The following is a 58047-nucleotide window of genomic DNA, read 5'->3' on the forward strand; positions in this document are numbered from 1 at the left end:
GGTACTTCACCATTTGGAGGCTTTTCCTGCGGGAACAGCTGGCGTACTGCGCGTAAGGTCTTCATTTCTGAGCATGGTTGGTCCTGCGGAACCAGTTGGTCCTTGCGCAGACGTCCCTCTTCAAGGTGAGTCTTGCGGGTCCAACTGGGCTCTGCTGAAACCTACCTCTTCAGTTCCACTCCCATATATACTATTGTTGTCAACTTCCTTCAGCAAAAGGGGCCACTTCTTGCTTTTTTGCATTATGCGAGCTTGTCCATTTATAATAATATTGAACACCATTTATGTTGCTCAAAATAAACATATCAGGCATTTTATTTTTCTATTATGTATTCGTTGAATGATGTATGTGCATAAATATCAAGAATATTGTGAATTATTTACTTTGTATTTATTTGATTCAAACCATCTAGTTTCTAAAATTTCAAGGTACAACAGTAGTATACTGTTAAAAGTTGACTGCCTTGTTTAAGAATGAGACTGTGTGGAAGGTGTTTTTCAAATACTTTTTTCAAGATGGACCCGTTAAAGTTTTAAAAAGCCAAACTTATACAAGTTTTATAACCAAAGTAATTTTGTGGAATTGAACAAGAAAGTGGCATTGGGACCGAACAAGAGAGGTCTATTTGTAGTCTAAACAAAGTCGATTAATAATGAATCATGTGCTAAATTTTTTTATTTACGATCAATCCATTTAATGTATAATTAGCTAAATGATATATGTTCGTTGAAGTTTTGACATGTTTGCACAAATTAAGAAAGGATCCAAAAACTATGGGTTCGAACAAAACCCGACTTGCACGTATTTGTGTAGGCAGTTGGGTACTTGGGTTTGGGAATAAAATCCACTAAAAGAACTTACCAAACGTCCAACTCATTTTTTTATAAAACCATATGCAAGTAAAAGACAATTCGACCTAATATATAATCTTTTTTTATATATAAAATTAACAAAATATATTCTCTCTCCAACACACAAACTTTTATTTTCACCACTTTAATTTCGTTGAGCTCTGAGAACACATATAAAATAACAAAACTTTTTTTTACCTTTCCTTTTGTTTTATTTCCTTTTCTTAAACCTAAAAACATAGCAATACATAAAAAACAAAGAAATCAATTTCTTTAAGTGTTAAATTTATTAGTCTCAAAATGGTAGTCAGAGATTCGATCTCCATTAATGGTCGTTTGTAAATATATTTGGTTTTCAAAAAAAAAAATTATTTATTGAATTGTGTAATTAGATATTTTAGTTCACTTTACATTATTATACTAAAAAACATAGACATATTAATTGTCTTGAATATAGATTTCCAAATCAAACATAATTAGATTTGAGAATTTTCAAACGAAATTTAAACGGCTTGATTGGATACCAAATTAAATAAACACGAGTTGATTTGATGATTTGACGGATAATCAGCAAAACTCCAATTAAACAAGTCAATTTCATATTCCTAGTGGTACAAATTAATTTGACTTTGTAGCCAGTAAAAGTATTTTCTTCTATTTCTATAATATAATATGTTTAAAATTACAATATTATAATTTACGTGCTTACACATATGGCATGTCGATACAACATACATGCAACCCAATTCACCGATAACTACATTCCTTGCATTTAATATGTTCTCAATAAATTATATACATATACATAATTTTATAAAGTCATTAGATTTAATAAACCATATTATAATCGATAATAATTCTATGATTAAAACACACATTTAACTTTTAGTCTTTCCAACCAAAGTATTCCTATTCATATACGCATTACACACACACATATATATATATATAGGGAATGGTTATACTAAAAAGAAGTAGTTTTCTATGAAAACTAGGAATAAATCATAGCCATTGGATCATGTTAATCAATGGTTGAGATTTAAAATTACTAAAAACCGTCATAATTTCCTATAATTACTCTTTCACCACTATAACCGACATAGTTTTTTAGAATTGTTCATTCACCATAAGTTGTAATGCCACTTGTCAAAAAACTTTTGGTTCTTACAATTTTTAGAAAACTCTTTCTTTTTATTTGAACTCTTTTCTATATATATATATATATATATATATATATATATATAATTTCTACTAATTGATTCTGCTCAATGATTATATGAGAAATGTGAAAACCTACGTTATTTCTTAGCGAAATTAAGTAAAAATCCAATATAAATCCACAATGATTATACGAGTTTTGAAAATGAAAATAAGAGTTAGAAGTCATGCTGATTAAACTCTTAGTATAAAATTTTAAAATACAATATACCTTTTTCACCAATACCGAGTGGTCATGAATAATAATGCCATGACATTACAATCTATGAATATTATTTTTAAAAAACTTAGTTTTGCTATTCAAAAAGTCAAGGCCGGCTCTAAGAAAACAAAACAATTTTTAGGTCGAAGGCGAAATTTTTTTGAACCTTAAGTAAAACGAGTATTTTGTTGGGTTTAAACATTTTATTTTTTATATGTGTTTATTTGGTTATGATTGGGTTGTGTAAAAAACTTTTGTATAAAAATATGACTAAACATGTTTCAAATGAGAGTGGAACCCACAACTACTGGGTTGGGAGTAATACCCCTTTGCCACTAGACCAAACTAATTGTTATGTAATTGAGTTTAAATGTTAAATATACATACTATTTCAATAAAAATACATATAATTTGCCAAAAAATATAAAATTCGGGCCTACGATGTGTCGGGCCTGTGGCAGTCGATCACTCGGACACACCTAATGGCCGGCCCTGCAAAAAGTGCTAGCGACACAACTTGTTGACCAAATGCCTTCAGTCTTACACCATGCATAGTCAAACTTACGCACACCCGGACATTTTGCGCCATGTGACGACACCTAGTCAGCTTTTGGGCATTTTGCAAAAAGTAGGTGTAGTGGGAAAATGCCTCCAAAATGCTCCTCTCTCACAAAACCCTCAAAATTCAAGTTATCCTCACGTTGTGTACAAAATGCTAACATTCAAAATGCCATCCAAAACATCGGTTTAGGGGGGGGGGGGGTGTGTTCCCCGACGATTTCAATTCAAAACGCCCCAAAATGACATCGACTGCGGATGGTCATAATACAAACAACACTTTTTGATGAAATACCGGTATGTTTGTTCTTTTTTCTAAAAAATAATATATTTTTATTAATATAAATATATTATATACTAAATTGAATAATTATGGAAACAATGAAATATAAAAAAGTGGGTAAAGGAGGTTTAATTATTTAAATTAAACCAGTCAGTCTCGTGACATCCAGCAACCCCTTAACTTACCTTCATCTTCTCTCTCTCTCTCTCTCTCTCTCTCTCTCTCATCAGTGCCGGCAACAAACGACTGGTACAGATCTTCCATTCTAAGCCATATTATTAATAATAATACCTATCTTCATCCTCACTCGTACTTACATCATTCATTCCTCACAGCTACATACATTCTTCTTCCTATTTCTATTTCAATACCCATGTTTTCATCCATACCCACATACCAATTTCAATTTTTTTCTCAAGTAAGATTTACATCTTTTTTTTTTACTTGTTTTATGTACCTTTACATGGATCTTTGTCTAGATGTAATTAATTTTGTGGTAAGCTAGTACTAGTGTTTGATTTTAAGTTCAAGATCTATAATCTATTCTTGTAGGTTGTAGAGTATTTATTAGGTTATCAGTTTATTACCTATTTTCTTTTAGCTAGTTAAAAACCTCATAATGTGTGGTTTTTTAAGTTTTTTTAGTGGTATTATTTTATTTATTTTGTGGGTATTTTAGATCTTTGTAATTTGGGGGTTTTGGTGTAGGCTGCAGCTGTTAAATATTAATTTAATGTGGTTTTAAATCTTGAAAGTTGCAGGTTTTGTAGGGAAGTTTGAGGGATTGATGAAAAGTTAGGAGCTTGTTGGAAGTTAGGGTTTTTTTTAAAGTGGAAATGGATTTTTCGTCGATTTCGTCTGCTCAAAGTATGCAATCAGGTGCAATGCCTCAAGGTATGTTACCAGGAGGTGTGTCTGGTCAAAGTGCGAGAACGAGCCGGTCTTCGTTGAGCTCGAGCAATGGATATGAAACTCAATCTCATTATTCTGCTATCACCAATGGGGATGATTACGACAGTGACGGCTCCAACTTTGCTCCACCGTAGGTGTTTCTTACCCTTTTTACGGGTTGTTATGTTTGATTGTTTGAGTTAATAATGTTGACTTGTTTTTTGCAGTACACCGATGACTTTATCTAATTCAATTCCAGCAGAACTGGCTGGTGCAATACCTTTGATTGAGAAATTTCAGGTTGGATTAGTTTATGTTTCATAAAAATGTAAACTTTATCAATAACGAGTCAAGATTCTTACTTGATTTTCATTTATGTGCTTTTAGGTAGAGGGGTTTTTAAGGGCAATGCAAAAACAAATAAATTCAGCAGGGAAACGTGGTTTTTTCTCAAAACGATCCGTAGGACCGCAAGATCGCGAGAAATTCACGTTTGAAGACATGTTATGTTTTCAGAAGGTAATCATTTTATTCTTTTTTTTAAATTATTATTTTTTATTTTATCATTTTGTTTAATATTGTATTTGTCACAGGAACCTATTCCAACATCTCTACTGAAAATAAATGGTGATTTTGTGAGCCGAGCGGTAAAACTATTTCAAATCATTTTGAAATATATGGGAATTGATTCATCTGAAAAAGGGAATCAAATTGGCTTAGAAGAACGAATTGAACTTGTTAGCAAGTTATACAAACAGGCTTTGAAACGATCTGAGCTTCGTGATGAAATTTTTGCACAAATTTCAAAACAAACAAGGAATTGCCCTGATAGGTATGCACGCTTGTAAATGAACCGAACCAACATGAATGGACCATGCTTGTGTTAGTTTGTTAAACTTTAAATGAACAAATGATTGAACACGAACATTTAGACGAATGAGGTTTTCTTGTTCTTGTTTGCTTGTTAAAAAATGAGTGTGTTGGTGTTCATTTAGTTAATAGGATAAACGAACGGTTCATGAATGAGACACACACACTCATGTTTTTCATTTAACTAAACGAACACAAAGTCTTGCTTGTTCACGTTGGACGGTTCATTGAACGTTAGGTTTGTTTACAGGCCTAACCATGTACATTCAATAATCTTATCGTTTTATCACATGTTTCAATAAATATGCGTTATTAATCGATTTATGTTGCTTTTATACAGACAGTATTTAATAAGAGCATGGGAACTTATGTATATGTGTGCATCATGTATGCCACCTAGTAAGGATATTGGTGGATACTTATCAGAGTATATTCATGATGTTGTACACAATCAGAATACAGATTCTGATGTGCAAGTTTTTGCAATGAACACTTTAAATGCTCTGAAATGTTCGGTGAAGGCTGGCCCACGCCACACGATTCCTTGTCGTGAGGAGATTGAAGCTCTTTTGATTGGTAAAAAGCTTACCACTATCGTTTTTTTCTTGGATGAAACGTTTGAAGAAATATCGTATGACATGGCGACAACCGTTTCTAATGCTGTTGAGGTAGTTTTTATAGTTTTTTCAGGGCTGCTAAACGGGCCGCGTTAGTCAGTTGGCGTGTCGGACCTGAAAATCGTGTTTCAAACATGAACCCGAACGCGATATGTATTTTTGCAGGTTGAAATGAACATGAGTTGTTTAATTAGAAAAAAAACAATTTTTTGTTATTATTATTTTTTAATTTTTTGCATTCTAAAACTATAATTTTAAAGATCTAAGTTTACATATTATTTTTATTTTTTGAAGCAATTTAAACAATGTCAATTTATTTTTAAACTATATAATTTTGGCATAAAGCACTGAAAAAGTTATTAAATAAACACATTTTAGAAAAAAGAAGTTAAAATTAAACAAATGTGTTAAACGGGTTAGCCAACGTACCCCAACACATCTAGCTAAATGTGTTGGTGGGTGCAACGCGAAACTGACTTGGACCTGTTTAGACTAAATCCAAACCTGCAAATTTCGTGTTGTGTCAGAATGCCACACTTATTTATTGTATCCTTATTAACATTTATTTGGCCATCTTATGTTAATATATTTATTTTACATTTTGTCATAATTTTTTGTTTGTTTTATATAGGAACTTGCTGGAATAATCAAATTGTCAGCATATTCAAATTTTAGTTTATTCGAGTGTCGTAAAGTTGTTACAACTTCTAAATCACCTGAACCTGGAAACGGTATCCGTTTAAGTTTCTTTTTTTCATTCGCATAAACTATTTTATATTCTGTGAGTAATTTAAAAATGTTACAATTTGATATTCTGTCACTAGAGGAATATATCGGGTTAGATGACAACAAGTACATTGGAGACCTCTTAGCAGAATTTAAGTCAGCAAAAGAAAGAAACAAAGGAGAAATTTCACAATGCAAGTTGACTTTTAAAAAGAAGTTATTCCGTGAGTCGGATGAATCGATTGCGGTCCCGATGTTTGTTCAGTTATCTTATGTTCAAGTATGCACTTGTTTCTTAAGTATTCAAAGTTCTAACAAATGGTTTTTAACTTTTTATTTAGACATGTCACATGTGATGATCATATTGTTATTTTGCAGTTACAACATGATTATATTTTGGGAAACTATCCGGTTGGTAAAGATGATGCCGCACAGTTATCCGCATTACAAATCTTGGTTGAAATAGGATATGTTGTTAAACCTGAAACGTGCACGTGAGTCATCTATCTTTTCTTTAAATTTTAATATGTATTATATATTCTAATGCCTTTCTTTTTTAGTGACTGGACTTTACTTCTTGAGCGATTTCTACCAAGGCAAATTGCTATAACTCGTGCCAAGAAAGATTGGGAATTCGATATACTTAATCGTTATCGCTCTATGGTAAAGTTACTCTTTTCTTTTATCTTATTGACTGACATGATTTAATTATTGATACTTCAATAAACTTATAATGCTGAATTTGTAGGAAAATTTATCAAAAGAAGACGCAAGACAGCAATTTTTGAGGATTTTAAGGATGCTTCCATACGGTTATTCAGTATTCTTTAGTGTCCGTAAAATCGATGACCCGATTGGACTTCTACCTGGAAGAATAATACTGGGTATTAACAAACGCGGGGTGAGTCTCAATTGTTATGTTAATAAAAATATGCTTTTATATGTGCATAATTAAAGTTTATAATATATGTTTATTTTTTTGTTTGTTTATAGGTACACTTTTTTCGTCCTGTCCCGAAAGAATATTTGCACTCGGCTGAATTAAGAGATATAATGCAATTTGGTAGCAGTAACACTGCGGTGTTTTTTAAAATGAGAGTTGCAGGTGTTCTGCATATATTTCAATTTGAAACCAAGAAGGTTTGAACCGTACCTTTTATTCTATTATTATTTTATCTACTTTTTGTGACCAAAGTTGAATCTTTTAATATAGGGTGAGGAAATATGTGTCGCTCTACAAACACATATAAATGATGTCATGCTGCGCCGGTACTCTAAAGCACGTTCGGCTTCTAATTCGGGTCCGATCAATGGTGATGTTTCTGGTAATTCAAAACCGCCCAATGTGGATGTTGGTGAGAAAGAAGCACAGGATTTATCAAAAGCCCTTGAAGAATCGCAAAAGACCGCAAAACAAGTAAGTATTGCTTGTTTATTTGACCCGTTTAACGAGTTGAAGAGATAATATGTAACGTAATCGACTGGTTTTTAATGCAGTTGTCGGAAGAGTTACACGAGAAACAGAGGAAAGAAGTTAGCATGCAAGAAGAAGTGGAGACGTTAAAGGATATGCTAAGATCAGAGAAAGTAAACTTGGAAGAATTATCATTTAAACATAATGAACTTAGAACTTTATGTGAAGAGAAAGAATCTGCTCTTCAGGTAATAAATTTTTTACTCAACACTAGTATTTTTTAGAGATATGTCATCTTTTATTAATTGTTTTTTAGGCTGCATTGATCGATAAACGAGACATGGAAGCCAGACTTTCGCAGCTTAGTAAAGGAGAATTGGAGAACAATACCAAAAAGGAATTAGTTGAAGCAACTAATCAGGTTAGTGAACGGTGTTCATAAAAAGTATGTTTATCTCCTTTTTTGACGTTGTTTAAATTAATTATATGGTTATTTTGTTGTTAGGTTTTACAAAAGATCCAAGATGAGCTACGAACGCGTAGCTTAGAGCTGCACGCAGCCGAAGAAACGAAGAAAAAACTGTTGAATGAAAAAATATTATTGGAAGAGAGAATTTCAAGGCTTGAAAAGAAGAAAGTTGATGAGGTGATAACTTATTTTTAATTTTTTTTTCTGTTTAACTTATCCTATTAAAATTTGTCTTTGCCTTTTTGTATAGAGTATATCAACCCCTTTGTGTATATTAACACGGTTTAAGCAACTGACTTTTTAGATACGGTTGCTTGAGAAAGACTTGGAACAAGAAAGAAACTCAACAAAGCCTCGGATTTCTGAACTTGAAAAAAAGGTAGAAGAATTAACACTAAAATTGGCTGCTGCTGAGTCGAGCTTGGTAATAAAAGATGCTGAGCTATCATCTTTGCATATTAATCTTAAAGAATTAGAGGATCTCAGAGAAATGAAAGAGGTGATTTACATTTTAGTCTCTTTTTTGAATTTTAATATACACACTGACACACACACATAGGTTTTGGATCTTTTTATAACCGCAAAAAAAATATAAGAACTTCAAGAACTCCTAACAACCTATCATTTTATTTAGTTATGATATATATTTTATATTATATGAGTGTAGTTTTGTCATTATTATATGTAATTTTGTGATTATATATATGTTGTCACAAGTTTACATATGCATAATAACCAAATTATAATATGTGTACTAACCAATCTACATATATGTAATCATAAAATTACATATAATAAACAAGAAAACTACCCTCAAATAATATTAAATATACAAATAACTAAATAAAAAGATTGGTTGTTAGGAGTACTCAAATTGTTTGGAAGTTCTGAAATGATACTGTTCTATTTATAATAAGAACAATAGTATTGATGTATTCTTTTTTTTTTTGATTCAGGATATCGATAGGAAAAACAAACAAACCGCAGCGATATTGAAGATGCAAGCCGCACAATTGGCTGAATATCAAGCACTTTATAAGGAAGAGCTTGTGCTAAGAAAACGGTACTTCAACATCATTGAAGGTATACATGAAGTCATGAACACTTCTACTTCATAATAATACTTATATTTTTCATATTAATATTTGTGTTTAATATATATATATTTTTACTATTTACTATAGACATGAAAGGCAAAATCAGAGTGTACTGTAGATTAAGACCTTTGACACCAAAAGAAATATCGAACAATGAAAGAAACGTGCTTACAAGTGTTGATGAGTTCACAGTTCAACACTTAGGCCGAGACGATAAGATCAAACAACATTGTTATGATCATGTGTTTGATGGAAGTGCAACTCAAGAAGATGTTTTTAACGATACAAGGGCAAGTTTGAAAAAAAATTATTTTGATTTATTTTGGATTTAGCTTTACACATCATGTTAATGTTATTTTTTTAACGTATTTTTGCAGTACTTGGTTCAGTCGGCTGTTGACGGATATAATGTGTGTATCTTTGCATACGGTCAAACTGGTTCGGGGAAGACTTTTACTATATACGGGTCTGAAAATAACCCGGGTCTAACTCCTCTCGCTACTTCCGAGTTGTTTAAAATTCTAAAACGGGATGGCAACAAATTCAACTTTTCTTTGAAGGTAGGGGTTATGTTTTTCATATCAACTTTAAGTTTCAAAAAGGGTTGGGTCTACCTTAAACACCCTATAGTGTAAACTCTTTAACTTTTATGAAATTTGGTTGGAATTGATTATCTTTATATTGTATATGTAGGCATATATGTTGGAGTTGTATCAAGATACTTTGGTGGACCTTTTACTTCCGAAGCAAGCAAAGCGTTTGAAATTAGAGGTCAAAAAAGACTCGAAGGTAACTTTTCTGTTTTTTAGATTATAATCATTTAACTTATAATGCGAAAAATGATTGAAAATTTGGTTTATTTAGGGAATGGTGACGGTTGAAAACGCGACGGTTTTACCAATATCCACTTACGATGACTTAAGAAACATCATTCAAAGAGGTACGGATCAACGCCACACAACCGAGACTTTAATGAATGAAGCAAGTTCACGGTCTCATTTGATTCTCTCCATTATTATTGAGAGTACAAATCTTCAAACTCAATCAATTGCTCGTGGAAAGGTATATAATATTCACAACATATTATTTATATTGTTATTATTTTCTAAAATTCTGTTTTTAATAATTTATTATCATTCAGCTAAGTTTTGTGGATCTTGCTGGATCTGAGAGGGTGAAAAAGTCGGGTTCAGTTGGTAACCAACTAAAAGAAGCTCAAAGCATTAATAAATCATTGTCGGCACTTGGTGATGTCATCAGTGCATTATCATCTGGAAACCAACACATTCCTTACAGAAATCATAAACTCACAATGTTGATGAGTGATTCACTCGGTGGGAATGCGAAGACTTTGATGTTTGTTAACATCTCTCCAGCCGAGTCAAACTTGGAAGAAACTTATAACTCCCTTACGTAAGTCTTTAATCTTCATCACTCTTCTCTTATTCAAATAGTTTTTTCTTTTACTATTATATGTTACTATAGATATGCGTCGAGGGTGCGGTCGATTGTGAATGATCCGAGCAAGAACGTATCATCAAAGGAAGTTGCAAGGTTAAAGAAGCTGATTGCATACTGGAAGGAGCAAGCGGGTAAAAAGGGGGATGACGAAGAACTCGTGGAGATTCAAGATGAACGCCCTCCAAAAGATAAAACCGATAATCGACATTCGATGTAGATTGTAATGGATTTGAAGTGAAATATGTTCTTTAAAGGTTGCTACTAATTTTACTAACAAACAAAACACTGAAGGTGTAGGATTCTAGTGTCACCACAAAGGAGTTGTATTTGTTTGAAATTTTGGTTGGTGGTGGAGTGGTTAGAAGTGGTCTAGGTGGCCTATAATACAATGGTTATGTTGTATGGTAAATTGATGTGTATAATATCTTGGTTATGAAATCTATATCTTCTATTCATGAATGCAACAATTCTTATTTTTGATTTATTCAACCTGGCATGTTAATCTTGTGAACATTGCTTATAGTCTTATACTAACTAAAACCATTGTTAACCAATTTGTATTGTCATTTTATTATTGTCTATTTTGGGCAAATGCTAAGATAAAATAATCATGCTTTCATCTTTTCTGCCGAGTACCCACAAATAGAGGTGGACAACAAAACCGGTTCCTGGAACCGGTTCGGCGGAACCGAACCGGAACCGAACCGGAACCGAACCGGTTCCTACCCGTTTTTCGTAGGAACCGGTTCGGTTCCGTTTCAACCCGACGATCCGGGACCGGTTTGACATGTTTGGATGTGGACCGGGTAGGAACCGGAACCGAACCGGAACCGGTTCTGGAACCGGTTCGACCGGAACCGGTTCGGAACCGGTTATAGCCGTTGGAGTGGTTCTAGCCGTTGGGAAACGGTTTTATGGCCGTTTTTTGACCGTTGGGGTCAAAAATGGCCGTTTTTTGGCTCCCCAAACACCCCACTACTAGTATAAATAGGTATTTGGTGTAATGGGTTGATCACAACACTCAAAACGCAAACCCGAACGCAAAAAAATACAAAAAAACGCTATTACAACGTTCTGAGTTCTCTAATCTCTTGTTTTCTCTTCTTCTATATTCATATTTGTTGTTATGGCTGCCTCACAATCATCGGTTGGTCAAGGTTCCACCGCCGGACCAAGTTTCGTTCGTATTGTACCTCATAATCGTAATCAAGAGATTTGGTGCAATTGGGATTTGGTTGAATTGAGTGACCATTCATTGAAGGCTCGGTGCAAGTTTTGTGGGATTTATTTAAACCCACTTTCGAATTCAAATTTGAAGAAACACATCGAAAGACCGTATTGCAGGGCGTTGAAACAGAACGTCGAGTCGCAACAAACGCAAATGGATAGTGAAGGCGGAATATTTACATACCAAACTGATCGAGTTCAAGATCGTATGGCGAAGTTTGTGATTCAAGAAGCTTTGCCGTTTAGCCACTTCGACAACCCTCGCTTAACCGCCATGATTCGAGATACGCTTCAACCACAATACACTCACGTAATTCGTCATACTCTTAAACGTTATTGTTTAAAATTGTGGAAGAAGGCCAAAGAGGTACTAATTGCATATTTTGAAAATATAAATACGGGAATAAACTTAACTACTGATGTTTGGTCGGCTCCACATGGTCTACCCGAATCTTATCTTTGTGTCACCGCTCATTGGGTAGACCCGTCATCGTGGGAAATGATGAAACGCACCATTGCTTTCGAACTCTTTGAGTATCCACATACGGGAGATAATTTGTTTGAAATTTTAGATTATGTTATAAAAACTTATAAACTAGAAAATAAAATATTTTCAATTGCATTTGATAACGCGTCGAATAATACATCGGCGGTTGATAAATTAAAATTAAAATATACGCCGATTTGCAATGGTGTATTTTTTCACTCAAGGTGTGTTGCACATATCATTAATTTAATCGTGCAAGACGGACTTGCTTCGGATGAGGTTACATCGGTTATAAACGATTTTAGAGTAATGCTACATGAAGTTTTTAAGAAAAGTAAAAAAAGACAAATGGATTATAGAAAATTTTGTAAAGATACGGGAAGAAAAGCTTTGGGAGCTAATTGGGATGTACCTCATCGATGGAATTCCACTTGTATAATGTTTCAAAGTGCTTTGAAACAAAGAGACACTTTACAAATGTTTCATTCTAGTCTTGCCGAGAATGATTTGGCAATCCCCTTTTCAAATGAGAAATGGGAAATTATCAATGACTTATCGACTTTTCTTGAAGTTTTTAAAACATCAACTACGAAACTATCGGGAACGTATTATCCGACAAGTCCCTTGGTTCTTTCGGAGTTATTTTTAATCGTTAACAATCTTAAAGAATTTGAAAATAAAAGTCCAATGTTTTCAAACATCATATTACCAATGAAGTTTAAATTAAAAAAATACTTTCTTGAATTGCCACCGATTTTTACTTGCGCCGCCGCTTTAAACCCAATGTTAAATGTTACGGGGGTTGAATGTGTGATAGACGAAATTTTTTCAGCCTTAGATATGCATGAAGTTGACCCAAACTTTTCAACAGAGGCACAAAATGATTTTAACTTGAATTTTAAATTTATGTATGACTTTTATATAAATAAATATGGGTCAAACATACACATGCCTACGCCGGGGGGGTCTTCATCAAGTTCAAGTGCTCCTAGAGTACGAGACCCCATGATTAGCCTTATGAACACCGTTCGCAACGTAACGGCTAAAAAACAAAGGGGTAACACCCCTTCAAGCGAACTAGGAAGGTATAGTGCATATGATTTCTCTACCGGTTTATCCGAAGAGGAATATGGCACTTTTGATGTTTTGGCTTGGTGGAAGGTAAAGGAAACCGAGTTTCCGATTCTTGCCACCATGGCCCGTGATTTACTAACCGCCCAAGCTTCTACGGTAGCTTCGGAATCTGCTTTTTCTCTTAGTGGCAGGGTAATATCGGTGAGAAGAACAAGACTGAATTCGGAGTCGGTGGAGATGTGCATTTGCTTGAAGGATCACTTGGACTCAATCGATCGTGTTCAACACGTAACCACTCTGGAAGACGAAACACCACTTGATGTTCGAGTGCACGACGAACAAGATGGCGTTTCTACAAGTAATTCTGATGAATAAGTCGCCACTCAATAATTACGACGAACAAGAAGGCTTTTATAGAAATAATATGTCACAACTTTATATTTATAAGTTTAATGTTTTGTTAGTTTGTTTTTGAATATTTTAAAACATGTAACCTTTTTTTTTTGAACTTCTTAAAGTAAATAAAATGAATTTTATGTTAATTGTTTTTTTTATTTAACATGTTATACAAATACGAGCAGCGGAAACGAAAAACGAAAAAAAAAATTATTTTTTACACTGTAACCGGTTGGAACCGGTTACAGTGTAAGAACCGGTTTAGGAACCGGTCAGAACCGGTTCCACCGGTTCCGGGTCCGAGTGTTGGGGAACCGGTTCGGTTCCCTAACCGGTTCGAACATGGAACCGGTTTAAACAGTGATGTTGACTAATGGAACCGGTTCTGAACCGGTTCCGGTTCCTTTGACCAACCCGATTTGATCACCTATACCCACAAACATTAAGAAGGTTGAGCACTCCGATGCTCATGTTTAGAGATGTTCAAAACGGTTTGGGACTAGGAACCGGAACCGGTTCCTAACCGGTTCCTATATTCAAAACCCCCCTTTGAAACCGGTTCTAGGCTCGAACCGGTTAGGGAACCGAACCGGTTCTCCCACCCTCGGACCCCTAACCTATGGAACCGGTTCTTACCGGTTCCTAAACCGGTTCCTGCACTAACCGGTTACAGTGTAAATTTTTTTTTTTTTCGTTTTTCGTTTGCGATTTGGATTTTAAACTATGATTCGTATTTGTATAGCATGAAAAATAAACAAAACAATTAACATAAAATTCATTTTATTTACTTTAAGAAGTTCAAAAAAAAAAGGTTACATGTTTTAAAATCTTCAAAAACAAACTAACAAAACATTAAACTTATAAATATAAAGTTGTGACATATTGTTTCTAGAAAAGCCTTCTTGTTCGTCGTAGTTATTGAGCGGCGACTTCTTCCTCGGAATTACTTGTAGAAATGCCTTCTTGTTCGTCGTGCACTCGAACATCAAGTGGTGTTTCATCTTCGAGAGTGGTTAAGTGTTGAATACGATCGATTGAGTCCAAGTGATCCTTTAAGCAAATGCACATCTTCACCGACTCCGAATTTAGTCTTGTTCTTCTCACCGATATTACCCTGCCACTAAGAGAAAAAGCGGATTCCGAAGCTACCGTAGAAGCTTGGACGGTTAGTAAATCACGGGCCATGGTGGCAAGAATCGGAAACTCGGTTTCCTTTACCTTCCACCAAGCCAAAACATCAAAAGTGCCATATTCCTCTTCGGATAAACCTGTAGAGTAATCATTTGCACTATACCTTCCTAGTTCACTTGAAGGGGTGTTACCCCTTTGTTTTTTAGCCGTTACGTTGCGAACGGTGTTCATAAGGCTAATCATGGGATCTCGTACTCTAGTAGCACTTGAACTTGATGAAGACCCCCCCGGCATAGGCATGTGTATGTTTGACCCATATTTATTTAAATAAAAGTCATACATAAATTTAAAATTCAAGTTAAAATAATTTTTTGCCTCTGTTGAAAAGTTTGGGTCAATTTCATGCATATCTAAGGCTGAAAAAATTTCGTCTATCACATATTCAACCCCCGTAACATTTAACATTGGGTTTAAAGCGGCGGCGCAAGTAAAAACCGGTGGCAATTCAAGAAAGTATTTTTTTAATTTAAACTTCATTGGTAATATGATGTTTGAAAACATTGGACTTTTATTTTCAAATTCTTTAAGATTGTTAACCATTAAAAATAACTCCGAAAGAACCAAGGGACTTGTCGGATAATACGTTCCCGATAGTTTCGTAGTTGATGTTTTAAAAACTTCAAGAAAAGTCGATAAGTCATTGATAATTTCCCATTTCTCATTTGAAAATGGGATTGCCAAATCATTCTCGACAAGACTAGAATGAAACATTTGTAAAATTTCTCTTTGTTCCAAAGCACTTTGAAACATTATGCAAGTGGAATTCCATCGATGAGGTACATCCCAATTAGCTCCCAAAGCTTTTCTTCCCGTATCTTTACAAAATTTTCTATAATCCATTTGTCTTTTTTTACTTTTCTTAAAAACTTCATGTATCATTAGTCTAAAATCGTTTATAACCGATGTAACATCATCCGAAGCAAGTCCGTCTTGCACGATTAAATTAATGATATGTGCAACACACCTTGAGTGAAAAAATACACAATTAGAAATCGGCGTATATTTTAATTTTAATTTATCAACCGCCGATGTATTATTCGACGCGTTATCAAATGCCATTGAAAATATTTTATTTTCTAGTTTATAAGTTTTTATAACATAATCTAAAATTTCAAACAAATTATCTCCCGTATGTGGATACTCAAAGAGTTCGAAAGCAATGGTGCGTTTCATCATTTCCCACGATGACGGGTCTACCCAATGAGCGGTGACACAAAGATAAGATTCGGGTAGACCATGTGGAGCCGACCAAACATCACTAGTTAAGTTTATTCCCGTATTTATATTTTCAAAATATGCAATTAGTACCTCTTTGGCATTCTTCCACAATTTTAAACAATAACGTTTAAGAGTATGACGACTTACGTGAGTGTATTGTGGTTGAAGCGTATCTCGAATCATGGCGGTTAAGCGAGGGTTGTCGAAGTGGCTAAACGACAAAGCTTCTTGAATCACAAACTTCGCCATACGATCTTGAACTCGATCAATTTGGTATGTAAATATTCCGCCTTCACTATCCATTTGCGTTTGTTGCGAATCGACGTTCTTTTTCAACGCCTTGCAATACGGTTTTTCGATGTGTTTCTTCAAATTTGAATTTGAAAGTGGGTTTAAATAAACCCCACAAAACTTGCACCGAGCCTTCAATGAATGGTCACTCAATTCAACCAAATCCCAATTGCACCAAATCTCTTGATTACGATTATGAGGTACAATACGAACGAAACTTGGTTCGGCGTTGGAACCTTGACCAACCAATGATTGTGAGGCAGCCATAACAACAAATATGAATATAGAAGAAGAGAAAACAAGAGATTAGAGAACTCAAAACGTTGTAATAGCGTTTTTTTGTATTTTTTTGTGTTCGGGTTTGCGTTTTGAGTGTTGTGATGAACCCATGACACCAAATACCTATTTATACTAGTAGTGGGGTGCTTGGGGGAGCCAAAAAACGGCTATTTTTGACCCCAACGGTCAAAAAACGGCCAAAAAACGGCTATATCGATCCAACGGCTAGAACCGGTTCCTAACCGGTTCCGGATGGAACCGGTTCCTAACCGGTTCCGGTTCGGTTCCGGTTCCTACCCGCCCCCACTCAGAAATGCAAGAACCGGTCACGGATCATCGGGTTGAATCAGATAGGGTCCGGTTCCTACAAAAATCGGGTAGGAACCGGTTCGGGTCCGGTTCGGTTCCACCGGTTCCGGTTCCGGAACCGGTTTTTTTGATCATCTCTACTCATGTTAGCCGGATCCACATTATGAAAATATGTGTATGTAACAGTGAGTATAGAGAGTTGAGTGAAAAAGAATAACTCATTTGTTAAAAATGAGTCTTTTAATTAAAGAAAAGCCGAAACATAGACTTCACTTTAATATCAAGATGATATCTCTACAATAACAATCAATTTAAAAAATTGCTGTGTCCAAATTCTATTTGTGTAACCTAACCATAACCGACCCTAAACCGGTATGAAAGAAATCGATTTCAAACCGAAAATAACCATAAACTAGGGTCTGGTTGGAGTTTTCGAGCACAAACCAATTAGAAACCAGTTAACCGAAACCAATTACTTATTTAAGTATTTCATATTACATATATTATATTATTTATACTTTATATTATGCTATTAATAATCTAAGTTACTTCCCTAATTAAAAGTTTCAAAATCTGACTGCATCATTCCCATAAAATTTTTAAAACTTCTGTTGTATTTGAAAAGCAAAAACTAGTTATTCTCAACATCTTGTTATAAGCATTTTAATGGTCTGTTTACTTTACTTTTTGACAGCTTGATTATTTTTTTACTTTGTGTATTTTATATAAGGGCCCAGTAAAACTCAAACCATTGGTAAGGGGTTTTTGATAATCAAACCGTTACCAGTGGTTCAACCTAAAAGACCGTCAAAAATTTGGACAACACTATCGAATAGTAAGAGTTTGAAAACGTTCGGTTTGATTTTCCAGGTTTGGTTATGGTATGAAAGTCGGTTCAGTTAACGTTTTACGAGGATTAGTACATGCAAAACCTATACCAAACTAGCAATTCAGATTTTGAGAAAACATAAAACAAAACAGTCGTTTTTGGGCAAGGTTTGGTTAGTTCTATTCAGCTATGACGGTTATTAAGTAGGACATGGGTCACATTTTATTTAAAAAATAAAACAAAATAAACGCTAACGATACTCTCGTTAGTAATGAGAAATATTCTAGTACGATACCACTTACTGTGACAATCGTCAATTTCAGGTTAACTCCGTTAACTCAACTCCGTCAATTCAAACTTAAGATCGTTGAATCTATAACGCACACCTCATTACATTTAAACTAGGGTTTAAATGACGCTTAACACTTACTACATGTGTAGTCTTTCGGGAATTGCACCGAAACGCAAACGAGTTGACGCAAACAATTGGTGAATAAACGAAAAACGTCAAAACAATAATTATGTGATAATTATGTGTTAGACTTATGTGTTATGTGATAACATTCTTATAAACATTAACTTAATGTGCTAGAACTAGTTAATTAAGCTAGAAAAGTAACATTTGGAAGTTAAGGGACCAAAGTGTATTATATTATTATTATTAATATTAACCTAAACCCTAACCTCCTTCTCTCCCTCCCCAAAACCGACGGCAGCTACCCCCCCCCCTCTCTTCACGATCGGCTCACACACACACACATATTGCTTGGTTTTTGATATTGGGTTTCACAATTGAAGCATCCTACACCCGATTCTAGTCATCTTCTACCTTCCCCTTGCTTATTTTTGTGCTTTGGAAGGTATAATTATAAACCCTAGAATCTGGAAATTATATACATGATGTTCATATGTCTTGTTTTGATTGAAAGATGTATTGATTGTTGAATTGATAGCTAGTATTGGTGTTATTGCATGTTAATCGTTTGTTTCTTGATTTTGAGTTCAAGTAAAACCCTAATCATGGATGTAATGTTTATTTGATGTGCATGGATAATGATTATGGTGTCTATAAGGTCATATGAACGGATTATGGTCCATAGATAGTTAATAGGTTGAGTTTTGTTGCAAACAGTTTCTGGACAGATTGTGTTGTTGATGTTCAATTGACTGTAACGGGGTGTAAATGTGAAAATTGGTTGAGATTATTGATACTACAGTAAACTAGGTTGAGTCTAGTTTCTAAAGAATATAAATTTGCAATTTTTGGACGTGTAAAAGTTAACCTTTATGATTTTACAAAAACGTTGTGCAAAGCTGAGTTGTTAGACCTGCTGTTAGGTTGTTTTGTAAATGTTATATCTCATGAACTACGAGACCAATTGGGTTGGTTCCACTTCTGGAAATTGACTTGTTGAGTTAGGAATCTAACCCAAGTGGTCTTGCATTTTTTGAATTTTTAGTTTAACGGGAATTTCAAATAACATTCTGTTGCGCATGAATTTGACTGTTATGAGTTTGCTGTAATGTTTTGATCATTGTGAGAAACATATGTGGAATAAAAATAAAATAAAATATGTTCTGGAAACCTAATACATGTATGCTTTTGTGATGATTTTTGATGAATTAATTGAGATGCTATGATCGGTAGTATAGTATAATCTTTCAAGTAGAATTTCTGTCTCGGTGAAACTAGCTGCTGAATTTTGTGAAAATGCATGAAACATGATAATTGCTTGTTAATTGTTATGTTTTGACCAAATTGCCCCTGCGGGGAATACTTGCTAAATAATTGTGGTGTTTTGACCAAATTTCCCCTGTGGGGAATAGTTGCTAGTGATGTACATTATTAATACATGACATGTAAATAATTGTTCACACATGTATCGTATCACAAATGTACTTGTTAAGTCACACACGATTCACAAACGAAACACGAAACGTGATATTTGCATAGGTATTATGTGCCGAGTCTAGAGACTCGATAATAGTTCCGACACTTAGAAAATCTCCTTGTTGTTTTAGAACGCTAGAGAGAGTTTTTCTGTGACGCGCATCTTGGTGAATTATTTTGGGAATACTTCGCAAACAGTGAGTTCACTTACCCCTTTTAAACTGTTTTCAAACGCTTTTCACTTGGGGGAGATAACATACTCCGAAAACGCATTTAAGATTTTGTTAATATAGATTATATATCACTTGTAAAGACTAAGTGGCAAACGCAATAACTAAAGTCCTTCATTCACATCGAACCGTTTAATATTGGATAATAGCGAGTCATTGTTGAGTAGTACTACTGGGTTTGACAAACCCCACCCAACGCTAAACTCGACTGGAGGTCGAGTGGGTGTAATCTTGGCTAAACACATACCATGGTCGGGATAGACCTGGTGGCAAGGCAAATGATAAACAGTCAGCTTCGGTGTCGAACACTTAGTAATACTTGTTTTATAGGCTAGCTACCTATAGATATATAATTGACATAACATTATCTGGTAACGCAAAACGCTGAACGCAAAACGCTGAACGCAAACGCTAAACGCTTTATTTTATATAAACTTGTGAACATACCAACCCCGTGTTGACACTTTTAGTATGTTATTCTCAGGTAGCCGAGGCGGGCGCGCGGTATAGGATCATGCATTGTTTGAAACGCTTTTGTTTATGCAACCTGATTTTAAACTGTTATTATGGGGTTTTGAGTCGTCCTGCGTGACACAACTTTTATCTCTTGGTTTTTACGCTTCCGCACTTAATTTCATTTAAACGTTTTTATGGTTTGATTATAACTAATGATTCCGATCCTGTTAGTTCACACCCTCTGACGGTAAAACTCCGTTAGTGGATTTTGAGGGTGTGACAGATTGGTATCAGTGCCATTGGTTATAGCGAACTAGAAATTGCATGCATACTAGACTATAACCGCGAAGACCCATTAGTTATAATGATACGCACTGCATAATTTTGTGCAGTCTTTGTTATCTTATCTCTTTACCTCTTTCACTCATACGCGCGCATACACGGCTTACCTGTAGGAATGTCGACGCCCCCACCATCATCATCATCCGATCCGATGACTCATGCACATGGGAAGGAACCGCAGTTACCTACCTCATCGCCACCCCGTGTAGTCCCGGAACTCGAAGCGCCTGCACCGAAGAGGTATCGCTTATCTGGAGGCATGTACGAAAACGAAGTTAGCTGGGATTGGTACCCTAATATGATCAGGCGTATGGTCTACCGTGAACAAGTTCCCCCGCTACCTCACCCGAACCATCCTGCTTACCTCAACACCCTACCACCCATAACCGAACCTGTAGAGCGTGTGCTTGCAGCTGTTGTTTCTTGCTTAGAGCGTGATGTTGGTTACATGCACTATACGAGAGCTAACGTTTCCGAACTGTTAAAAGATGGAACCGAGACTAAGGAGGAAATTTCCCGCATGACAGCGGCCATGAAGGAAATGCAAGAGGCTAGTGATCAACAGATGAAGATTATGAAAGATGCAAGCCGAGATGATAGACTTGCAAGAGCAACTCCAAGTAGCAAGGACTCGAACCGAGATAGCTTTAGAGCGTTGCGATGTCTTACAAATGCAAGTTGCTCAGAACGCAGCCGAACCTGAGGCAGAGCCTGAGGCCGAGCCTGAGGCAGAGCCTGAAGAGGAACCTGAAGAAGATCCCGAAGAGGAGCCTGAGGAGGATCCCGAGGAAGATCCCGAGGAGGAACCTGAAGAAGAACCGGAGGAAGAACCGGCTGAGGAGGAGGTACACTCAGAAGTGTCTTCAGATGATGACATCTAGTGATAATGACACCTAGATGGAGGGGTTGTCTCCATCCGAACTATTATTTTCTATGATTTTAAGGATTGATTGGAAATACTTTGTAGCGAATACAATGGTTTTAATCATGAATTTTTATTTGGATTAATATATGGTTGTGATGTGATGTTTGTTTCTTATTTCTTTCCTGCCTATCTTTTTATTACATGTATGGCGTGTTGCATATGAAAGAAAAATTCATGTCTAACATTTTTTGCTGTGATTCTAGGAAATGGCTGGAAGAAACGCTGGACACGGACGTGGTAACATCAACTTGACTGCAGCAGAACTCCAAACTCTGCTGAATGACCACGCGGTGGCCGCTCTAGCCGCACATGTTCAGAACCAAGCTGGGGGTCCAATTGGAACGTGTACCTTCAAGAACTACCTTGACTGCAAGCCCAGTACGTTTAAGGGCACTGAGGGAGCTATAGGTTTCCTGCGTTGGGCTGAGAAGGCCGAATCGGCGTTTGAGATGTGTAATTGTCCCACTGCCAGTAGGGTCAAATTCGCTGCTGGAACACTTGAGGATTCTGCCCTCATTTGGTGGAATTCGAACGTACAGATTCTTGGATTGGAACTAGCTAACGCGATGAACTGGGAGGAGTTCAAAAACATGATGCGAGAGGAGTACTGTCCGAGAGAGGAGATTGCAAAGTTGGAGTCAGAATTTTGGTCATTGAAGATGGTGGGTTCAGAAATCGAAGCCTACACTACCCGTTCTCACGAGTTAGCTGTGATGTGTCCGCGGATGGTAGACCCGCCGAGTAAGAGGATTGAAATGTATATTGATGGGTTAGCACCGCAAATTCAGGGCATGGTCACGTCTTCCAGACCAGCCACGATTCAACAAGCGATTCGGTTAGCTCACAAACTAACGGATCAAGCAGTGACCCAAGGTGCGCTACCACCTAGGGGTTCAACCACTAAAGCCCGTGACAACCCGAGTACTGACAACAGCAGCAACAACAACCAGAGCTATGGAAAGAGAAAGTTTGACAACACCAGATCCTCATCCTCGAACCCCCCACAGCAGCAACACTACCGAAAGCCCGAATTCACCCGGAGCTTCAACAATCAGGGTCACAATAACAATAACAACGGTGGCGGGCAGGGTTCGAGCGGATATGCTGGGAAATATCCGAAGTGCAACATGTGCAACTATCATCATGCTGGCCCGTGTGACCGTGTCAAGTGTCAGAGATGCGGAAAGATGGGTCACCAAGCAAAGGAATGTAGAGGAGACCTTGCGGCAAAGGGTGCTCCTAAACCACCCATGACAACCAAGGGATGTTTTGAGTGTGGACAAGAGGGACATTTTAAGAAGGAGTGCCCTAAGCTGAAACAGAACGACAACAATGGAGGTAATGGAAGTGGCAGTGGTGGTGGAAACAATGGTAAAGGAAGAGCTTTTGTTATTGGGTCGGGTCAAGCCCGCAATGATCCGTACGTGGTGACTGGTAAGTTCCCCGTGAACGATTGTTTTGCTTCTGTATTGTTTGACACTGGAGCTGATAGGAGTTTTGTGTCGAAAGCCTTTAGTCAACTCTTAGACCTAACTCCAACTCCGTTAGATGCTAAGTTTCCTGTTGAATTAGCTGACGGAAAGACTATAGTAACGACTCATGTACTTGCGGGATGTAAGTTAAAACTGTCAGGTCATGTTTTTGATATTGACCTTATTCATTTTACGCTTAGTAGTTTCGATGTCGTTGTCGGCATGGACTGGTTATCCGAGAACCAAGCGGAGATTATATGTTATGACAAGATAGTCCACATTACTACCCCTTCCGGCGAGATCATTTCGATCCGAGGCGAAAGAAGCGGCATGACCACCAGCGTCATTACCCTCATGAAGGCGCAGAAGTATCTACGAAAGGGTCACCCGGCAATTTTGGCGCATATTGTTGAGAAACCCGCGGAGGAGAAGCGAATTGAAGATATACCAGTTGTGCGAGATTTTCCGGAAGTTTTCCCGGAGGATTTGCCCGGACTCCCTCCTATACGACAAGTCGAATTCCAAATCGAATTGACACCCGGTGCAGCACCCATAGCACGAGCCCCGTATCGGCTCGCACCGGCGGAGCTTCAGGAGTTGTCCACCCAGTTGCAAGATTTGTTGGATAAGGGTTTTATCCGACCTAGCTCATCGCCATGGGGAGCCCCTGTCTTATTTGTCAGAAAGAAGGACGGGACTTTCCGCATGTGCATCGACTACCGGGAGTTGAACAAGGTGACGGTCAAGAACCGTTATCCTTTACCCCGAATTGATGATCTGTTTGACCAGCTCCAAGGATCGAGTTATTACTCGAAGATCGATCTGCGATCTGGTTACCATCAACTAAGAGTGCGCGAAGAAGATATTTCAAAGACGGCCTTCAGAACACGGTATGGTCACTATGAGTTTTCGGTTATGCCTTTTGGACTAACCAACGCACCAGCCGTATTTATGGATCTCATGAATCGAGTATGCAAGGCGTACCTCGACAAGTTTGTGATTGTGTTTATTGACGATATCCTGGTTTACTCCAAGGACAAGGCTGACCATGAGGAACACTTAAGGGTAATTCTGGAATTATTGAAGAACGAACAACTGTATGCTAAACTCTCGAAATGCGAATTTTGGCTTCGCGAGGTTCACTTTTTAGGACATGTGATCAACGAAAATGGTATCCATGTCGATCCCGGTAAGGTAGAGGCCATCAAAAACTGGGAAGCACCTAAGACTCCGACTGAGGTGCGGCAATTCCTAGGACTGGCCGGCTACTACCGGAGTTTCATCGAAGGATTTTCAAAGATTGCCCAACCCCTCACCGCTTTGACTCACAAGGGTACTAAGTACAATTGGGGAGACGCGCAAGAATCCGCTTTTCAACTATTGAAAACCAAACTCTGCAGTGCCCCTATTCTGGCCCTCCCCGAGGGAACAGAGAATTTTGAGGTACATTGTGACGCATCGATACAAGGTCTCGGTTGTGTGCTGATGCAACTCGAGAAGGTTATAGCCTATGCCTCTCGACAACTACGGGTTCACGAGAAGAACTACACGACCCATGATTTGGAACTCGGAGCTGTGGTGTTTGCCCTTAAGATATGGAGGCATTACTTGTACGGTACCAAGTTTACCATTTACACCGACCACAAGAGTCTCCAACATATCTACGATCAGAAGGAGCTGAACATGCGACAGGGTCGTTGGGTCGAGCTGCTTAAGGATTATGATTGTGCCATCAAGTACCACCCTGGCAAGGCCAATGTAGTGGCCGACGCCCTCAGTAGAAAAGAAACCGATAAACCCAGGTGAGTGCGAGCATTGCAACTCACGATTCATGTCAGCTTACCCGATCAGATTCGCGAGGCGCAACTCGAAGCTTTGAAAGATGATAATCTTCCATCAGAACTCATGCGGGGCATGTACAAGCAACTTGAAACCAAAACGGACGGGGTCCGATATTTTGAGAACCGGATTTGGGTTCCACGATACGGAGAGTTGAGAACTCTGGTGATGGACGAAGCACACAAGTCCCGATATTCTATCCACCCTGGCTCAGATAAAATGTATCATGACATAAAGGCACTTTACTGGTGGCCAAACATGAAAGCCGACATTGCCACCTACGTGAGAAAATGCTTGACTTGTGCCAGAGTCAAAATAGAATACCAGAAACCATCTGGCCTGCTACAGCAACCGAAACTTCCAATGTGGAAATGGGAACACATTTCAATGGATTTTATCACAGGATTACCTAAAACACCGACGGGATGCGATACCATCTGGGTGATCGTTGACCGGTTGACTAAGTCGGCACACTTCTTAGCGATTAAGGAATCGGACAAAATGGAAAGACTGACTCGCGTCTACATGAAGGAAGTAGTGTCTAGACACGGAGTGCCTGTCTCAATCATTTCTGATCGAGATTCCCGTTTCACTTCGCACTTTTGGAAGTCACTGCAAAGCGTACTAGGCACCCGTCTTGATATGAGCACAGCATACCATCCTCAGACGGATGGGCAAAGTGAACGAACTATTCAGACCTTAGAGGACATGTTGCGTGCATGTGTGTTGGATTTCGGAAAAAGTTGGGAACCTCACTTACCTTTGGTAGAGTTTTCGTATAATAACAGCTACCACGCAAGTATTAAAGCAGCGCCGTTTGAAGCGTTGTACGGACCAAAGTGTCGATCACCTCTCTGCTGGGCAGAGGTGGGTGACAGCCAAATCACTGGTCCAGAACTGGTACTCGAAACTTCGGAAAAGATTGTTCAAATCCGAAATCGCATGGCAGCAGCACGAGATCGCCAAAAGAGTTACGCCGACAAGCACCGAAAACCTCTCGAATTTCAAGTGAACGATCGGGTGTTACTCAAAGTCTCACATTGGAAAGGTGTGGTTCGCTTTGGAAAGCGAAACAAACTCAACCCACGATATGTTGGTCCTTACCGGATAACGGAACGCGTTGGTCCGGTGGCGTACCGACTGGACCTACTAACGGAACTCAGTGGCGTACACAATGTATTCCACGTATCCAATTTGAAGAAATGCCTATCTGATGAAACCCAAGTAGTCCCTTTGGACGAATTGCAAGTTGATGAACAGCTACGCTTCATTGAAGAACCAGTTGAAGTTTTGGATTGGGAAACCAAAACACTCAAGCACAGCAAAATTCCAATCGTTAAGGTTCGTTGGAACTCGAGACGTGGACCGGAGTTCACGTGGGAACGCGAGGATCAAATGATGAAAAAGTATCCTCACCTTTTTGAAGGGCTGACCAAACACAGAAAACCGCGAAACCTGACAGACCGTCAGAAATCACCGGAGGTATGAATTAAATTTCGGGACGAAATTTCTTTCTACTAGGGGATGATATGACAAACTGAAAAGTTTTTTCTTACTTTTTCAGACACTTATCACGACTTGACTCAAATTTTCGGGACGAAAATTCTTTAACATGGGAATGATGTGACAATCGTCAATTTCAGGTTAACTCCGTTAACTCAACTCCGTCAATTCAAACTTAAGATCGTTGAATCTATAACGCACACCTCATTACATTTAAACTAGGGTTTAAATGACGCTTAACACTTACTACATGTGTAGTCTTTCGGGAATTGCACCGAAACGCAAACGAGTTGACGCAAACAATTGGTGAATAAACGAAAAACGTCAAAACAATAATTATGTGATAATTATGTGTTAGACTTATGTGTTATGTGATAACATTCTTATAAACATTAACTTAATGTGCTCGAACTAGTTAATTAAGCTAGAAAAGTAACATTTGGAAGTTAAGGGACCAAAGTGTATTATATTATTATTATTAATATTAACCTAAACCCTAACCTCCTTCTCTCCCTCCCCAAAACCGACGGCAGCTACCCCCCCCCCTCTCTTCACGATCGGCTCACACACACACACATATTGCTTGGTTTTTGATCTTGGGTTTCACAATTGAAGCATCCTACACCCGATTCTAGTCATCTTCTACCTTCCCCTTGCTTATTTTTGTGCTTTGGAAGGTATAATTATAAACCCTAGAATCTGGAAATTATATACATGATGTTCATATGTCTTGTTTTGATTGAAAGATGTATTGATTGTTGAATTGATAGCTAGTATTGGTGTTATTGCATGTTAATCGTTTGTTTCTTGATTTTGAGTTCAAGTAAAACCCTAATCATGGATGTAATGTTTATTTGATGTGCATGGATAATGATTATGGTGTCTATAAGGTCATATGAACGGATTATGGTCCATAGATAGTTAATAGGTTGAGTTTTGTTGCAAACAGTTTCTGGACAGATTGTGTTGTTGATGTTCAATTGACTGTAACGGGGTGTAAATTTGAAAATTTGTTGAGATTATTGATACTACAGTAAACTAGGTTGAGTCTAGTTTCTAAAGAATATAAATTTGCAATTTTTGGACGTGTAAAAGTTAACCTTTATGATTTTACAAAAACGTTGTGCAAAGCTGAGTTGTTAGACCTGCTGTTAGGTTGTTTTGTAAATGTTATATCTCATGAACTACGAGACCAATTGGGTTGGTTCCACTTCTGGAAATTGACTTGTTGAGTTAGGAATCTAACCCAAGTGGTCTTGCATTTTTTGAATTTTTAGTTTAACGGGAATTTCAAATAACATTCTGTTGCGCATGAATTTGACTGTTATGAGTTTGCTGTAATGTTTTGATCATTGTGAGAAACATATGTGGAATAAAAATAAAATAAAATATGTTCTGGAAACCTAATACATGTATGCTTTTGTGATGATTTTTGATGAATTAATTGAGATGCTATGATCGGTGGTATAGTATAATCTTTCAAGTAGAATTTCTGTCTCGGTGAAACTAGCTGCTGAATTTTGTGAAAATGCATGAAACAAGATAATTGCTAGTTAATTGTTATGTTTTGACCAAATTGCCCCTGCGGGGAATACTTGCTAAATAATTGTGGTGTTTTGACCAAATTTCCCCTGTGGGGAATAGTTGCTAGTGATGTACATTATTAATACATGACACGTAAATAATTGTTCACACATGTATCGTATCACAAATGTACTTGTTAAGTCACACACGATTCACAAACGAAACACGAAACGTGATATTTGCATAGGTATTATGTGCCGAGTCTAGAGACTCGATAATAGTTCCGACACTTAGAAAATCTCCTTGTTGTTTTAGAACGCTAGAGAGAGTTTTTCTGTGACGCGCATCTTGGTGAATTATTTTGGGAATACTTCGCAAACAGTGAGTTCACTTACCCCTTTTAAACTGTTTTCAAACGCTTTTCACTTGGGGGAGATAACATACTCCGAAAACGCATTTAAGATTTTGTTAATATAGATTATATATCACTTGTAAAGACTAAGTGGCAAACGCAATAACTAAAGTCCTTCATTCACATCGAACCGTTTAATATTGGATAATAGCGAGTCATTGTTGAGTAGTACTACTGGGTTTGACAAACCCCACCCAACGCTAAACTCGACTGGAGGTCGAGTGGGTGTAATCTTGGCTAAACACATACCATGGTCGGGATAGACCTGGTGGCAAGGCAAATGATAAACAGTCAGCTTCGGTGTCGAACACTTAGTAATACTTGTTTTATAGGCTAGCTACCTATAGATATATAATTCACACAATACTCTCCCTAGCCGAGCACATCCCCTCATTGTCGTGTCCACTATGGTCCTGGAACACTAGCCTGGTTCTGTGAAAGCTATAGGAATTGCGCACCCCACAATTTCATTCGAAGCGACCCCACTTCTCTTTCACATAGGTGATTATTCACAAATCATTAAAAACATTAAGGTTATAATGATTTACACAAATCATTAACCATATATTATGCTTAGCCTCACAGCATGTCACTGTTGTTATAGGAATGGACTAGAAAGTAATTAAACCCTCTTTATAATTTAGGAGGATATATATATCAGCTTATGTGTCAACTTATACATAAGCTACGGCCCCACAGTGACCACCCTTAGATATATAATTAGGTTGTCCTATTGAACTTAAATTTTGGGATCTCCTGTCAACTAAGTGAGGTGTCCTCTATATATCCTTTTTCATTGGCTTTAGTCTCATTCCATAACTTGATCTCTACTAAACCCTCCGGTTGTTGGATCTATAACATTATCTTTGACTTTGTCAAGTCACTACATATAACTTGCGTAGTTGAGATCAGTTGTCGTGATGTGTTCTTAACTTATAAGTTAATTTTGCCTAGTGTCAACTTTCTAAGACTATAACTTCAGTGGCCACCTGAATCCGGTTATAATATTTGTCTTTGTAAGATACACTTATCATTAAGGCAAACACATCTCCATTATGCACCACGACATTTTGTCCTCCACTTGGTTGTGTGTTTGCAATGAAAGATTGGATTACAATAATCCTCATTGCTAAACCTTCCAAGTTCAAATTCAAGACACCTCCACATTTAAGTGCTATTGGATAACATCATCCAACTTTTAAATGGGGTAAAGAAAGGTTCATCCTTCCTATACGAGTTTGAAAAATCATATCAATTACCATTTCTATGTACCCCAAAAGGGTTGTTTCTTAAATGGTTTCCCCCAGATATCTTGCATTTTGACATAGTTTTCTTAACTTTACTTATGACCATAAATCGACACTCATGATTTGAACATGACAAAGTCTTGTATCAGTGAGTTCGCCAATGCTTACTCGTATAGCAACACATGCCCTGGGGTAAGATTTCACCACTTGCTAGCTTTTAAGCTAAACTTGTCACAAGGTTGTTATTAAACATCACAAATCTAGAAGGATCACACATCACCATCTAGGACATACCTAGAAAGTTGAGGTCTTCCTATGATCCTCATAAGTTATATAATTTTCTTAGATTGAATGAAAACCCTCTTTAAATTTGTCTAAACACAAATTACTTCTTGTGTTGTGTGTGTTTTGAGTGTTTCGCGTTAATTAGTCTTTGTCAAGCACCAAATTAGCAAGTGCTAGTCTAGCATGCTTTAGACTACAATACTTTAGCATGTGAACAGAAGATGCATCTTCTGATTCTTCACAACCATCACAATATCACTTTGAAACATTCAACCTTTAGTTTTAGACAAAATTATGAGACTTATCAGAATCTCAAACCTTAATATTCAGGAAAGTCTCACAAGTTATTGTATAAAGCACATACATAACTTTTTTATTCATTTAAGGAACATAACTCTTTTGTCTTTGATCTTCGAGGCTTATACGGACTTTGAACATAAGTCTTAATCCAAATCATTTCGATGAATACATTTATTACCAACAAGACGAATACTACTCATCTACAATCACTATTATGTTGAGATAAAGTCAACTTGATCGACACTCAAAACTCTTGGAATTCACATTTGCATAAAGTGATTTATACATTTCATTGTTGTCCCCCACAAATGAAAGACAAACTTTCACATTGTAACATCCCGAAATTTCCAAAATGATATTAATTATATTACTTAATAATAGAGGGAAAGTTTACTCGGGTTATCGGGAAATAAATAAATAGAGTAGGAGTTGGTATGGGTCGGGCTAGTGTTGGGTAATGGATATGGGTTATGGACCTGGGTTATGAAAGAAGGAAGGAGAGTCCATGGGCTTAAGCCCATGATCACTAAATATAAATGCCATTAATCACCCTTTAATCCTCATTCTCACATATTCCATACACCACCAAAACACACACAACACCATCTTATAACCCGAACCAAGATCCGAAGGCGAAAACCCGAGCTTGTTGGTGCTGGAACGTCGTGACGGACCAAAACAACATCAAGGCTTAACCGTGTTCGTAGTTCGACTCGTTCAAGGTACGTTTATAGTTAGAAATCGTTCGTATAGGTTCGGTTTGGTTTGAGAAATGATAGATCTGAGTTTGTATGGTAAAAACGAATCCAACAAAGCTAATCTTCCTGAAAATGGTTATGATTTGATGGGACAATCGATTGATAAAAAGAACCTGTAACCTATATGCCTAAACCGCACCCTTTAAACATCGATGTTAGGTCGATTTGATGGTTGGGGTTTGTAGGCGCTGGTCAGACGATTCCGTGGGTACCTAAATCGAGTTATTTGGTTAAGAAACGAAGGTGATTAAGGGATTTAAGAACGAACAGTAGCTGCAGACGACAACTTCGCCTGTAAGCTAAGTTCGCCTGATGAACTTCGCCTGTAAAGCTAAGTTCGCCTGATGACAACTTCGCCTAAAAGCTAAGTTCGCCTGATGACAACTTCGCCTAAGCTAAGTTCGCCTGATGACAACTTCGCCTAAGCTAAGTTCGCCTGATGACAACTTCGCCTAAAGCTAGGTTCGCCTGATGACAACTTCGCCTAAAGCTAAGTTCGCCTAAGGTTTAACTTCGCCTAAAGCTAAGTTCGCCTAAGGTTTAACTTCGCCTAAAGTCAAGTTCGATTAGAAAATAGATTAAAAACGATAAGTAAAAGTAAGCAAATACTAGGCCACCAGATTAGATCAGGCGAGTATTGATACGTGTAACTTATACAGTCAGCCGAGCTCAGCTAAAGAAGGGATTTACAACTATCGGAGGAAGAAGCAGAGTTCAGGTGAGTTTCTAGCCCCATTTATGTGTTATGTTTTCGGGGCTGTGTGCATACTCGATGTGTTGTTAATACATTTATCCTCAGTGATAAGTGTATGCCATATGTGATATAGGTGATGGATATGAATGATTGCTTGTCGGTACGCGAACGATCTTCGAATATTGCGCGTACTGTCAGGTTAAAAATAAAGGTACGAATATTATATATCGAAGATGTATGAATATTACAAATGAATACTTGTCGGGGCGTGAACGATCTTCGGATATTGCACGTAACGACAAGGGGTATGGTTGTTAAATGAAGGATGTAAAGAACGCCTAGAGTGTTCTTATGCTATAATGTAATTATTGTATATGTGAAGTATGTGTATACCAGGTACACGAATGGTATGTGAGTTCTACGTTCGACATATTAAGTTAGGATGGCAAATCCCTCTAGCTTCTGTCGGGCATAGACTCGGCTGGTGATGGCGTAGTTAAGGACTGCGGGCCTTATACGTAATGTAGATGATAGATGTAAACGTAGATAGGGACGGTGGGCCTTATACGTGTTACAGATAATAGACGACAACGTAGTTAAGGACTGCGGACCTTATACGTATTATAGATAGGCATCAGCATAGGGAAGGACTGTGGACCTTATACGTGCTGTGGTAGCATAGGGGAGGACTGCGGACCTCGTACGTGCTATGAATTAGGTTGCAACATAGGGAAGGACTGTGGACCTTGTACGTGTTGTGGAAGTGGGATGGTATAGGGAAGGACCGCGGACCTTGCACGTACCATGAATGGTGAACATAGGTAAGGACTGCGGACCTTTTACGTGTTCACGACTTAAGTACAGGTATAGACGGCGGACTATGAACGTACTCTCGGTAGACTGAGGTTAGTGATTGTAGATATGTATGTATGTATGGTAGCAAGTATGTATGAAGAACAGAAGGGTAACTAGTTAAGTATGGATATGTATCTTCGGATATGTATGTATGTGTATGTATTGTGTGGCGTCCGATTAACTAGAACTCACTCAGCGTAGCTGACTTTTAGTATGCACGCAGGTGAGTAGAATGAGACAGCTAGCTTGATCGGGCACATGGTGGGCGAATAGGAGACTGGCATCTGAAGACTCAAGATGTTTTAATGTAATTGACGTTTATTTTGAAAGACAAGAATGTTTAATTAAGGCAAGTTTTGGATTGCTGTAACGTTTCATGAAAGTTTTTATATTCCGTGAAAGTTTTAATGAACTCTGATTTGTAAGAACTGTGTTTATGAGTAAATCCGACGCTAAAGTAAGGCTACCGGGTTCGGGGCCTTACACACATAGTTCAAACAAAATGGATGGGAGTAGAAACATCTATATATTCATCGCTATTGTAATCATATTATAATAAATCTAGTAAGATATACTTGAACTCAATTACAATAGTAACATAATAAAGCTGGTGAATTTTCAAAGATATAATCTTTTATAAACTATCAAGGATTTAAATATCTCATCAACATATATTAATTCATATGTTATAATTCATGCTTATTGAACTACCAAGAAGTTTAATTTCTTATTAGCATACATGAGTTCATATGTTCTAATTCACACTTAGGGAATTTCTAAGAAATAGTTCATATGTTCTAATTCACACTTAGCGAATTTCTAAGAAGTTTATTTTCTCATTAACATATATTAGTTCATATGTTATAATTAACACTTAGTGAATTTCAAGGATTTGAATATAATAATCTTGGGTATTTCATCTTAATACACTCACCACGTTATTTCATGACCCTCTCATGATGTGGTTATACATTTGATTTGTCGTCTTAGACTTTAGTCAACGCAACAACTCACAAGTTGTTTCTTATGCAAAATTCTTTTTAAACTATCAATTTAAAAGTATCTCTTTTTTTAACATAAATTTTTCATTAAAAAAAACTATATAAAAGACATTTTTTTCCGTCACGATAAATATTGTTGTATTTGGTTGTAAAACCGCATGTGTTATCCAAATATATGGAACACAAAATAATAATACAACCGAAACTACAATATAAAGTGTAAAACACCTTTTAATAAAAATTCGATCAATGGATCACTTATGACATTTAGACATCAAATAGTGTTATAAACTTCAACGCTTTCATCATCCAATTGAAATCATCTCAATGATCATTTTGTGCTATGTATTGAGGTGCTCCCTCAAATAGAACTCCAAGCACACATTTTCTCATTCTAATATTGAAACTATACACTTGAACGGATATGTTCAAAACAACCTCAAGTTGTTACAATTACTACATTTAAGTAACGAAACTTGAACAATCAATTTTGTTCACACAATACGAAATTGTTTTCCACTATATAGTATCCTTGAGAACGTTATCTTAGTTTAACATATACTACTTTTAGCATGAGTAGCGAATCATTTTGAATTATCTAAAATATGCAAAACTTTGTTTAAAAATTATTCTAAAACATTTCTTTAGTTTTGCAATATATTATATTAATAATATCAAAAAGGGTTTATAAATCAAAACCTAAAATATCAAATGGTTTTATATGGTTTAGGTTTAATACCCATGTACTAAAACGATTTCTAGAACGCAAGTAAAAAAACATATTATAACGCGCACGTTATAAACTTAAACGTTCATATATAACACTTTCCAAGGATAGAATATATAAAAGAAACCATTTCTAATTATTTCTAACGCATACGTTAGAAAAGTAAATGTTTACATAAAACATTTCCGGTCAGTATTTCTAACAAACAAGTTAGGACTTAAACATTTCCAACACGCAAGTTAGAGAAAAGACTATACATAAATGAAACATTAAACGTTGAGACAAAACCTTTTAAACTGTTGGTTTTGTAGTGTATAGCCCAAAAGTCACTCCATTAACATCGAGTTAATACTTGAATTATTGGTAACTTAATTGGAGAAATACGAAAAGACGCCCGTGAAAGCTTTTGTGCACTATTTCACCAAAACACACATGTACGTCTCACTACAATATTTTCTAACATGCCTAGTAGAAAATTAACGTTTACACAAAACGTTATAAATAAATCGTATCTTACACGCATGTTAGATATTTAGACACTTTTTAAACATATTATTTTATAAAAATAACCATTTCTAACACAAATGTTAGGAAACAAAACGTTTACAAAAACAGATAAACCCGATCTAACGCGCACGTTAGATTATTAACGTTTACAAGAAATGAATGGTTTACTTAAAACCATTTTTAACACAATTGACATAAACGATTGCAAAATCGTTAAACAAAACAAAAAAAAACCAACGGTTTTCAAAGACCAAACAAATGATTGCAAAAATCGTTTTCTAAAACCAAACGGTTCAATCAATTCAATATTACGTTTTGTAACACGCTATAGGATTTAAGATTGCACCATGATCTCTAAAAATCCAAACACAACAAGTTGTACTATGCACGTAATTTCCCAAAAGAAAATATTTATAAGATTATAATCTCTAAAATATTTTAATTTTAAACCATTTTGTGAACCCAAAAGGCCAAAATCCTTATAATGTGAGGTTTTAAGATTGTAGCAACAATCTCACGAAATCTGTTTTAAGTTGTAGGACATGGGTCATATTTTATTTAAAAAATAAAATAAAATAAACGCTAACAATACTCTCGTTAGTAATGAGAAATATTCTAGTACGATACCACTTACAAAACTAAACATATACAAACTTTTATATTCAAAATTGATATGATCCAAAGTCTTTAGCGGGTAGTTTAACAGGTCTTCATGTAGTATCCTTGTCTTGTGTCTTCATCACATTTGGTCTTCGACTAAGCGCCTTGACTACAACAAAAAACAAACAAAATGTTGACGGTTGAGGCTGAGGCACGTGTTTAACACGCTTCCCTTAAAACAGATTATGTGCCTCTACTTAGACAACATGTCTGTTTCCCAGGGTACAACAGCCGAAGTAGTATGTACTGTCGGGAAAGGCTACGCGCCCGAGGCTATACCAGATACTTTAGTGTGCTTGAACTTGATAATATAAAGATGAAGTTTAGAGAGTTCTTCATCTCTAATATTTCTTGAAAGAAATATACAAAGGCTTCTTCTTGATGATCATCTTTTTTGTTCCCAAAAATTCTCTTCTTCACTTTAGGCAAATTTATACAAGAGACATGGATGAGTGAAAAGTCTCACTTAATTTGAGACATAAACTCTAATAAAACTCATCAAGTGACATAAATAAAACTCTACTCAATATTTTATTTTTAATTCACCACATTAAGAGTTTTATTAATGATTTCACTAAATAATAAATAAAATATCCATTTATCTTATAATAAATTTCCAATATATTATACCTATAGCTGGTTATATCGATTTCATGCACACCCCAACCAGGATTTCTTCAAGTCTTGTGTCTATTCTAAATTAGAAACTTGGAGATAATGGTTTTTGATTACGATTAAAGTGGTGGAGCAATGGAAGATTGCAATGTGAAGTATGGGGTACTATGAAAAGAAGCAAATACACGAGTGCCAGTCGCCGCATTTCTTTTGGGACCAGAATAGATACTTGAACCGCAATCAGAACTTATAGATGATGGGCATCCACGTGTCTTCGTCCCTACAACTTATAAAGATCACAGGAAACTTAAGTTCTCAACAAACTTCCATGTAGGTCAGCAGGTTATATGGATTTTACATGTTTATCTCTCGCGTGACATTTAGGTGTCACAAGAATAAATTGCTACATGAAATTTTCTAGTAAACATGATAGTATACTTATAAGATTACATAATACATGGGTTTAACAGTTACCTAACAAACCTAGGATTTTTACTTCCAAATTGGTATAATGTTTAATCCCTCTAAATCTATTATGTAATCCAAGAAACATGTTCTCTTCTATTTCTAAACTAATCACATATGAGCTGGAGGAAAATAATCCTAAAATATATGGATAAATTCAAACATCAATTGCAGTTATTCTATAATAAAAACCACCCCAATCACCACTCACTGTCACTTATGAGCTGCAAGGCTGTAAACGAACCAAACGTCCAATGAACAGTTCATGTTAGCGGAAATTTCGTATATGTTCGTACAAATAATTTCGTTTGGTAAGTTTAACGAACGAACGTGAACAGAGGCCATGTTCGCTTAGTTGTGTTCGTTTAGGGTATCCATTAATGTTCGTTTACATATATATATTTTGTTTATTAGAATTTTACTACTACTATCTTTATCTATCTATTTATTTTTTACCATTACTATTTTTGATATAATTATGTTTATGATTACTTATGCTTAGTTTTTTTTTCCTGATATTATGTGGTGTACTTCTGGATTTTTAGTTGATTTTGTGTTCATTTAGTGTTTATTATTCTCAAATTAATTTATGTTTCTTTGTGCCCGTGCGCATACGTTCGTTAATGTTCATTAGTATCCCTTTGCGTCTGTTTACAAACTTAATGAACAGATACAAGCGATAGGGGTGTGCACGGGTCGGTTTGGGGCGGTTTTGGGACAAACCCATAACCATAACCGATATGTCGGTTATGGATAACCATAACCATCACCGACTTGTTATGGCGGTTTCGGTTAATCGGTTTTGAAGGTTATAGCGAGTCGGTTAACCGTAACCAAAACAATATGATTGAGTCATAATCCAACAAAATATATAATCCATATTTTAAAAAGGACGACATAACATTATCCAACAAAATATATAATCCATATTATTAGTATTTAATATAAAAAAAATGGCATTAGATAATCTAACAATGAATTTCAAGTTAGTTCAATAACAAACACTTAACCAAAACATCAAAATGGTATAATCTGACATGTTTGGTGAAAGTTAATCATAAACATATTGTTGGTTAAATAAATGGGTCGGTTCGGTTATGACGGATTTGGAATTATCTTTAACCAAAACGGACCCGCATTCGCGGTTTTCAAAAATTTATTAAAACCGACCCACCGGTTCGCTTATGACGAACACAAACAAGGTCTCGTTTTAATTGAATCATCAAAAATAAAAATAATTTGTTTGTCAGACAACCGTGTAACCATGCCAGGACTCATTACATGAGCTAACAACGATCCTCGACCAAGCCATGGCCTAGACCAAAGAGCTCTGTTAATCACGCTCTAGTTACACGGTCTTGGGTCATCAACCATACATGGGTTTTTGTCTTCTTAGGAATCAAGAATACAGAAATACGAGCCTATAGAACAGATCCTGTTCAAGTAAGGTCGTGCCTTTGAATCACCCTGTCCTGAATATAATATGTTTTTATTTGCACTTTCCAGAGATGTGGGATGAGACCTGGCTAGCTCTACGGACCACCTACTGTTTTTATAAAAGTAAATCTTAGAAACAGTTATATATGAATATACATTCTGATTCATTTTTTAACAAATAAAATCCAGCTCGGGGTAACCCATGGCAAAAGACGACCACATACACTCGTGATCGCAGACAATAATGGATATTCTACGCCCACCATCTACTGTTTCGAGAAAACTCGTCACCTGAAGTTGAGACCATGTAGTTGAGCTAAAGCTCATTGGCCTTTCTGATCCATCACAAACCCAAAAAAGCATGAGTATAAAAGATCTAAGAATATAAAAAGTAAAAGTTAATTTAAATAATATAAAATTAATTTGAAAGGATAAAAAACTTGTAGAAAATTAACTACCTCCCGCGTAATTCCCGAACCCAGTAAGGTCAGTGGTTCCTCCCATATTGACTTTTAAACCGAACATAACACATATAACACACCCAGCAAGAATAATCCACTGGTACATATATATCTTCCTTTCATATATTTCTGGATATTGTGCTTTGGAATTTAGATTACATGTTTTTTTATTTTTGTGTTGATTAGACTAATAGTTCTAAATCATAAAAGCTGCAGGTTTTGTAGGAAATCATGAGTTATTATCAGCCTCCACAAAGGGCCAGACACACCAGATCTTCCTCGAGTTCAGGCGACGAATACTATTCTGCCGTTACAGACGGAGGTGATTATGACAATGACCGTACACCACCGTAAGTATTTCTGCCCTTTTTTTATAATCCAGGATCATATTTGGAGAGTTCGGTTGTGTTGAGAGTGTGAAATTAATGCTTTAATAGATAGTATGTTCGTTTGTTACCCATGACCTAATGGTCTAGTGGTATGGTATGATATGCTGTTTAGATATAAATAAATAAAATGTTGGATTGCTGACTTAATTAATAATGTTGTCTTGCTTCAGTAGATCGGTTACATTGTCAGATCAAAGTGCGAGAACTAGCAATGGATATGGAACCGAAACTTACTATTCTGCTATTACCAATGGAGATGATTACGACAGCCACGCTTCCAGTTTTACACCGCCGTAAGTGTTTCTTCCCTCATCTACGAGTCATTTGTTCGATTGCTGACTTGATAACGTTAGCTTGGTTTCTTGCAGTACACCAATGACCTTATCTAATTCAGTTCCAGTTGAGCTAGCTGGTGCTATACCATTGATTGATAAATTTCAGGTGGGATTAGGTTTATGTTTAATAGTAATGTAAACTTTATCAATAGTTAGCTCAAGATTCTTACTTGGTTTTTATTTATCTTTATTTAGGTTGAAGGGTTTTTAAGGGCAATGCAAAAACAGATAAATTCAGCAGGGAAACACGGTTTTGTCTCAAAACGATCCGTTGGACCACAAGGTTGCGAGGAGTTCACATTTGAAGACATGCTATGCTTTCAGAAGGTAATTACTTTCTCTTTTTAAACCTATATTTTATTATTTTGCCAATTTGTTAATATTGTTTTTGTTACAGGAACCTATACCAACATCCCTGCTGAAAATAAATGGTGATTTTGTGAGTCGGGCGGTAAAGTTATTTCAAACCATTTTGAAATACATGGGAATCGATTCATCTGAAAAAGGGAATCAAGTTGGCTTAGAAGAACGGATTGAACTCGTTAGCAAGTTATATAAACAGACTTTGAAGCGTTCCGAGCTTCGAGACGAAATTTTTGCACAAATTTCAAAGCAAACCAGGAATTGTCCTGATAGTTATCTTCAATATTTTTATCACATATTTCAAATTTCCAATTAATTTATGTTGTTTTTATACAGGCAGTATTTAATAAGAGCATGGGAACTCATGTATATGTGTGCATCATGCATGCCGCCTAGTAAGGATATTGGTGGATATATATCGGAGTACATCCATGATGTAGTGCATAATCATAATACAGATTCTGATGTGCAAGTTCTTGCAATGAACACTCTGAATGCACTTAAATGCTCTTTGAAGACGGGCCCACGCCATACGATTCCTTGTCATGAAGAGATTGAAGCTCTTTTGGTTGGTAAAAAGCTTACAACTACCGTTTTTTTCTTGGATGAAACGTTTGAAGAAATATCGTATGACATGGCAACAACTGTTTCTAATGCTGTCGTGGAACTTGCTGGAATAATCAAATTGTCAGCATATTCAAGCCTTAGTTTATTCAAGTATCGTAAATTACTTGAACCTGAAAATGGTATCCATTGACATTTCTTTTTTCATTCTTAGACAAGCATTTATGTTTTGAGTTAGTAATGTAATAACATGAATTTCTGCCATCAGAGGAGTATATTGAATTAAATGACAACAAGTACATTGGAGATGTCTTAGCAGAATCCAAGTCAGCAAAGGATCAATGCAAGTTGATTTTTAGAAAGAAGTTCTTTCGTGAGTCGGATGAAGCTATTGCAGACCCAGTGTTTGTTCACTTATCATATGTTCAAGTGTGCACCTGTTTTATTTCGTGTATTCTAGCATACGATTCTTAACTTTTATATAGAAACCTGATGTTCATATTCTTGTTTTGCAGTTGCAACATGATTATTTTTTGGGGAACTATCCTGTTGCAAAGGATGATGCTGCGCAGTTATCCGCATTGCAAATTTTGGTTGAAATAGGATACGTTGTTAAACCTGAAACACGCACGTTAGTTATCTATCTACCTATCTATTCTTCGATCAAATTTTAATATGTATATTATTTAGGTGATTATAGTTACCAATCTTTTTTTATTTGTAGTGACTGGACTTTACTTCTTGAGCGATTTCTGCCTAGACAGATTGCTATAACTCGTGCCAAGAGAGACTGGGAGTTGGATATTCTTAAACGATATCGTTCTATTGTAATCTCACTCTTTTCTTTTATCTTATTCACTAGTAAGAGTTAATTGTTATACTGAAATATATGTGTAATGCTGACTATAGGAAAATCTAACAAAAGAAGATGCAAGGCAGCAATTTTTGAGAATTTTAAGGATGCTTCCATACGGATGTTCTGTGTTCTATAGTGTCCGCAAGATTGATGATCCTTTTGGACTTCTACCTGAAAGTATCATATTGAGTATTAACAAGCGCGGGGTGAGTCTGAATTGTTATTTTAGTTAAGATACGATTGCCATGTATATTTATATGCATAGTTGAAATTTGATTTATGCATTTCTTATTGTTTCTCTGTGACTTTGTCCATAGGTTCACTTTTTTCGTCCGGTCCCCAAAGAGTATTTGCACTCTGCTGAGTTAAGAGATATAATGCAATTTGGTAGCAGCCATACTTCAATGTTTTTTAAGATGAGATTTGCGGGTGTCTTGCAACTATTTCAGTTTGAAACTAAGCAGGTTGAAAGTTATATATTTTTTTCCTTTTTATTTTCTATCAGCTGTTTGTGCATATTGTTACTAAGAGTTTATTCTTAAAATACAGGGTGAGGAAATTTGTGTTGCCCTTCAAACTCATATAAACGATGTCATGTTGCGTCGATACTCTAAAGCGCATTCTGCTGCTAATTCAAGCCCTATTAATAGTGATGTTTCTAGTACTAGTAATTCAAGACCTCCCAGTGTGGATGTTGGTAAGATACGAGAACATTATTTGTTAAATGCTCTTAAAGAATCTCAAGAAACTGCAAAGCAAGTAAGTAATTCTGTTTGTTTTCTTTACGTGTTCGACCAGTTAGAGATAGAGTCATACAACATAACACAATCGACCCGTTTATTATGAAAAATAGTCTTATTTTTCACTATGCTGATGCAGTTATCAGAAGAATTATATGAGAAAGAGAGAAAAGAAATTATTATGCAAAAAGAAGTGAAGACATTGAAAGACATGTTAAATTCAGAAAGGCAAAACTCGGAAGAATTATCATTCAAAATTAATGAACTTACAACTTTATGTGAAGAGAAAGAATCTGCCCTTCAGGTAACAAATTCTTACTTTAAAACTACCATCTTAACTAGATTAATATTATTTTTTATTGATTACTGTCTTTTAGGTTGCATTGATCGATAAACGGGACATGGAAGCTAGACTTTCACAGTTTAGTAAAGTAGAATTGGAGAACAATACCAAAAAGGAGTTAATTGAAACAACTAATCAGGTCTGTAAATGATATTTATAAAGTTGATGCTATTTATTCTTATGTTTTTAAATTAATTTGTTAATAGGTTTTACAAAACATCCAAGATCAACTAAGAACCCTTAGCTCAGAGTTGCATGCAGTACAATACAATGGTAATGCTGTGTGGTGAATTGATGTGTATAATATCTTCGTTATGAAATTATTCTTTTATTCTTGAATGCAACATGTCTTGTTTTTTCTAGCTTATTTTTGTCCTTTTATTTTCTTCTATTTTCTATGAAGCCAAAGATGGATAGTAGTTCGTGTGAATGCTTAGCAAGCCTTTTCTCTACACGTACAAACCGTCCGTCGTCAAACTTGGTGAGACAATTTCATAAATTCTCAAGGTGGACAACCTTTTTGTTACCAGAACCACTAAAATAAGTTTGATAGACTTCCACATCAAAATAATAATTACAAATCAGAAGATGAAAATAAGTTGCTAAATGAAATTTTCTATATATTATTGAATCATTTAACATATAAACTTACCTAAAAATCTACGTGGTTTTAACATAACAATTAGATCAGCTTAAAACTTGAATATTCAAGCATGTATAGGTTCCACGAATCAACACTTACCTAATAATATTCCAAATTGGTATAATGTTTAATCCCTCTAAATCTGCTGTATAAACAAAGAAACATGTATCTAGCATATATGGAAAAAAATCAAAGATCATTTGCAGTTATGATAAGAGCCACCCAAGGAAAAAAAAGGGAATTTGTCTGTCAGACAACCGTGTAACCATGCCAGGACTCATTACATGAGCTAGCAACGATCCTCTACAAATCCATGGCCTAGACCAAAGAGCTCTGTTAATCATGATCTAGTTACACAGTCTTGGGTCATCAGCCAGACTTGGGTTTCTGTCTTCTTAGGAAGAAGAGAATACAGAGGTACAAGCCTATAGAACAGATCTTATTCAAGTAAGGTCGTGCCATTTAGTCTGTCTGTTACATATATGAACACGCACCCATTTGCACCTTCCAGCGATGTGGAACAAGCTTTGAGAACAGATTTGAAAAACCATGCTCGTATTAGAAAGGAAAAGAAACAGAAGTTTTATTTTTACACGTTTAATTTTCATTCATTAATATTTTAAATTGATTTTCAAATTTTGGATATGTTTAAAATAAGAGTCTGTAAAGATTGAAGAACATACGGAATTGCAGGTGCTTAACTTTTCATAAATTACAGTTCATAACCCAACATTCCATAAAAACGCACATTTTGGTCAATTTTTGTTAAAAGAAAATCTTAAAAACACTGATATGCATTAATGTTGTTGAACTAGCTAGGTTATAAAAATTAAACATTTAAACCCACCTGACATGTTTTAATCACATTAATAGATAAATGAACAAGTTTGTTCTCTGCTCAAATAGTCAAATGTGATCCCCTTTGAGTGCCTCACCTCAACTATTTAGATTGAGGATCATTGGTGTTTATACTCATAAAAGTGATAAGAAAATATTTACAAAGATGGTCCATGTGGTTTAAATATATGGCAAGTTTGATCCCCAGATTTTAAATTTTGCAAACTTAGTCCATATATTTGTAGGAGGGTTGCACGTTTTTTAACAAAAAAGTGATGTCACGTGCCTTTAAAAGACATGTAATGGCACATGATATGATGTGCAAGTGTCAAGAATTATAATAAACAAAAATAGTTGATCTTGGTTGATATCAGCTTTCGTGTGTGTGTTCTTAAGCTTGATTTCCAACAATGTTTGTAATGAATTGTTGAACGTTTTCCAATGGCTATATAATCCCATGTAGCCGTTAGAAACTAGTTATCGACCATTTTAACCACTTTAAGTATATAAGGTGTGGGTATTAAGGTTGGATTACACTGCTTCTCTAGCTCTAAAAAACACAAAAGCACGCAATCCTCTCCCATGCCAACCGTCAAGACTATAATTAGAATATGAAGAAAGCATCGTGTTGGTCCTATAAACAAAAAGAAACCCCAAAATCTTCATGAAGTTCAACTTATGGTATAGTGCCGGACAACACGGAAAGACTCATTGCAAAAATGTAGTGTATTCCTCAAAGTCACATCCAACTCCACTTTAAAAGCTCTTAAAGCTAAAAAGGAAGCCCAATTGTCAACTAAAACCTCCAGAGCCCGTAGCTAAGACCAACTCGAAGACAAAGGAAACACTGGTTATCATCAAATGAAATGTATTGTTGTTTTTCTTTTTTCTTTTTAATTTTATTTGTTGTTAATATCCTTTTTATTTCTATATAGTGAGTATAACCTAAATTCTAGGAGTTAATTTAATGTGTTTTATATTTTTATTAAAAGCCGGTCATTTTCACTAATTTTAGGTTTATTGGTTCGGTAATTAGACTAACCAAAAAGACTAATGTGTTTCCACTACAAAACTGGTTAGGAACCATAAACGGTTACGATTCATAACCTATATGTGAAAAAACAGTTTACAAGTGTGGTGGAAAATAGTTGATTATTAATGTTTTATCCAATGCCTAGTAGTTCAAGGCATATCATCGACAAACAGTTTATTATTAATTGAAAAAACGAACTTAAAAACTCGTTACAAATTTCTATATTGATCACACATTCAAAACCTCTACCCAAGCTCTATATTTATAGATCTTCTAACTCTAACTTGATGACCAAAACATTATTATATTAATGATATTACAATTAGGAACCAACATGTCAATTAGGTCCTATATTTATCGACTTGTAAACACGGTGCGGAATTACCACACGAATTGGACGGCTCACCTCATCTATTTCACCGGGATTATGACCATCATTAAGGCTGTAAGGTATGGATGTCATTATGCCTATGAAAATGCTGATGTGTCATATGGTGCCAACGGTGAGCACCACCCCACTCAAATTGGCACCGCCATCGGTGGAGTTTAGGAGGTGAAAATGCCGAATTTTCTGCCGCTCCATTTGAGAAGTGAGATATTAATTTACAAATGAGATATTAATAATTTATTCAAATTCTACCTACCATTGTTGACCATTTCATACAAAAAGTAAAGTTTTTTTTTATTTTACAATCTATCTGTTGTTAAACGGTTAGTTTGTTTTCCATTTTTTTTAATAAATTATAATTATAAAACTTACTAAACCATATAAATAAACTCATTCTTTCTCTCTTTTTTTCATATAAAGACTAACAATCTCTCTCAACTAAGATGGATTTTCATCCGATGGTGAGTTGAGTTCGGTCGTTCCGCTCTTTATCCACACAATCGTGTCTGCTGCAGCCGCTACCGTAACCGACAAGGGCGAAAATTCGACACCAAAAACGAGAAGAGCTGCTTTTAATAGAGACCGTGAAGCGGGCCACGAGCGCCTACTAGATGATTACTTTGACAACAATCCGGTATATGATGAAAAAATGTTTAAGAGACGTTTTCGTTTGAGCAAAGAGTTACTCATAAAGAAAGCTAAATATTTAGAAGCGTACCACTCGTTTTTTAGACAATCGATAGATGCGAGAGGTCGTCGAGGTTTTACAACCTACCAAAAATGCACTGCTGCACTACGTCAAATGGGGTACGGGACAACGTCCGACAATTGGGACGAATATTTGAGAATGTCCAAGAGAACAGCATGAGAAAGCATGTACAAATTTTGTAAGTGTGTCATCGAGATTTATGGGAACAAATATCTGAGGAAACCCAATTTGAATGACATTCAACAATTATACGAAGCACATGAATCTAAACACGGTTTCCCGGGAATGCTTGGTAGCTTGGATTGTACACAATGGGAGTGGATTAATTGTCCAACTGCTTGGAGGTCAGTACATGAGAGGTGATCATCGTCATCCAACAGTATCTTTGGAAGCAGTAGCTTCACAAGATCTGTTGATATGGCATGTGTTTTTTGGTGTTACAGGTTGTAATAACGACTTAAATGTTTTGGAACAGTCACAATTATTCAATGACATTGAAAGCGGGGTAGCACCCGATTCTTCTTTTGAGATTGATGGGGTAGAATATAAATACGGTTATTATCTTGTTGATGGTATTTACCATGATTATGCCGTGTTATAGACTCGTATTCAAATCCAATCGGTGAAAAGCGTAAGGTATTCGCAAAAGCTCAAGAGGCAGTGAGAAAGGATATTGAGCGAGAATTTGGTGTGCTTAAAAAAATGGCATATAATAGCTAACTCGGCACGAGCTTAGGAACCAAAAAGACTAACAACTATAATGTATGCGTGCATTATATTACACAATATGATGATAGAATAAAAAGGCAAGGCAATTTGTGCGTACATTGAAATGGATAATCAACAACAAGAAGTTAGCGATGAACAAAGAATAATAAACTATCAAGAAATTCGTGACGTGGAAACACATCATACCCTTAAGTCGGATTTAGTTGATCATATTTACGACCTACCTATGAATTAGTTTTATTTATTTTATTTATATTAAGTTTAATGGATGTAATTTTAGTTTTGTTATATTCAATTTTTAATTAATGGATTTAATTTGGTTTTAACCCCCAACTACCTAACGACTCATCACATTTAATTTGTTTTTAACCTTTGTGTGTGCAACGGATAATTTCAAATCCTTCCACTGCCTATAAACTTAATTTTTCAAACAAATTACCTTCAATCACTCCACTGTCTATAAACTTAAATCCTTTCTCAAACGAATATCTTCAATGAATCTAAACAACCCACGACACTCGTTTGGAAATGACGTTTATCAACCGCCATTTGAGTCGCCTATTTGGCTTCAAGTTCCACCATTTCAATGGAAGCAACAACAACGAGCATCCGGAGTAACACCGATGCCCGGTGCAAACCGATGCCCGACTCCCAACCGATACCCGACTCTCAACTGATACCCGACTCTCAACCGATACCCAACACTCAACCATCTAAAGTTACTAAAATAACAACCACCAAAAAAAAAGATGCACCTGAAGGATCCGGCCCGGCCGCGAGTCAACATTGGACTACCGCGGAAGAAGAAGCGTTGGCAAAAGCGTGGGTCGACGTTTCGGAGGACGCGGTAAGTTTATTTTTATCTTTATTAATAATTTTTTAAATCTTAATAAAGAATAAAGAGACATTGTTTGTGTAGGTTATCGGTAACTCGCGAAAACGGCCCGCTTTTTACAAAGACGTTACTAAACGGTTTTTTGAAGTTCAAAACCGTGAAGAATATCAATCCGTTCATTAAATCAACACGAAGTGGCGTGAATTGAGTAGACGAGCCGCGCGGTTTACCGGTATCTACAACAACCTTCGCAAGAACCCCAAAAACGGTTGGACCGATGACAACATTATGACGAAAGCACAAGAGAAATACTCATTCATTGAGGGAGCAAATTTTACTCACTTTTCGTGTTGGCTTGTTGTAAAGGATAAACCGAAATGGAAAGCGGTGCCTAGCGTGGCTGAGTATATTAATGGTGGTGGTGTTATTGGCGGCTCGAAACGCACAACGACATCCGAATACAACAATTTCGTCTCTATCGATTCCAACGCTCGTTGTCAACAAGATCTCAACATGGATGATGTTGATGACATCCTAGACATAAATGAGCCTATCCGCCCTCTCGGGCGAGACAAAAGCAAACGAGCGGCCGGAAGCTCGTCATCGAATTTTACGACGGATAGATTGGAATCGTTGTCAAACAAGTTAGATGCGTTTAACACCAACTATACGGAAATTGAGGAACAGAAACTCAGAATGAAAGAACAAAAGATGGAGGAGGTGAGGAAGCGGGAAGAGGCGATGACAATGAGAGATGAATTTAAAATCCTCCAAACTAACATTGATGTCACAAACGAAAAGCGTAAACGAGCATTAGAGACGTTGCAAGCTCAAATTGCCAACAAATATGTTTAGTTATTTTTTTTTTCTTTTTCTTATTTTACGTTTTAAGTTTTAAGTTAAGTGATTTTTACTTCTTGCTAATTTTATCAATGAATGCAACTTTATTTTTATTTATGTTTTAATTTAGTTATATTAAATTAATTTTAGTTATATTAAATTGTTGTAATATAAATATTATTATATTATTTGAAAAGTAAGAAAGTGGTGAATAGGTGTCCATTTTCATAAAATTGTGAAAAATATTGAAGTGAAGTGTGGTATGACGTGACGATGACATGACACTATAAATTGAGAAGTAAAATGGCATCCACACCTAATAGCCTAAGTCTTGTACAAAAACCTATGAGGACATAAATGTAATTTCCGTATTTGCATGGGGAAGAATATGACTATTTAGAAACCATCCGAGTAAATGCAAAAAAGCAAAAGAAAAACCCTTCCCGCGTACTTTCATCTAGCTATACCCTAATTAAGGTAGGCTCCCCTTGCGTCTATTCTATTTTTTGTTCTTGTTCTTCTTCTGATAACTACTGTTACTCGAAGGATAGTATAGTAAGATTGCATATGGATTTTAAGTTGCTTGTTGTATGTAATTTTATGTGAATCCTTTTTCTTGATGCTATTAATTAATGTTGTAATTAATTAGTAAGCTAGCGCTAGTGTATCCTGTTATTATTTGGTTGAAGAGATCATAATCTCTGAAGCTTTTATTACTAATCTTTTAATATAATATTTCTGCCCAACTTTTTTCAATCCAGGATCACGTTTGGAGAGTTCAGTTGTGAGAAGTTGTCTGTTGTTGCAAAACTGTAAGAAAACTTAAAATGCTTTTGTGGATCATATGTTCGAATGCCGACTTAATTAATGATGTTTTGCATTTATGCAGTACACCAATGACCCTCTCGAATTCGATTCCAGCAGACGTTGCTGGTGCCATTTCCTTGATTGATAAATTTCAGGTTGGATTAATTTTATATTAAATAAAGAATGAACTCAAGATTGATTCTTAGTTACTTTATCTTTTTAAGGTAGAGGAGTTTCTAAGGGCTATGCAAAAACCGATGAATTCGGCTGAAAAACACGGTTCTTTCTCATCTAGATCTGTCAAGAAGTTCACAATTGAAGATATGTTGTGTTTTCAGAAGGTAAACACTTTATCTTTTTAAGATTTTTCGAATTATCGATATGTTGTGTGACACCATGTGTGTATATATGTATTTGATGTGTCATAGGATTCTATTCCAACATCTCTACTGAAAATAAACGATGATTTTGTGAGCGGAGCAGTAAAGTTGTTTCAGACCATTTTGAAATATATGGGAATAGATTCATCCGAGAAAGTGAATCAAGTTGGTTTGGAAGAACGAATTGCACTTGTTTGTGATCTATACAAACACGCTTTAGAACATTCTGAGCTTCGAGATTAAATGTTTGCACAAATCATAAAGCAAACTAGGAAATGTCCGGACAGGTATGCATCGATCATGCATATTCAATAGTTTGTCATGTATTTCAATGAATATATGTTGGTTAATTTCTGTTGTTTTTTATGCAGGCAGTATTTAATAAGAGCATGGGAACTCATGTATCTATGTGCATCATGCATGCCACCTAGTAGTAAAGATATAGGTGGATATTTATCAAAGTGCATTGATGAAGATTTACAGAAGGCGAATACAGATCCTGATGTGCGAGTTTTGGTAATTAAAACTCAAAACGCACTTAAATGTTCTATGAAGGCGGGTCCACGCCATACGATTCCGTTTCGTGAAGAGATTGAAGCTCTTTTGATTGGGAAAAAGCTTACCATTTTTGTATTTTTCTTGGATGGAACTTTTGAAGGAATATCCTATGACATGGCGACAACCGTTTCTAATGCTGTTGAGGAACTTGCTGGAATAATCAAATTGTCAGCATATTCAAGCTTTAGTTTATTCGAGTGTCGAACTGTTGTTACCACCTCCAAAACATCCGAACCTGGAAATGGTATCCGTTTATGTTTTCTTTTTTATTTTTACACAATCTTTTGTATTCTGAGATAGTCGTTTAACAAAATAAATTGCCGTCACCAGAGGAGTTTATTCGGTTAGATGAAAACAAGTACATTGGAGATCTCTTAACAGAATTCAAGTCAGCTAAGGATCAAAGCAAGTTAGTTTTTAAAAAGAAGTTCTTTTGTGAATCGGATGAAGCTATTGCAGACCCGATGTCTGTACAGTTATCATATGTTCAAGTATGCACTTGTTTTATTTTGTGTATTCTGCAAACGGTTCCTGTATAATACACACCTGATGACCATGTTCTTATTTGCAGCTGCAACATGATTATATTTTGGGAGATTATCCTGTTGGAAAGGAGTATGCCGCACAGTATCAGCATTGCAAATTTTGGTTGAAATTGGATATGTTGATAAACCTGAAACACACGCGTTAGTGATTTATCTATCTTTTAAATTTTAATATGTATTGTATTTAAATAATTATAGTTTGGGGATCTTTTTTTTTGTTTTTATTTTTATTTTTGTAGTGACTGGACTTTACTTGTTGAGAGATTTATGCCTAGACAGATTGCTATAACTCGTGCCAAGAGAGACTGGGAGTTGGATATACTTAACCGTTATCGTTCTATGGTAATCTTCCTCTATTTTTTCTATCTTATTGATTAGTATGAATTTATAATGATACTGAAATAATTTTATAACGATAACCGTGTAGAAAAATCTATCCGAAGAAGACGCGAAGCAGCAGTTTTTGAGAGTTTTAAGGATGCTTCCATATGGATATTCAGTTTTCTTTAGTGTCCTCAAGATTGATGACCCGATCGGACTTCTACCCGGAAGAATCATATTGGGTATTAACAAACGCGGGGTGAGTCTCAATTATTTTTTTTAACTGCTTTTATTATTTTAAATGCATATGATTTATGTAGTTCTTTTTGTTTGTTTCTATAGGTTCACTTTTTTTGGCTGGTTCCGAAAGAATATTTGTACTCGGCTGAATTAAAAGATATAATGCAATTTGGTAGCAGCAATACTTCAGTGTTTTTTGAGATGAGAGTTGCGGGTGTCTTGCATATATTTCAGTTTGAAACCAAGCAGGTGTGAAAATCATATATTTTTCTTTCTATTTACTTATCTGTTGTTTGTGCATCCTGTGTGATTATGATATGCGTTTTTAATATAGGGTGACGAAATATGTGCTGGCCTTCAAAACCACATAAATGATGTCATGTTGCACCGGTACTCTAAAGCGCCTTCTGCAGCTAATTTAGGTCTTACTATTGGTGATAGTTCTGGTAATTAAAATCTTCCGATGCGGATGTCGGTGAGAAACGAGCACATGATTTATTAAAAGCTCTTAAAGAATGTCAAATGACTGCAACACAAGTAAGTAATTGTGCATGTTTTGTTACTTGTTCAACCAGTTAGAGATGGAACATAGCATAACCGCGACACGTTTATTTTGAAAATTACTGTTTTTTTTTCACTGTGCTATCGCAGTTATCAGAGGAATTACATGAGAAAGAGAGAAAAGAAATTACTATGCAAGAAGAAGTGAAGACATTGAAAGACATGTTAAATTCAGAAAAGCAAAACTCGGAAGAATTATCATCCAAAATTAATGAACTTACAACTTTATGTGAAGAGAAAGAATCTGCTCTTCAGGTAGCAATTTTTTTACTTAAACTAGCATTTAAGGAGATTTATTATTATCTTTTTTATTAATTACTCGTCTTTTAGACTGCATTGATCGATAAATGGGCCATGGAAGCCAGGTTTTCACAGGTTATTGGTAAAGTAGAATTGGAGAACAATAGCAAAAAGGAATTGATTGAAACAACTAGTCAGGTATGTAAATGATATTACAAACTTGATGTTATTTACTTTCCATGTTTGAGGTACGAGCCTATAGAACAGATCCTGTTCAAGTAAGGTCGTGCTTTAGAGTCTCCCTGTTTCATATATAAACATACACTCGTTTCCACTTTCCAGCGATGTGGGACGGAAGTAAGAACAGATTTGAAAGAGTTGTTTAATGTTTTATTCATTGACATCTTAAGTTGATTTTCAAATTCTGAATCCCTTATTCTTAAAATATGAATTGTGTTTGGAGGGTGGATCAAATGTGGAGTCTGATAAAAAGCTGATACAGAATTGTAGTTGCTTAACGTTTGTAAATTAAGATTCATAACCTAACGTTCCGTAACGTTACATACTTTGGTCAATTATTGTAAAAAGAAAGTCCATAAAATACTGATACACATTTATGTTGTTGAACTAGGTTATTGAAATGAAACATTTAAAATTTTAAACCTACCTGACATGTTATAATAACATTTCTAGACCAATGGATAAATTTTGTTCTCTGTTCAAATGGTCTAATTGACCCTCCCCTTTGCTTAACTTCCAATGTTCTTTGTTCAATCCATCATCAAATCAACCTAATGTGTATTTTTGTCAAGTTAAATTAATTCTCAATTTGAATTTTGCACGAAAGACATGATGTTACAATTATAGGTTTTGAAGAAAAATTGTCAGCTTTAGTTTTAACTGAAGTTACTCGTAATGCTAATCGCAATGCTACATTTGTGGGGTTTTGAAGAAAAATGACAATTTAACTAAATTTACCCAAAATTGTGATTTGTCAAGTAAATTTGAATTTTTCAAGAAAGTCACGATGTTACAATTGTAGGATTTTTGAAGAAATTTTTTCAACTGAATTTATTTTTAAATATTTTCACAAGTGTATGAGCTCTTAAAATGAACTTGTAAGATACCCGTTGTATTAAATTGCGAATAGTATTAACTAATTATGCTACTTTTTAACTATTTTAAGCTTATTAAGCATGTACATTTTTTCATTTAGTTTTATTTGTTTCACTTTTATCACTAAATGTCAATCCGCAAGGCCAAACGTAGTGGGGCGAAGGTTGGGGCGAAAATGGGCGACAAGGTGGTGGAACACCGCCCCCCCCCCCCCGGGGGGGGGGGGGGTTTGGGCGAAAAGGGGCGGGGGAGACATCTCATTCTCGCCGTACTTCCTTTCCTTTTTATTATTATTATTATTATTATTATTATTATTATTATTATTATATTGTTTGTGTGTGTTGTATATATATATTAAACCATAGCACTATTACACCTCAAAAACAAATTCCCACCCTTTGCTGATTGGACGTCACATGTCGCAATTCGCCCCAATTTGTAGCCCTTCCACTACGCATAGCCTAATAGTTCTCATGTAAACAGTTTAATATGATCCACTTTGTACTTTTATTTACGTATTGAATCATAAAGTTTGCGAGTTATCATGCTTATTGAGATCTCATCCACCAAAGTTCAAAGTTGCATAGACAATCACATGTCATAATCACATACTTTCGGGGAACCGGACCCGAAACAAAACCCGGAACCAGTTCTTTTGTGCCCGAGTTTTTAATATCCGAGCCCGTACCCGACCCTACTCGTAGCCCGTAGGGTGTGGATAGGGTATGCATTTCGGTATCAAACCCGTTCCCGAACCTGATTTGTACCCAGTAATACCCGAAAACCAGAACCGATTCCATACCCGGAACCGGTTTTTCCAATACCCCAAACCGGGGTTTTCAAATACCCGATCTATACCAGAAAAAAACTGAAACTACCCGAAAATTACCCCTGAAAAGTGCAACCTTTAAAAAATCAAATCTATACCCGAAAATACCAGGAAAAAAACACGAAACAAGGGTTTTTTCAATACATGAAAATAGGGTATTCAAATACTCGGTTCTATCCCAACTCGAACCCGATACATAGGGTATGGTTTTTAGAGGCCATACCTTGACCCGAACCCGACCCGGGTATTGCCAATACCCGATTTTCCAATACCCAGTCATATCCGAACCTGGTTTCATACCCGAAACCGAGTATTTGTAAAACCCAATTTATACACCTCTACATATAGTAACTTCAATTAGAATATTTAGAAGGTAAGACCACCACTGTTTTATATATTTGTTATAAAATAATATAATAACTTTAAAAGTATTCGTAGAACCTTTCTATGTGTATATTTATTTAGGTTTTTAAAGACCGGCCAATATGTGACTAGTACATATACATGATGGAGCTCTTTTAATTTTTAAATGTTAAGTCCTCCACAAAAAAAACAGAGAGATTAGAGGACATAGGATTTAATAAAAAAACTAAAAATATTTTTAAAAAATGGGTATTGAGACGGGCAATTACCAAAAAAAGACTCGTACCATTTTACCCATATCAAGATCAAATATAAATATACTATTAATGAGTATAATGAGTGGCAAAGCTAGACATAAATCTTAGTGGTAACTGATAACGTTAAAAAAATATCGTGTTTCATACAATGTAAACGAAACAAATATAGAAACACGACAATTAATATATTTAAATATATGGGGTGCAAATTTCCCCTCTTTGGTTTTTGAAAGTTTGAAATCGAGCGACTACACTCTCTTCTTTTACTTTATCAAATGTTTCTCTTTCGAGCGCACAAATTAAAGCATATTTTTCAAATACTCATCACCCATTCGCTTGCGCAAACCCGTATTGATAAGCTTCATTTTAGAAAATAACATATTTCAACGGTTGCGGTTGCAATCGGTAATGTAACACCCCGACCAAAGGCGGATTATACATCGGGGCGCCACATATTGTTTCATTACTCGTGACCCTATTGGGTGTAAATATTTAATAAATACATTCATTCGCGCACACGCAAAGTAGACAGAAGATAACATAAAGCAACATAAATCAATATATTATAAGGCAAAATATTCGAACAACAATAACTTGTCTTGATACATTTTAATCTAGGTCCAAAATAAAGAAAACTTCCTACGTGTCCACAAACTCCAAAACAGCTACTGCAAACCTGAACATGTGTTAAAATAAAACGTCAAACACTTGCGTGTTGGTGAGAAATCAAGTTTAATACAATACATAGATAACAATAAATCTGCGCGCAACATGTGTATGTCTGGTTTTCAACAAGGGTGTAATCTGATCGGGACCAACTCTAATATTCAAAGACTGCCAGTGCTCACAATTGAGCTCACAAACAAGAAAGACTGTGCAAGTGTAAACAAAAGAGAAAATCATAAACGATTGTTCTCCCGTGTTCATCTAATGGTACCATGAGAACTGCGGAATAGACCGACAAGACGGTTAATGATCCACACATACAAATAAACAGCCAAGTCTACGTCCCCAACACATGGGATACTGCGCGACTAAAGTTCATAAACAGTTTAAGACTCTAAGTTTGTATGAACACATGAACATCCCAAAACATTAAAAGCAAAAAGGGATTAGGTACGAGATTACTCACTTGATAAACGATGCGGTGTAAGATAAAGCAAGAACCAACTTTAAACAAGCACAAGTTAACCTATAATTAAAGATTATTGTTTTAACGATTTGCTTTAAGTCTTGATTATAAGTTAGCATAATTAATAAGTAAATTATTATATATAATATATATTACCGGAAAAGCAGGGTAGAACAGGGAGGAAGACGGAGGCAGAGAGGGCGGCGGCTGAGGAAGAACAACGGCAAGGAGCAAGAGAGAACAAGAGAGTTTAAGTGCTTTGTGTGTGATGTGTTAGAAAGAAAATAAGATTATTATTTATAGAGAAACCCTAGGGAACACAATCCCTAGAAAAGGGGAAAAAAAATCTCAAAAAGCAAAAGATTCCAAAAGCAAAAGATATCAAAAGATATGGCAGCTGCAGGGGGCAAGGAAAAGCTGACAGGTAACAGTAAACAGGCATGGGAGGGTCAGATAAAGCTACTGGTCAAGCATGGAAAAGCAGATCTCAAAAGATAATGTCAGTCACTTTTTCTACCAACCAATGGGGTTGGTGCGCATGCTGCGCCGAAAGTAACTTTTCAGACATAAGATAGGTCAGGTCAACAGCACAGAAGAATAGACAACACAAGAGCAAACGGCTAGATTAAACAGAAGAAAACTCAAAGGGTTAAGCGCGAGAAGGCTCGAGCGCACGCGCGAGGGCGAAGGCTGACAGAACAAACCTTAGCGCGCCGCGGGAAGAACTATTATCCTTAGCGCGCCGCGGGAAGAATTACCATTCTTAGCGCGCCGCGGGAAGAACTTCCGTTCTTAGCACGCTGCGAGAAGAACTACAATTCTTAGCGCGTCGCGGGAAGAACTACCGTTCTTAGCGCGCTGCGAGAAGAACTACAATTCTTAGCGCGTCGCGGGAAGAACTACCGTTCTTAGCGCGCTGCGAGAAGAACTAAAATTCTTAGCGCGCTGCGAGAACAGTTCGCCTCGCGTATCGCAGGAACAACTGGTCTTCGCGCAGGCTTCCTTGTAAGGAGTCTGGCGCGTGGAGCTGCACAGACAACCTTAGGCGGGAAGAAACAAAGGACAAAAATAAGAGAAGGGGTTCAAGGCTTAAGGGCGGGACGGCGACAAGAGAGAAAGAAGGCGGAGAGAAGAAGAGGGACGGGACGGCGGAAAGGAAGAGAGAGGAAGAGGCGGGAAGGAAAATATTATTAGTAATATATATATTTTAAATGTCAAGTTTTAAAAGAAAATAATTAAATTTTAAATCATAAAAAAAAGAGATCGGATAAGGGAAACGGGTACCTGGGTCGGGTCGGATCGGGGCAGATGTCACAGGTAAAACCAACGCTAGCTTCAGTATTCGATAACCAAAGAAAAAGTAGTGTGCTTTTCGGTTGTCACCATCACACAAGCAAGGCCACACGGTCCACCCAAATTTGCAAATTTATCATCTTTTTTGAAAGTGTGATAAAATGTTGTACGATCACCCGAAACACATCATCTTTCTTCATTACTAAAATCATTCGGATACATCTTTGAAAATGCCACTATCTTAGATATGTTAAACTTGGAAAATAAATCTAATTGATTTAAACCAAACATATTTTCTAACAAACTAGTTCACACCCACACTGAATATTTTCAAGTTCTTGAATTTGCATATCCAAAACCGTAAAAACTTAACCTCAAAGTTTTGAAATCAATGAAATTAAATATAGTTGGTAAAGAAAACCAAATATGTAGTAAGATCATGTGTTCACCAATTATATATTATATATAAATATTAAATGGTGGTATCACAACCCCTTTTTAAAATTATATTGTTTTAGGATTTATGCTTTTAACTTCACCACTAAATCAAGTTTGTTAGTGTGGTATGTTGGCTAGATTGACTTTTGCTAACTTCTTTATGGTTAAATTGCAAGTCCTTGCCTTTGGCTGCCCATTTTTTTTCCTACTTATTGTTTTAACTTTGAAATTTTGATTCTTTTTATTAAAGGTTTTTTAGTATAATAATTTGAGGATATTGAGTTTTAGATTTAGTTTCGGTATCGTAACGAATTTAAACGACATCAACTAAAAACGCAACGCCTCATCGCTGCAACACCCTTGTTGTTTATTTATTTTTGGTACCATAACAAGCCTAGCTAATAACGATATTATTATTTATGTTTACTTCTTGTATGATAATGCACCAAAATCGCTACCGACCGGCGACTCACAGCAGCAACACCTGTGTTTTCTTTTCATTTTTTTTGGTATTTTTTTGTTTTAATATATCGAAATTATTTTTTGGTTTTAAATCCAGTGTTGTGACGAACCTATATATACCGACTGAATGTTCGTCACAATGCCAGTAATTTGTCAACCGAATAAACATCGTTTTACTTATATTATTTTTTGTATCATAAGCTATGCGTTTACTAATTTATTTCTCTATCAGATACCGACTATATATGTGTTTCTTTGATCATAAGTTGTACGTGTGCTGACACTATTTTGGGCGTTTAAAGAACCATGATCTGTGTCATTTTGATTATAAGTTGT

At 36.1% G+C, this 58047-nt stretch overlaps 2 protein-coding genes, 2 non-coding genes and 1 pseudogene across 4 annotated transcripts; 3 read left to right on the forward strand and 2 right to left on the reverse strand.

The window, feature by feature from the left end:
• The first annotated feature begins 3271 nt into the window (after window positions 1-3271).
• LOC143546859 (kinesin-like protein KIN-14E) lies at window positions 3272-11175 on the forward strand. Its single transcript, XM_077038426.1, has 24 exons — window positions 3272-3362; window positions 3875-4155; window positions 4232-4304; window positions 4392-4523; window positions 4598-4836; window positions 5215-5542; window positions 6123-6222; window positions 6316-6497; window positions 6596-6711; window positions 6778-6880; window positions 6966-7118; window positions 7211-7357; window positions 7431-7634; window positions 7715-7879; window positions 7948-8052; window positions 8137-8277; window positions 8405-8599; window positions 9057-9183; window positions 9285-9487; window positions 9575-9757; window positions 9891-9986; window positions 10062-10259; window positions 10339-10610; window positions 10683-11175. Exons 2-24 carry the CDS (start codon window positions 3950-3952, stop codon window positions 10873-10875), a joined length of 3861 nt encoding a protein of 1286 aa, XP_076894541.1. The 5' UTR covers window positions 3272-3362; window positions 3875-3949; the 3' UTR covers window positions 10876-11175.
• A 26732-nt stretch (window positions 11176-37907) lies between these two features.
• On the reverse strand, window positions 37908-38120 carry LOC143546862 (small nucleolar RNA U3). Its single transcript, XR_013137668.1, has one exon. It is a non-coding gene; the product is annotated as a small nucleolar RNA U3 (small nucleolar RNA).
• Window positions 38121-39107: 987 nt separating this feature from the next.
• On the forward strand, window positions 39108-45924 carry LOC143546847 (kinesin-like protein KIN-14I). Its single transcript, XM_077038415.1, has 15 exons — window positions 39108-39247; window positions 39323-39395; window positions 39485-39616; window positions 39687-39838; window positions 39989-40398; window positions 40485-40645; window positions 40732-40847; window positions 40941-41043; window positions 41126-41278; window positions 41390-41536; window positions 41622-41831; window positions 41952-42116; window positions 42190-42294; window positions 42362-42428; window positions 45500-45924. The coding sequence occupies exons 1-15, from the start codon at window positions 39108-39110 to the stop codon at window positions 45922-45924; spliced, it is 2559 nt and encodes an 852-aa protein (XP_076894530.1).
• On the reverse strand, window positions 43042-43255 carry LOC143546863 (small nucleolar RNA U3). Its single transcript, XR_013137669.1, has one exon. It is a non-coding gene; the product is annotated as a small nucleolar RNA U3 (small nucleolar RNA).
• A 3072-nt stretch (window positions 45925-48996) lies between the features above and the next one.
• LOC143546848 (kinesin-like protein KIN-14I) lies at window positions 48997-53994 on the forward strand (annotated as a pseudogene).
• The last annotated feature ends 4053 nt before the right edge of the window (window positions 53995-58047 follow it).

Source organism: Bidens hawaiensis, unplaced genomic scaffold (genome assembly GCF_021521415.1).
Source record: "Bidens hawaiensis isolate Kalapana, Puna unplaced genomic scaffold, B.hawaiensis_p1.1 tig00014471_1, whole genome shotgun sequence".
Taxonomy (NCBI): domain Eukaryota; kingdom Viridiplantae; phylum Streptophyta; class Magnoliopsida; order Asterales; family Asteraceae; genus Bidens; species Bidens hawaiensis.

Coding starts and splice junctions, on each gene's coding strand:
- LOC143546847 (XM_077038415.1), top strand. CDS start 39,108: ATGTTGTCTTGCTTCAGTAGATCGGTTACATTGTCAGATCAAAGTGCG. Junction 41,279..41,389: donor TGAGTATTAACAAGCGCGGG/GTGAGTCTGAAT, acceptor CTTTGTCCATAG/GTTCACTTTTTTCGTCCGGT. Junction 42,429..45,499: donor GCATGCAGTACAATACAATG/GTAATGCTGTGT, acceptor CTCTCAACTAAG/ATGGATTTTCATCCGATGGT.
- LOC143546859 (XM_077038426.1), top strand. CDS start 3,950: ATGGATTTTTCGTCGATTTCGTCTGCTCAAAGTATGCAATCAGGTGCA. Junction 6,498..6,595: donor TTCAGTTATCTTATGTTCAA/GTATGCACTTGT, acceptor GTTATTTTGCAG/TTACAACATGATTATATTTT. Junction 7,635..7,714: donor CGCAAAAGACCGCAAAACAA/GTAAGTATTGCT, acceptor TTTTTAATGCAG/TTGTCGGAAGAGTTACACGA.